General features: G+C 34.5%; 4 protein-coding genes across 4 annotated transcripts in view; all 4 read right to left on the bottom strand.

Moving 5' to 3' along the window:
• Positions 1 to 11,137: 11,137 nt before the first annotated feature.
• LOC133305998 (transcription factor bHLH25-like) lies at positions 11,138 to 17,290 on the bottom strand. The gene is made up of 5 exons (XM_061506292.1): positions 17,189 to 17,290; positions 13,746 to 13,856; positions 13,109 to 13,591; positions 11,737 to 12,081; positions 11,138 to 11,224 (listed from the first exon to the last, which is right to left on the bottom strand). The coding sequence occupies exons 1-5, from the start codon at positions 17,288 to 17,290 to the stop codon at positions 11,138 to 11,140; spliced, it is 1,128 nt and encodes a 375-aa protein (XP_061362276.1).
• A 1,265-nt stretch (positions 17,291 to 18,555) lies between these two features.
• On the bottom strand, positions 18,556 to 27,889 carry LOC133305915 (protein ENHANCED DOWNY MILDEW 2-like). Its single transcript, XM_061506201.1, has 18 exons — positions 27,480 to 27,889; positions 27,301 to 27,397; positions 27,067 to 27,117; positions 26,824 to 26,975; positions 26,533 to 26,629; positions 26,053 to 26,151; positions 24,188 to 24,435; positions 23,928 to 24,017; positions 22,953 to 23,471; positions 22,698 to 22,845; positions 22,461 to 22,562; positions 21,867 to 21,959; positions 21,327 to 21,368; positions 20,712 to 20,822; positions 19,784 to 19,855; positions 19,559 to 19,677; positions 19,409 to 19,472; positions 18,556 to 18,999 (listed from the first exon to the last, which is right to left on the bottom strand). Exons 1-18 carry the CDS (start codon positions 27,887 to 27,889, stop codon positions 18,556 to 18,558), a joined length of 2,958 nt encoding a protein of 985 aa, XP_061362185.1.
• Positions 27,890 to 49,271: 21,382 nt separating this feature from the next.
• On the bottom strand, positions 49,272 to 62,815 carry LOC133305830 (transcription factor bHLH18-like). Its single transcript, XM_061506097.1, has 5 exons — positions 62,734 to 62,815; positions 60,052 to 60,143; positions 58,123 to 58,716; positions 49,647 to 50,000; positions 49,272 to 49,367 (listed from the first exon to the last, which is right to left on the bottom strand). Exons 1-5 carry the CDS (start codon positions 62,813 to 62,815, stop codon positions 49,281 to 49,283), a joined length of 1,209 nt encoding a protein of 402 aa, XP_061362081.1. The 3' UTR covers positions 49,272 to 49,280.
• Positions 62,816 to 69,823: 7,008 nt separating this feature from the next.
• LOC133305545 (vacuolar protein-sorting-associated protein 11 homolog) overlaps positions 69,824 to 71,240 on the bottom strand; it is an 11,186-nt gene continuing 9,769 nt past the window's right edge. The window contains exon 5 of the mRNA XM_061505933.1: positions 69,824 to 69,994. Within this exon, the coding sequence (XP_061361917.1) occupies positions 69,857 to 69,994 (138 nt within the window). The 3' untranslated portion in view covers positions 69,824 to 69,856. The remainder of the gene's footprint in view (positions 69,995 to 71,240) is intronic.

Below are 71,240 nucleotides of genomic sequence, written 5' to 3'. Positions count from 1 at the left end.
ATAAAGGAAAGAAGAAAAATATCCTAAGTATAGAGAGCTTAAGCCTTCTAAAGGAGTCTTAAGCCCCAAAAATGATAAATCCTATCGGCCTCAGAGCGCTTAAGCTCCATGTATCGCGCTTAAGCGCGCTCCACGATTAGAAAAACCTCATTCATAGCTCGCGCTTAAGCCCCCAAGGGGAAGCTTAAGCGCGCTAATTGAAGAAAAGAGGCCATTTGCTTCTGCCTCTCCGCGCTTAAGCGCAGGAGAGGAGGCTTAAGCGCGCTCCTCGAGCCTAAAAATCCAATCCCAGGGCGCGCTTAAGACCTCAAAAGGAAGCTTAAGCGCGCTAATTGAAGAAAAACACCATTTGCTTCTGCCTCTTCGCGCTTAAGCGCAGGAGAGGAAGCTTAAGCGCGCTCCTCGAGCCTAAAATTCCAATCCCAGGGCACGCTTAAGCCCCCAAGAGGAAGCTTAAGCGCGTTAAACAATAAAAAGAGGCCAATTGATTCTGCCTCTCCGCGCTTAAGCGCGAAAGAAGAGAGCTTAAGCGCGGCCCAAGGTCAAAAGGGCCCAATTCGAAGAGGGCGCTTAAGCGCACATAACTGCGCTTAAGCGCGTCCCAAATCAGCCCGTTTTAAATTTTTTCCAATTTTCTTTCTCCCTCACACTTCCAAAATTTTCAAACTCTCATCTTCAAACCCTATCCTCAGAAACCTCCCAAAACCATAATCCCCTCACCGAACAACAATAACCCTCCGTCATCACCAAGAGGTTCCACCAGAGGAATCATTCATCTCTCCATTTCTTTGTTCTTGCCTGAGTAAGAGACTCCCAAGGTATGAATCCTCGATTTCCTCTAGTATGCATTAGGGTTTTATGTAATTCTTGAATTGGAAAAGACTATTCTTGATAAGAATAACCATTTGATTGTTTAGAGTTACGAAATTCATGTATCTTAACAACGAATTCTTGCTATGATTGGCACTGTTTTCATTTTCTTTGGGTGGAAACCTTACACATTGATATGAATAGATACTCGAAACTTTCGACACATAAAATGTTCGATAAAATGTCCGAATGAAATTAGGATCCAGAATTTGGCCTCCCAATTGATAGACATGAGATATTATCCAGGATATGTGTTTTGATTCTTCATGATTCAAATGCTCCATCTTTGATATTAATGAATAGTGAAATTGATAAACATGCACCATTTGATGAAATGCCTAAATGAGATTCTAGGATTAAATTGAGGAGTGTGATACTGAGTTTGTGAAGGAATAATTGAGAATAACCATCAATAAGTTGGCATATTATCATGATAAACAGTAGTATTGACACATGCATCTGTCACACCTGTTGATATGGAACATAACCATAAACAATTGTTACATTACATTTGGTATTGATATAGTTATAAGAACCAATTGCTCTCAATTTTTCTATGAATCAGATGGAGAACACTCATCTAATTCACATCCACACACTGATATAGGAATGGCATATGTTGATTGTGATGAGTTTCAAACATGAGTGATTGTTTTTAAATACCATACTAGAAAGACTAGGGTAAGTATCAAGTAGCCAAAGTGAGCATATTTCTGTATTGTCAACAAATATGTTTTAACTCCTCACCAAGCTATATTATTATCCTATAATTATGAGCATATAAAGTGGTACATTGATTCCAGATAGCTGTTATTATTTTTCAGAATGCATCTGCACCAAATATGAGAATTGTAGTTCAAAGTTAACTAAAGAGAACTGGCAGATGAACACAGTTACCATGATATACAATGTCATACTTGTTCCCACTCATTAGCTCAATGATCCCATAATTGTGACAAATCTGTATCTCCAGTTTGAGTCCATACATGTTTATTATTTTCAGATTTCTCCTGAAATTAAATCTGGAAATTGATATACGGAATGCATGTTGACTTGTAAACTTTTCTGAATTTCAGGTATGGCTCCTAAAGATAAGACTTTGGGAAAAAGGGTCCGAAAGACCAAAGCCCCTGGAGGTGCATCTAGGTCCTCCACCCCCCTCCGGAATTTGACTCCCATAGATTCACAACAGCTGAACATGAAGAAAGGTATAACAAAATTGTGGCAGCCAAACCTATCATTAGGGAGAGGAAAATGGTGCTGAATGACAGAGAGCACCCAGATTTCTACAACAACTTAATCCGCAGGAGGTGGAACTCTTACGCAATATCACTGACAGATAGCTCCGGCACAATTTGCAAGGAGTTTTACGCAAATGCCTACAATTTTGAGAAAGGGGCAAGGTGGATATATAAGAGTTATGTCAGGGGCAAGAGGATATTCTATGATGCAGATGCGTTACAGGAACATTTGAAGACAACCCATCATAATAGAACAGTACTATGTGATTACAGAAGGCTACTAAGTAGGCTTGAGTATGGGCCTGTCAGAGGCAATCCTGATCATGATACCTGGAATCCAGTGGAAGAGGCAAGACCTATTCTGCAAGCCATTGCACTTCCAGAGCAAAATTGGGAGCTAACAGCAGATAGCCGCCGTCCCAAGCTGTTAAAGCTAAGACAGCTGAATGCAGTAGCTAAGATATGGTTCCAGTTTATCATCAACAACATCTTCCCCACCACTCATACTTCTGAAGTACAGGTCAGCAAAGCAGCTCTCATTTACACCATTCAGTGGACCTTCCTTGGATTTTGGCAGATGGTATTTATGATTTTGCCCATCAGAAATCTCAGAAAGCTGCTCTTGCACACAGCTCCCTTATTCATACCTTGTGTCAAAAAGCAGGAGTAGAGATACCCACCGAACACAAGCCAGTGGAAGTGTGCCCCCTATTCATGTTGCTTTCATTAACTTAACCATGGGTATCCCTCCAGCACCTCCAGCACAGCCTGTTCAGCAGGGAAGACAGCCAGATCTCCCTGCTATATGGGAAGCGGTGCAATCACTGCAACGCCAGCAGGGACATATGCAGAGGAGAGCTAGATACTCTCAGAGCAGACAGATAGCGTTTCAGGACTACATGAGTGCACAGATGGTGGAGTTATGCCGACAGCAGGATAGACATGCATTACCCTTTGAGTATCCAGCATATACTGGATCTGATGAGGAGGCGACAGGCACGACCTCCACACATGCTGCTGATGACACTGCTGCTGCTGATACTGCTGCTGTCGACCCCGCTGAGGCCGACATGACTGCTGACATCACACTGGACCACACTGACATATACACTGATGATGTTGATGCTGCTGATGACGGAGCCGAGGCTGAGCAGGATGCAGAGGAGGAGGACGCACCCACCACTGATATGGAGGAGGATTGACCCTCCTATCAGTTTTCAGACTTTATGTTTTGTTCATTTTTCTTATTTTTGATGTTTTGCTGTTAGTAGTGCATGTTGACATGGGATGTATATTGAGACTGATCCTGACATGACTGATTTTTTTTTTTTTTGGATATATGACATGCTGACGTAGTTTCTTTATCTGTGACATGTGTGCAGAGTACAATATCATTTTTTTTCTGATCTCTTGCTTAGGATTCTTTTTAGATTTAAATTTTTTGCTGAGGACAGCAAGATTTAAATCTGGGAATGGGTACCATGCAATTCATCAGACCATAAACTTCACATGGTCGGAAGGAGAAACTCATGATTACACGGAGTACAGAAATATCCAAATTACAAATGCAGTTTTTCAGGGGAGTTTCTCAATATTATTTTCATATTATATGATTTTAAATATATTATTTTGATTAAGTATTAGTTTATATTGAGTTTTCATATATATTAGTTTACTTTAATATTTGAAGTTTTAGATTAGTTTTAAGACCCATTCCATCTTAGTCAATAAATAATTAGTGGATCTTAAGAGATTTTCCATTGTGCTTGATATGGATGCATAATGAATAATTACATGAAATTGGTTGATAGTTGATATCAAGAGTATAATGATGTAAATAAATTTAATTTTCGTACACAAATGAGCGTCAGTCAAGCATGCTTCATAGTTCACTGGAATAAGAGAAGAATAACTAGAGTAATCAATTAGAGAGTGGAAAAATAAGTCTCACACCTTAGCCGTAAGTTGTTGAGCCTAAACAGAAATTAATTTTTCCGGTGTGAACTTTACTGTTGAATCACTCTAGAACTTGTTTTGTTTCTCTTTGAAATGGTCTGTGATATACAATTGTTGAAATGATAGAGGCAGTTCTTTCTACAGCTAGAGAGCCAAATAGCCACCCTGATATTTATTCTTAGAGTAAGCCCCTTTGAACCTAGGCCTATTTGTTCATTGATAATATATTATGAATAGCCATCCCATATACAATCCTCACCTGAACTGATTGATTTTTAAAATTAAATGAGGAACTAGGTATAATTGGAACAATAAAGAGAAAATCAAACTCTAGTATATAGGAGAAAAAGGTGAAAAGAGGAAATTGCCATGAAGTGGTGGAAAAGGAAAACGAAAAGAAAAAGGTTGAACTGTGTATCTGTACAAAAAAAAAACAGGAAAAGAAAAAGGAAAAGAAAGAAAGAAAAAACTCATATGAATAAGTGGGAAAAGAAAAGAAGAAACAATTAATAAGAACTCTGTTAACAGTTATGCTAGTTCCTCTTAGAAGTTAAATTTTGATCAGTAATCTTAAGCCACTTACCCAGATAATTCCTTTCCTTTTACCCAAGCCACGTTTCAACCTTAACAAAGACCTCTTGATTGACTTTGTATGCCAGTAAGATTGTGGAGAGTGAGAATATAAACAAGCTTATGGTAGTGTTAATTCAGTGAAGTAAGAGTGAAACACATACCCTTAAACACTGAGTGTGAGGAAATAAATAAAAAAATCCAGTGAGAGGGTGTTGTGGAAATTAAATTGTACTACTCTTTCTTTTGAGAACGCATGTTATGGTTTTATGATTGGTGAATTATGATTGTTTGCTTGAAATTGATGTGTCATTGATTTTTAATAAGTCTGAATACTTTGATATCTCATTATTGATCAGTTTTCTGTCTGTTATTCATTAAGCATGACTAGCCGTCTCCAAACTTTCCCATAGTTTTATTCTAATTAATTGCTGAGGACATCAATGTTCAAATCTGGGAATTGTTTGATAAACCTTTAGTTTATCTTGTTTAATGGACTAAAATAATATGAATTATCTAGTTGAACAAGTCAAAAATTAGGGTTTTAAAATGATAATCATGAACATTATCTGATTGTTGGAACTAAATAGCATATTTGCTATTTTTGAAGGGATTTGATAACAAATGGATTCAAATATGAAGATTTAGATAAAGGGAGATCAAATCAGAAAAGATATGGATAGATGGAAAGCAAAACAAAAAGATTTGAAGATCTTATCAAGATTCCTAAGTTGTTAGAAGAGGGAGCTTAAGCCCCCATTCAGAAGCTTAAGCTCTCCAAAAACGCAATTGACACTGCCTCTGGGCGCTTAAGCCCCCAACTCAAGGCTTAAGCGCAGGACAAGAAGAAAGTATCGTTGCGAGGAGCGCGCTTAAGCGCCCTCCAGAGCGCTTAAGCGCTCAACGCGAATCTAAAATCACCGTCCTAGGGCGCTTAAGCGCGCTACAGCAAGCTTAAGCGCCCAGACAAGTCCAACTTAAGCCCATTCGAGTTTTCTACTGCAATACGAACTCTTGACCTATTTAAACACCATTGGGGACCAGAAAAACATAACTTTTACATTGCAAAACAACTCTTGGGTGCTTGGAGGCTGAAGGAACGCGGAGAAACATTAGATTCATGTTCGTGAGCGGCGGAGACGGATCAACATCAAGTGCTCACTGGAGATATTGAAGATCCACCAATTACCTATGGAGTTTGGGGGAGCTTTTATAGTTTCTTTTGTTCTTGACTTTGCTATGTCTGGCTAGTTCTTTAAGTAGTTAGGGTTAGATGGATTTTAGTCGATTTATTACGTTTTGAACAATTCGCTGTGTTAATTTTCCTTTATATCATGAATGAAGTTATCTGTTTTTAATGCTTTATATAGGCTTGAATCTTATATACTGATCATCGGTGAATGCATGACAATAGGAATGTTGGTGTGTGATCCATATCTGATAACTTCATCGTAAACGCTATGATTCTAGGGATAGACATAGGGTTTGCGTAATCTTTAAGATTCTTGAACTTAATGCTTGCATGCTTGGGGAATAACCGGGGAACTAGGGTTCTTCCAATATTGTAAAGGTTTTAGAGTAACAAGGGATTGAACTCTAATAACATGCGAAAGAATTGATTAGATTGATACTAAGGACAATTAACATTAAGAAGGAATTCAAACGTAATAAGGAGATTAAATGAAATCGAACCCGTAGCTACGTTCTTTTACATTCGTAAATCACATCTTTAATTTCTTGTCTTTAATTCTTGCAAGTAATTAGCTTTAATATTTAATATTTTAATTTTGCAATTCAAATCCTGTTTCCAAATACACTTTTGATTGTCCAACTTAAGTTGCGATAGTGAATTGGTGCTTGAACCGTAATCCTCGTGGGAACAATCTCTTACTTAATCATTATATTACTTGTACGATCGGTGCACTTGCCGTGAGTAGCCCAACATAGCTTCAATAAAATTTTATTGTACCACTATTGTTGGCTACCTCCAGATTGCTTTTCTTCTCAAAACGTTCTAGCACAAAATCATTTTTAATATTTGTCACTGCAATAAGTCCCTCCCTAGGCCACATCTTTTGTAGACGACTTTTCAAATAATCAAAAGAAACCTTCTTACCAAGGAGCTTCACAATCTGGATTTTCCTCCACGCCCTCAGTTTGAAATTCTCTGACAGCCTGAAGTAGTAATTTCATTGACTCCCACCTCAAGCCGCACATCCAATATAGTTGCAGTCAATATATTAAAGAGTAATAATTTATGTTAAGTACAATAATATTTATTTATAAATTAAAGTATATTTCAATTTATTATTTTATAAAATAGTCATAGGCTTTGATTATTCGAGGTTAAAGTTCGAAGAACACTTCAACTTGAAATTTGGTTCAATTACCTACCAACACTCCATCCGTCTGATCCTAATTTTTTTCAAATATTGAAGTATATTGAATTCAAATAATGCTTGTTTGATTTCATATTTGCTAATAGCTATTATCTTGTATACTAGGTGGGTGCATCCCTATAAAATTCGTCGAAATATGAATTTGTTCTTGATATTTTAAATATGGATTGATATGTTAAACAGTCGATCATATATCTATATATATTATTATCAAATTGAAGAAAGCTCATTTAAGCATACAAGTATGCACGTGACCTCTTGCAAATGAATAACATTTTTTGTGAATCATATGGAGAATAAAGTTAAAATTATCGACTGTAGTGAATGCATAATTACATTGTAGCAATGTCAATTAAATAATTGAAATCATTTGAAAAAACCATAAAATAAAGCAGTTCGGAAAATCTATTATGATGGAGAAAAACATTTAAATCCATAAATACTTTGGAAAAATACTGACAGAGCTGAAGAAAGAATTTAACACAAAAATTAAACACGCAGGTGCCAATATAGTACGCAGATTGAGCAAGAATCTGATTAATTAAAGGATAGTAAACACTAAAGTTTATTTAATTATTCTTACTAGTAGTTTTTTTTTTTGGTTACAACTTACTAGTAGTTTTGTTATACAATTTGATATTACAAATATGTTTCCTTATTAGAAATTGTGTCTGGGTTAAATTATTCAGCTTGCTAGGGACATAAGTGTTACATGGATTGTTACTGCAAAATAATCATTCTTAATTCTTATATATAATAGGTAATCAATTTTGGTTTACATCTTGTAGGAAGAGCAGGAAGAAATCGTGAAGACAAGATCACCCTCGCAGAAACAATTAACTCTTAAGAAAATCAAGCAAATGGTTTTTCTTTCTCAGGTATATTACAAAATGACATACACTTATAATACATTGCAAAGAAGATCTAATTTGGAACTGAAAAGAAAATATCAAATAAGTGAGAGAGAGAGACAAAAGAGAAAACAAAGAGAACGCAGCGCTGTGAGGGTTGTTTTTCACTTTGGGTCTGGCTGTCGGCCGGGACTTAGTCACTTAGGTCTTGGTGGGTGGTGTTGGCCTGTTGGGTTATGATTTAAAAAGAAAATTGTGGGTTAACCTGCCTCGCCCATAACCCGTTTAAACAAGCGGGTTTAAACGGGGTGAGCTGGAACGGGTTGATGGGTCAAGATGTGTAACCCGTTCCGTCCATATAAAGAACCATTTCAACCCAAGACCTTAAGGTGTTAGGTGAGAGCCTTTTTAATGATGGAAAAAATATTTGTCATTTTAAATGACATAACGTTATGTCAATTTAAGAGAGATATAGACACAAAATATCATTTTTTATTTAAAATTTAAATTTAAAAAAAAACTACTTACTCTCTCCCCATGATTTTCATTCCTTGTGTCTATCTCTCTTCTAAAATGACATAACGTATGTCATTTAAAATGATAAACACCAAATCCTTTAATGATTAGTATTATTCTCTAAGACGCCCCCTCACACGAGAGCCAACTGGGCTTAAAAGGTGGACATGCACAAGCCTACTTACCTGTGCGAAGAAAGAAATTCCACTAGAAAGAAAGTGGGGGGCGGAGAGAATCGAACCCGGTATACCGGAAGCTTTTTTTAATTTAGAGCCTCGGTATACCGGGTTCGATCCTCATCACCTCCACTTTCTTTCTAGTGGAATTTCTTTCTTTGTACAGGTAGGTGGGCATGTGCATTGTCCACCCTTCAAGCCCAGTGGACTCTCATGTGAGAGGGCGTGTTAAAATATATAAAACCATTAATGTAGCCTCACCACCTTTACGACTTGATATAATATATTTAATAAAATGAAAAATATTAAGGTCTTAAAAAACATGCCACAAGTTTATTTTTACAAAACTTGCACTTTGTACACAGGCCAATATTGTATTATTATTATTTTTTTGGAAATACCCAATATTGTATTATTTACTCATTAAAATAAAATAATTGTTTAAATAACTTCATGGGAAAAATACTTATCATTTTAAAGAATGGTCCTTTTCATTATAAGTGGTATTTTTATTTAAAAATTTAAATTAAAAAAATCTCTCATTTCCCCCTCATGATTTCCATTGTGCATTTCTTTATTTCTCTTAAAATGACACTTTATGTATTTTAAAATGATAAACATTAATCCCTAACTTTAATTAATAAAATAAAATATTTTATTTTATTTTATTTTTCGAATTTTTGAATGGTATTGAAGGTCTTATAGGCTTAAATAGGTTCATAGACTTATATCATACCTTTTATTTTTAGATATAGGTCAAGTCAGACCTACAAATTAATATGTATTAGACCAATAGTTTCGGCTAAATTCAAAATATTTTATATAAACTTGATCTATTTAGATCAAAACCTATTTTGACCCAATCCTTTCACGCATGTAACATCCTGATACACCACCATTCTTTTTGAACGTATCTACAAAGTAAGGGTGACAATTTGGGTTGATACAACACGAACATGACCAGACACAAATTTTAAAAACAGGTCAAAATCTCGACATGAATACAACCAGTTTAATTAACCAACCTCAAAGTATATCATTTATTATACGAGTCAACATGACACGGCAGTGCACATCATAACGCGACACTACACAAATAATCCTAAAAAAAATTAACGTGAGTCAATTTCGTATTTGAGGGTTAACATGATGCACAATACAATTTTTTGTGTCAGATTTTATCAACACAAACACAATATAAATTTAAAAACAAGTCAATTCAAATACAATTTTTTCATATCGTATGAATGGATTGCCTTAAAAATTATCACCTCAATCTTCAAGTATAGAAGGAGAAATCGCCATCAACAATACCCGTCAAAACTATGCACATAATTACCTACTTTAAAAATAATCTTACTTTTATATTACTTTTTGTCCGACTTTATATTCACAAAATTTGTTATTTATTCACATAAAAATATGCTATCCTTTCCAATTACTATATTCCCCGTATAGTTAATGATACTCAAATCTCCAAATTGGATAAAATGAGCATGGAACCTTTTTTCTCATTCTTTTTTTTTTTGTTTTGAAAATATACCAATCGGTTCATTGCTTCGCAACTAATCAGATTCGAGGCGAGTCCAGGATTAAGGCTTTTTTTTTTTGTAAATAGGATTAAGGCTTTAAACTCCTTCCAAAGGTGATACTGGGGGATTCAAACACATGCTGTCACCCCATCTGCTTAGCTCCAATGCGCCAACTGAGCTGCAACCATTTGGTACCTTTTTTCTCATTCTAATAATTAAACAACCAAAAACAAGGATCACGTAGCTTTTGAGATCAATTTGGTATCTGATCCCTTAAAAAACATGCGCAAAATTTTTAAAGATGAACTTCATACATATATATAAAATTACAAGAAAACTCATGTTTGGAATTTTCAATCCTATAAAGAGATATGGAGCTGAATTCTAGTTATAAAATATCTGATTAACGAAGGTTGTCCACCCCATCACAGCCTCGCCCCTCTGATTGGTAAAATCCAGATGCTCCTCAGAAGAGACTGGAGTACTACTATTTCCCATGTTCATAGAGAAGGCAATGGTGTTGGTGATAGGTTGGCATCGCTAGCTTCTCCCTCTGACTGGGATATTCATACTTTAGTTAGTGTCGGGAGGCCATGAGAAAAGATCTACTGGGGACTTCTACCCCCAGGATGATCCCGATTGTATCGTCAGGTTTATCCTGAGCCTGTTTTGTTTTTCTTCCTTTTATTCAAAATAAAAAATAAAAAATCTGCTCATAGCGAGTAATCGCTGCTTAACTACTTCCAACATACCATATGCCTTAAACAATTTCTAAATTCTAACACGAAATACTAGAAAGTATCAAACATACATCAATCAGCATGTCTTTAAATAATTGGATTTAAACTTATGATCATGTTTCTATTCAAATATCGCATGCTAATCCATGATGTACCAACTCCGTGGACTATAAGCACACTTGATGGCGATGTAAAGTTAATAGTTCTCAGCCTCATAATTTATTTTTGACATGACAAATATTAAACGATACTCTATATCGTAACTTCCTTGATGAATAAGCACGTGTCATTGTTGGACATTATGTGATTTCACTAATTCCTTCCTCAGATTTTTCACCATATCATCAATGTTTATGTTATATTCATCTTCCATCTGCAATTTAGCTGCAACATTTCAGAATTCACCAAATACAACACTAATACATTTTAGCTTGAATGTAAAGTTTTCATGTGAGCTTGTAACTATTCTTGGATAATAGACTTGAACAACATCCGTATATAATTATTTTTTTAAAGGGTTAATCTACGAAGAGAAAAAAGAGAAAAGGAAAAAATAGAATTACCCACTTTTATGTATGTCCAGGATATAAAGTTATATTTTATTTATAAGAGAGATACTAAACCTTTTTTTAATGGATTAACATTTTTCTTCCAACATGAAATAAATTTATTTCTTACAACCTCAAAACGACATAGTTTTAAGATTAAATAATGCAGGTATTTTAGTAAAATTATGATATAAGGGAAAAATAAAATTTTCAAAATACCTTGCAATTTTTTTTCTAAACCTTAAAATGACATCATTTTAAGGTTATAGTAGATAATTTTATCTCATGAAACAAGAACCCTTTTATAATTAATAAATCTCATTACTATTTATTTTACCTGAGCAATGATTGTGATTTGAAGGGTGTAAGCTCCAAATTGCAATAAGCTGCTACTGGTTATAGAGAGAGGGAGATTTGTAAGCAAATTCAGTATTTTGTACACAATGTCATTTTGCTTCTCACAATGGATTGAAATGAGCACATTCTTCTCTGAAACTCTTGCTTTAACTTCAGGGAGTGCTTTAGTGAATCTATAACCAGCCAAGTTTGTTTCACTTGTGGTCGAGTCTTCATTTATAGAGAGCTGCAATTTCTTTTGCTTCTGATTTTCTAGTTCTATTACCCGTTCTTGAAGTTGCTTCATATAATTGATTGCTTCTTGAAGTATATAAGACTTGTCTATCTAAACATATATAAGACAACTTCCAATTCATCAGTTATAAAATAATTATATACAATATCACAAGTATTATCTACCAGTGATACCAAGAAAGGGTTAGACCTTCTCAAGTTCATGCAAACATTTGTCTTAAACCTATTCAGACTTAAGAGAAAGGTAAATATAATATAAGTTTATCAGCTCAATTTAGTCTTCTAACTTTTGTACTTATTATTCCTAATGTACGAAAAAAATTTAAAGAGTTCTTCAAATATTCTAATTACGTATTAACTTGCTATCATGTTACCCTTTATAAATTAGTGTGAATTTTACTTTTTTCGCCCCTTCTCACAAAATTTTCTGGCTATTGGTACTACTATTACCAATCAGTGTGATTTGTGGTCAAAGTGTTAGAATATACTCTTCTAATGGTATTAGATTATACACTTCTTCTTGGTTCAACACTAAGGAAATTTAACCACCATTTTAATATTCAGCTAGCCCAATGCTCCTTAGCAAATTTATATGCTATCACTCAGCTCTGTTTATCCATTTTATGTAACAAAAGAAAAAGAAATATAATGCTAACATGTCCTATGCAAATATAGAGTGTGGATATTCTAACTACCAAAAATTCTCACTACTAACTTACTATCCATCACATCATCGTTGAATCAAAGAGAGAATGTTAAAAAGTGTTTGAAGAGAGATAAAATATTAATCTAATGGTGATTAGATAGGTAGTAAGTTGATAGTGAAAATTTTTGGTAGTAAGAATATCCCTCCTCGCAAATATATACTAATGTAATTATGTATATACATTCACAAAAAATAGAATATAATATGCATTATGCCTAGAATAGCAATAAATTATTTTTTTGTGATTGAAATATTACATGTTCGAATTCAGAAAAAGGTAAATAATGTATTTGAAAATATTTAAGGGTAAAACTCCAGTTTTAGTGGGGAGTGATTTTTTCGTTTTATTTCATTTTATTTTTATACTATGATGATTTGGATACTGTATTACCCAAATAAAACTTTAACTAACCTTCTTCAACCCAGGAATGATGGCTGAAAGTGCTATGAAGTTCTCAGTGAGTTTCTGTCTTCTTTTTCTCTCAGCCACAGTGTGATTTGCTGTCTCAGAAGAGCTTCTAACCTTCTTTGTATTTCCTTCTGAAGTCCTTGCCTTCAAGCTATGGTTCACTTGTGTCCTTTTGAAGGACCCCAAAGCAGAGCCATGTTTCATGTAACCTCTGTTATTGCTTATCATAGGTGGTTCTACACTTGTGTTCATCAAAGGCAAAATGTGGGTTGATAGAGAATTTTCTTCATTATTTGGTAAAGTGTCAAAAGTGGCATTTGAAAGGGTGTTTTGGACAGTGGAAAATGGAATAGAACTTTGAAAATTGGTGGTTGCAGCCTCAACAAGGGCACTAGCAGTGGCAGATTCAATTTCTGTGGTGGAAGAAAGATAGGGATAGTGGCTTATTCTATAGTTTTGATTGATCAAATTATCCTCCTCCATTTCCTACAACAATATCAAAACACCCAAAAAGAAGAGAGTAATAAATTATTATTATATACTTAAAATAAGTGCTAAATTAGTTCATGTACATAACTATGCACTTCAAAATATTTTAGTACTCTAGCTTGATGATATATAGTATAACAAATTTAATTACCAAATGAGAAATCCAGTAGTTCTCCAATGATTCTTCCATTTGAAAGCGCAATTCAGAAACACAGTTAATTAGTTGCTCTATATAAGTTCTCCCATGACCAGAAAACCTTATCTGTTGTAAAATACATTTAGATAACGTCCAAAAGTAAATTATAAGAACACCAATTTAGGCTTTTGAACATAATAACTTAAAAAGAAAATTTTTTTATCAAAATAATATCGTGAGATATGCATCGGAATATGCACGTCCAAATTGCACATGAAAATGTGAACGTTTAAGTTGTGGAAGGAAAGATACTTAACTTGAACATGGGGGAAGGGGTGTCTGCCACTTGGCAGATGCCGCAAGTCGCACATAAGGGTGTGTGCATTCAAGTCACTCATGTTATGTTGCATGACTTGCGGTGCGAGTTGTACATCTTCCTCACATGCAACGCATACATTTATGCATCTAATGGTATTATTTTGATAAAATATTTGGATTTTGAATCAATAAAAAAAAAAAAGCACCAACACCAATTTTAGGTAAGTTCTGGATCGGTAGATTGGCTTTCACGTGACCCAATTTTCTAGGTTTTGGTGTTAGTTTTTCTAAGAATATTTGTCTTATCGTTATTCACCAAATCAATCAAATCTTCTAGAAAATAATCCATGATATCACAATTGAATCAACTAATTATTCTCCCTTGATTCTACTATAATCATAAGACTTCTATCATCACGTACACCATTGTTATTGTGTTAACGAAGCATCACCATCAATCACCATGGAAGAAAGGTTCAAAGAAGAGGATTCACATTAAACATGATTTATCTATTAGAAGTATGATTTCCAATTTTAAGAAACTCTCAAAAACCATAGGAGTATTAAGAAATATACATATTATAGATTTGAAGCAATAATTGAGTTGGAATGAATAGATTTCTGAAAAATTGAGACGCGGCCCACGACACACCATCACACCATTTTCACTTAATTTTGCTTCCATTAGTCAAAAGATGCTCTTAAAAGAATGGATAATCCTAATGCTTTTGGACCTATAGGATTAGAATATACCGAAAGGGAAAAAAGATTAACGAAATAAAGTTAATTTTTTCTTTGCTTAAAAAATTAAGAACAAAATGACACTATATTATCTTAATTGATAGCTAAATTACAAAAAAAATTAAAAAAATTATTTATCCAAAGAAGTTGTTCGACAAGGCATGATTTGACACATTTGGTGAAATAGGATTTCTTTGCCGTTCCTCCACACAGATTAAAACAAAATGTGATCCACGACATGAAATCATGAATGCGACAGAAAATATACGTGAAATCTATAGAAAGTTAAGAACAGTCGTATTTGATAGAATTTGCAAGGAGCACTTAAAAAAGAGTCTTATATATACGAAGATATCTTCTTGGATGCTATTTTTTATTTTGCTTTTCTAATTTTATATATGTTCTTAATTAGGTGTAATAGTAAAGTCTAAATGTGCAATCAATGATGAATTTGATGTATCAATATAAGGATTTTGATATGTAACTTTATGAGAAATAAGTAATCAGTGTTTAATGAAATATTTTAGGTGGGGAAGAGGGTAGGAGATAAGCTTCTAGAGTGTATAATCTGGGTATATGATGTTCAACATTTTGCGTATGCATGTAGTGGTCTTATATAGTTGTTGATGGTGTAGTGAGCGTGATGAATTTCAGTAATAAGGGGCACACCGAGACTAAGGTGTCGCTGCATTAGAATCATCACTTTATTTTTTTTTATTTTTTGGTAGATTAGAATCATCACTTTAGGGGATGGGATGCTGTGCATTTAATATTAATGTAAAGCTTGACCTCCATAACAATATATAGACAACTAAAAAAAAACACTATATCATCAATTGTGTATTGTACTTATTAGCATTAATTTATAGTAAAATCTAAACTTTAGAGATGTAAACTTTTATATTTACATGAACTTTCTCTTATTCTGACAACTTTATATTCTTTAGGATATAAAATCATGAAACAATAAATTAATCCCCAATTTAGAAGAAATTATTAAATAGTACAACTTTATAGTGCAACTTTTTAGAACTTTACAGTACAACTGTGTTCTTTCTTTCTTTTTTTGGCAACAGGCAAACTTTTTTTTGGATGCTTTTGTTATCTTCAAAACCCCTTTTATGATTTAAAAGAATTCAAGCCTCAATTTGTTGATTCATGTTTATGAAGTATCAAGATTGCCATTGATATTATAATACATGATGTGTTTGGTTCAATATTATTCATGCTCAATAATGCGGCTACTTAATTAATTAATAATATTAGCAAAAAGAGTAGTAACTTTTACACTAATATGAAGGCACTCATTTGATACACATTAAATTTAAGAAAAAACTTCATGACCCAAACTTTAATTTATAATACAAATTAATAGATATCAACTAATTAACTCTAACATAAAAAATTAAAATATTTTTAAAATTTTAAAATTTTTAAAGAAGTTAATAGATATTAACTTTCGTTTTAAAATATTTTAAAAATATTATTTTATTTATCACTTTAAATTTTTAAAAAGTATTAATTTTTCATTTTTTATTTCTTCATATTTCTACGAAGCAAAGTGATACAAAACATAAATAAAGTATGAGAGAAATGAAATAAAAATTTTAATTATATTTTCTTAAGGAAACGATGAAGATAATAATAACAAATTTTATTATGGCTTATAAATTGAATGATGAATCCAATACTTAACACTGAAATACATTAAAAAATAGATAAAAACAACTCATATAATAACTTTAGAACATCAAGCATCTCTACTCATCAAAATTAAACCACGCCTGCTGGTGGAACATTCCGTATATAGAAAAAAAATATTTCTTTTAAAGGATATATCTTTGTGTCATTTTAGATCCTAACAGTTGATTTCTGTCAATCAACGGTTAGGATTTATTGGATTTTATTTCAAATTACTAATTAATTAATAAATGTGACATAATAAATCCTAACCGTTGATTGACGAAAATCAACGGTTAGAATCTAAAATGACATAAAATTATATCTTTTAAAAGGATAAATATTTTTCCATGTATATTGATATGAAAATATAATAGGCACAAACAAAGACAAAAACCCAAAGATTAAGACCCATAAACAAGGGCCCAAAACAATGCGCGCAAAGGATCAGGAGGTGCGATGGCTTCATCGCGCCCAAACTTCCTTTAATACGACTTCAAAGTGAAGGAAGTGATCAAATAGATAAAAGGTCACCGCGCCAAAGAACCAATACACGAAAGATAGTTTCAGCTTGTCACTGCTCTATCAAAATAGCTTGACATAATGAGATAAGGCCAGAGTGGCATCAGTTGAACCTGCAACCCATCTACAACCAATCAGAAGACACAGTGCCTATCAAAGGCGGCATCAGATTCACTATATAAACAAAGGGTACATACCCAGGTATGATAATCTAATTCAGCAAAAATACCACATAAGTCTGACTTTGGTACTGACTTGAGTGTCAGAGTGTCATTGCAGGTACCCCCAATCAGGATCATCGCGCCAAAGGAGAATCGTATCCATCGTATTATCAACAACTATCAACAGCTCAGAAAACAGATAACCCAATCTAAAGTCTTCTCACATCAACCGTGTGTGACCAGGCCCGGTACATATTGGTCATCCCATATTATATTGATCCGATCATATATTTTCATAAAAATATTTATTATTACTCTTATTGATTTACTCCTCTCCAATTATTTCAGAATGGTAGTAATTTTGCTCGATTAAGCAAGAGTGGAGATGTACTCAAAACTAAATAAACTCAATCAAAACCAAAAATATTAAAGTTAATATTGAAAATTCAATAAAATAATAAAAGTTTAATTAGGTTAGATTGATTTTTGGATCTAAATTTAAAGAACTGATGTAATCCATTTCGAACTAAAATTATGCACACACAACTTTCATATTATATACACTTAGGTACACAATTTTTATATGTTTTGATAAATTCTCTTAGATTTATATTAATTTATTCTGATTAATTTATATATTTTTTTGTTTTGAAGAATTTATATATAAAAAATTATATGAAACAATTTAAAAATGGATCCAATTTATACATGGATTGGATTGAATTAAAGTTTACAATTTCAACTAAAGCAATTGCATAATATGCCAATGAGAGGTGACGTAACCGATTGAACTTTCGGCCCTCGCTATCCGTGACTTGATTTGATTCTCATATTTTTTTTCTTTGATAAGTAATATATAATATAATTTTAAATCCTCACTGAGGTTTGTGATATACGGATTCAATTCTCAATATTTTCTTTGATAAGTAATATATAATTCTATTTTAAATCCTTATTAAGGTCGGTGATTTCCTTACTTTTATGAAGGTTTCTCTCCTAATCTAAACTATTGTATGTTGTCATCATTTTCCCACCATTGCAATCAATGCAAGCCAGAAGTGGGTCAAGGGGTTCACTAGTGTAGGCCATAACACCAATTTAGAATCAGATACATACCCAATTTTTTTTATTTTTTTTTTGGTAAAAAGATACATACCCAAATTAACATGTAGACATTCTTACAATTAGGGAAGTCAGTTACAATTATATACTAACACCAAAATACATTAGTTTAGCATTTTATGTCATGAAAATTTTTAACTCTCTGAAATCAGAAGATCAAGAAAATTTACTGGATAAAATGGTGTATCAAGCATTTTAATGTAAGTAATACTTGGTGTATAGGGTTTCCTCATGAGATGTATTAAAAAAAAAAAAAATATTCATGAGATTGTTCCTCATTCCTAGGGAGATGATAAATCCATATCAATAAACATTTCCTCTGCTTCATCAGAGGGTAATCCATCCTCCCATTCCATTTCGCTTCCACAAGCAGAAAACACTGTCTTCTTCAACTGGCCCAGAGTATTGCTAGTTGCACCTTCTTCAGGTGCAATGTCCCCATTATCATCTGGAACACCATCAAATATGCTTAAAAAATCATTAGGTGCATGCAAGCCAGGGTAATCCTGATAACAGTCATGATTCTCCTCCATAAGATAATTCTTTACATCTTTTCCTTTCACATGCACATCATATTTCTTCTTGATGTGGCCATGCTTTTGAGCAATTTCCCTGTGCCAAGGTGTCCAGTCAGGGCGACTCCAAAGGTAGAGAGGTGGTGGCTTCTGGTTCCAATCTTCCAATTGCTTGTCACGTATATCAACAGAACCAGGTAGATAAAATGACTGGACGAATAAGCAAAATGCAAAAGATAAGCTACTTTATGTGTTCATGACTTCCTACAATCTTGGGATTGAAATTGTTAGAGAAATATAAAACTATTGACGTGGCTTTCACCTAACACTAACAGCTTCAACATTTAGGTGAAGTGGTTGTTTATCATGGTATCAAAGCCGACTAACTGGTCATGAGTTTGATCCTCACCAGTCACCGCCTCCCACTCTTCTAATAAATATTTAATTATGAAATTTCTTAACATAGATAGGTGCATTATCCACCATTCAAGCTCAATAAGCTCGTCTGAGGAAGCATGTTATAGAAATATAAAACTACTAATGTGATTTTCACTTAACAACTTGAGATTTTAAGTGAAGTGCTTGCTTATCAGAAATCATGGAATTTTTGCCCACTCACCTTTCCTGAGAGCAGCTCATCATCCTCCCAAATTAAATCATATCCACCTTTCTTTCTGTCTAATCTGGACAAATAGAAACAAGTAGTAGAGACATGAGTTTTTTCTCATTATATCAGAAACACCAGGACATAAAATGAAACAAAACTAACCGTTTAGTTACTTTTGGCACAATGAGTATAAGGAGTTTTGGCTTAAACGTCAATGCCTTGTCAATAAATTTGTTAGCTAGATAACCCTTAACTCCAAAAGGAGGATTCAGCCCTATGATCTGGTCAAGCATCAACAATGCAAATGAAAAGAACTTAACAAAGATATTAAACATTAGGTATCCATATGTCTATATAAAATATGAAGCAAAAGCTTTAGGGTCTTACAAGTTGAGAACCATTGGGTAATTCTTCGGCATTGACACTCATCCAATCTCTCTTTTCAAAGTTGAAATCATTCTACAAGCAGAAGGACTCCCTTAGCAATAAAAGGCAAGTTTGTAGTAGGGAAAAGGGGAGAAAAAAAAAGGAAGATTACAAATCTACTGCAGGAACAAACTAATATTATAAGCATCTTGCAGCCATAAATTTGAAGCAGGAAGCAACCACAAACGAAAGCAATAACTATACCATGTATAACTTTACAAGAAAGCCCAACAGACACCGAATGAAGTCATTTACAAGCATCGTTACATTTAGGCTTAGACATTGCACATGACCTTTAATACCTTAAGGCAAAGTAACTGTTAGCTGAACCAAAAAATGCAGATGAATCTGCCTATTGACTAGGCATTTCTTGCATTAAGATTATAACTAAAGCTACAATATCTCTAAAACTTACTGGTATCCAACAAGGGCGCAAAAGATGAGAAACAATTTCCCTATGAAAGTATAACCAAATTTAATAACTTATTTAGGTAATAGATCCTAGAACAGATCTAAAATAGCCATTTGTTTGTCACTGTTAATCCTCCAAACAAAACAAAGACATAATTGAACACCCACATCCAATATACTGATATGTTAATCCATGAGAAATTATCTCCACAAAATATGCACAGGACCCACAAATTTATGCAGTCCACCTTTAACCTGGAGCATTCCCACTTCAAAGAAATTCTATTACATTGTGACCTCAAGAGTATGAATTTGAGTTGAGTTTCCAAATGACAGACACATCCATAACATTTACAAAACATTGTCCTCAACAGATTAGATCTTTATTTTTATTTTTTTGGTAGTTTCAACAGACTAGATCTTATCTAACTGCAAAAGAGGTTAACTGGAAAAGGCGCCAATAGAGCAAAAAATGTACCTTGGCTTGGAATAAATCATAATTCTTGAACGAACACAACTTCCCCATCTGTTCAAGCTTTGATTTCATTAAACAACTGAAGTCATTAGAACCACAACAGAAGTCTAAAACCTGGCAAGGATACCACAGAAGTATTGACTATGCAAGTTAGTTGAAACAATGATTAAATCAATTGAAATTTCCAGCAACAGTCGTTCATGTAAAAAGAATTTGTCACATCCAAACAAAATTTATCAACTTGAGAGGTTCTATAACAAATGAACGTTACAAAATTTTGATTCCAATATCTTGTTCCAATAAGTTATAGGAATTTACACGCCTTCAAAGTAGTGATATTATTATTCACTGGAAAGGACCCAATTAATTCATATGCTCCAGGCAACATCATGATCTGTAGCCTAGCATTAGTATGCATCAACATTGTTGAATAACAAGGAAACGATAGGCATATCTTTCGAGCTTCTGGACTCCAATATCAGCACATTCAAAATGGTATACAAAGTTAAACGCAGTATACTTCTATAAAATAATATCAATTACATATTGACAAAAGAAAACAAAACGAAATAAAGTATGTATTACCAAAATAGAGAAGCAAAGAGGACAAACACATACCGTGTCACCATTTTGCACATACCAATGAAGCCTATCAACAATCTGTATTAGAAAGCGCTAATATTATAAGCAAGAGCTTCAAAAAGTAAAAGCATTGGAATGTTTATCTATTAAAGTTATTTGTAGAATTTTAATTCATAAAATCATTATTTACAATCAATTGTCCTTGAGGCTAAGAGTAAAGGGAATAGCAAACTTCGAAATTCAGGCATCTAATTTACTGATTATTCGGATACAACGAAGCCGTTCGTGTTGTTTGATAAATATGAACTATATGATTCTTATATAATAACTATACAATAGTCTTGACTTATGTACAACTCTTGTTATTTTGCATGACCATGGGGAATCAAATGATAAAAATCCAAAGATAAGACAATAATTAGGTTGACAAGCGCAGACACACATGCACAAAAGCATAAATTTTAATGTCTATCTATCCTGTATAGGTCAAGCAAAAGAACCTGAGAAATGTAACAAGTGTTCAGTTTTTTGGACAACCAATTCCTGAAAAAAAAATATCAGAAAGAACATATTTACCTCCTTCAGCTTGTCTATTTTAGTGAAATGACGACCAAAGGAAGTATATCGCATTCCATGAAGAAAAGGTGCAAGATAGACCTTAAGCTGCTTCTGCAAGTGAATTAATAATCCGAATCATATACTCGAGGTATTTAATGTTTTCTTCAAATATACAGTCATTCATGTCTCTAATACTAATAAATAAGCTTTTCTATGACGCTGAAAATTATTATAAAACACAAAAGAACAGGCTTAATACAGTTATGATTAAACTTGTAATGCCAAAAAATATAGTGTTTGCATGAGTTTGTGCATGTGTTAAACAAAATGCTTATAAATACTGTTGAAATTATGGGGAAAGGGTGAAAAAGAGAGAAAAGAAGGTCTAAATAATATTCTGAAATGTGTATGATACAACAAACCACTAACACCTATTTATAATAATAATCTACCTCAAGTACTGGTTTATTACAAGTATACAACCAGCACATGCCCAGTCCAATAAGACTACTAGCTGCTATTTGCATTATCTTACAGTCAAGCTCAGTAAACGCAGAATTGAAACTCATGCTTTGGAATTATGGAAAGGTATTTAGAATAACTCTTTTCAACCTGCCAAATAAAAATCTGACAGAGGATCCCTGGCTCACAAATAGCTTTTGCTTCCTCAATACTACATCCTTCATTTAACCTCTGTAAAGCTGTTTGTATAGCCTGGAACAAAGCCATAGATGATAGATCCCATAAGTAGAAGAATAATAGCTAATTAGGTATTTGAACTTAACATGCTCAGATTCCATTTGACATCAGTGCTGATAGCTACATTCAAGTGGTAAAAATAAGACAAACCTTAACAGAGCTCTCTACTTTTCCCTGAGTAAGGTTTTTATCAAATACAGTTTCTGTGAAACATGAACTTCTACTGAAGACATGATAGTTCATTTTGAATTCTTCTTCATTAAATGCAGACTTGGATTCCTTCCACAAAGACAAAATTCTGCATAGCAGTATTGTCCAAATGTAAACAGCTGAACTTGAAAATCAATCTTTTTCTTTAATTAATCCAATAAAAAGCACAATCATATGACAATACACATAAAATACCGGTTTTCCATATCAGCATTGGTAAAGTTGAGTGAAGTTTGGACATTTTTCAACAGAGGCTTCTCCAAGCTTGTTTGTTCGATTCTTCCACCAACCAATTTTTGCTGCTGAGATCTACCTTGATGTAATCTTGAACTACAGTGCAAGTTATCATTTCTCAAAGACAACCTTTTTTCCAGGAAGGAGGACCTATTGGACTCGGACAAATTTTCAACCTTCAAATTTTTTCTAACCATGTCAATCTTGATTGATCCAGTTGAGAAACCTATATCTTTCTTAAAACATATTTCCTCCATAACTTTGGCAGAACCACCACTTTGGATGCTAACACTTTCCTTTGTAACCTGGTTTGGTACCAATTTCTTCTTAGGACGAAGATCTTCAGTACTTCGCCTCGATGTTATAGTAACCTCTTTGCCTAATAATTTGATACTGCATATCTTCCTTTTGACATCCATATCAGGGAATACCAGTTGGTCTCTAGCAGGAGTCCCAAGTTCCCTAACTATGTCATGATCCCTGAACAACAATGGGTTGGAAATGTAGTGTTAGGCCTCATAAAACTACTACTATGAGGTCAATGTAAGGGGAAGAAAAGGAATTTGGACTAGAAAGGGCTGTAACAACCTTGTCTGCATGGCAAGGAGAGTGGGAAAGGGAGGGAAACGGTTAGGAGTAAGGATAAAAGGGGAGAGAAGGGTCTAGAAAAGGTAGGCAAGAACAAGAACTGAGTAAGGTGGAAAAATATTGGGATTGCTGGGATATTCTGTGTCTGCAGAATATCCTTTGTTATTTTCTTTCTTTTCCTGCATTTTCATTGTGATTTCATCCTCAACAGAGGGCTACCTCTGCTATTAAGGATCTTGGTCTCCATTATTTCTACTCTAACTACAAGTTACTATCATATAGCCTAAGGAGATATCCACAATCCAAACACATTTTCAATATCCAATTATTGAAACACTAACAACTTACATGCAATACATCAAAATTCGACGGTCAAGTAGACCATTCCAAGCCCTCTGCTCAATGCCCTTATCATAATCAAATGTGAAGGAAATTTCCCTGAAGCAAGTAATAGAGACAATGAGACATGTAGAAGCATGCATGAGCATGTACAAAGAAGAATTATATAGAGAGTTTTTAACAAAGGCACATAATACTGTTAACATGAATAACTGCAAACAAAAACAATAGATAAAAAAGAAAAAGAAATGTTAACAAGAGAAACCTACTTTGGCAAGCATTTCCTGTGGTAAGCCTTAGGGCAGCGTCTACACATTGCAAACTGTAAATCATGAACATTTATATTTTCACCTTTTCTGCATAGAGAACATATATGAAGAGGACAGACAAATGTTTTTGCAATGGCAATTCTCTTTCTCATTTCCTCTTGTTCAGTGTCAATGCCAGGGGAGAATAGCCTTGCAACACATTCAGGATGGTAGTACCGACCACAATTTGCAGTAACACAAGGAAATACCTAGAAAGAAACAAGAGTGAAATTTTATGCGCATTTTACAAATTTATAAAGCAAAAAACAAGTGAATTAGTTTCAACGTTTAAAACAAATTTACACTGCAGACTACAAAGAATAAAAAGGCCTAAAGAATATGAACAAATCAAAGTTGTGTAATATGTGTAGAGCCGGCAAATTGGACTCGGCTCGGCGGCCAACCCGCCTAACCCGTCAAACGGGGCGGGGCGGGCTGAGTTTTTCAACCCATCTCACAAACGGGGCGGGGTGGGGCGGCTCATTTTTTGGCGGGTTGACGGCAGGCATAGGCGGGCCGAGGCGGGTCAGTGTAAAATAGGCTAGGGCTGGCGAGCCAACCCGACAAACGGGACGGGGCGAGCTGAGTTTTTCAGCCCACTTTCAAAAGCGAGGCGGGGTGGGCTGACTCATTTTTTGACGGGTTGATGGCGGGGTGGGGCGGGGCAGGGCAGGGCAGGCTGCTCACTTTGCCACCTCTAAATATGTGCAAGAAGTTTGGGGGGGGGGGGGGGGGGGGACAATAAAAATATGCAGATGCTTATGACAGATTCATAGGATACCATTGGCTTATTTCCAAAAGTTAGAAAAAATATTTATCTTCGGGTGTGTTCAAATTTACATGTATCAACAAATGAAATAATCAATAATATAATTATGCAGAACAAGATATAAGATACCTTGATACCACCGGGTTAAACTAAACACTGGTTGGATACGTGGATTACAATACAAATACGTCAGAGCCATGAGAGTCTGATAAGTAATAATATCAATTTGCAACCCAATATATGAATAATATTAAGAGTGACTTAGCAAGTAAACTAGCACAAAAAGTTTATTTTTTATTTTTTAAATTCTATCTCCTCACTAAATATAATGTTTGTATTGGTGACAGGACCCTCAAATTCACATGGGCATATTTATTTGGTTGAGAGGTACCGAGAATCCTATAGCATCGATGTTCAAGGCACTTTGTTCTTCCTCCTTGATTTATAAATTCAAGCGGTTCATTATTCCATATGATTACGTAGGAAACTAATCATTCAAACATACTGGAAAATGGAGAAAATTCATTTAATTTCAGCTAATGCACATCCCATCATTCAATGTATGAGATTCATGACTTTGGCTTCTCACCAATGTATACCTACTAAAATCAAGCATGATAAATTCAACACTAGATGCCATGACATGACCCTTTCAACATCCATAAGTACTTCCCCTGTGTTCCTTCACTGCAGCTTCCACCTCTTTTTTCATAGAAATACTTCATTTAATGCTTCTTGGATCCATTTTTATGTAGACAGTCATAATCATTTAGAATAATGGTATGATAAATCAACTTAGAAAGATTTGCTACCAGTCCAATGTCAAATGGTCAGAAAACAAATGAAACAAAGGATCCAAACATTTTTAAATACCCCATTTTTGCACAAAAATAATGAATTTCTTCTGGACTCTAACTAATAAGAGAAATAAAACCCATGGAGAAGAAAAAACTAATGGCATGTATACTTGGATGTTATACATATGCATACCTTGAGGCTAAGAAAGACGAGATACATTGTATATACATATGAAAGCTAAACTGTATCTGACGTATACCTCTGCATTAGATGATACATCAGATGAACCCAATTTGCCACATGCAAAGCATTGATGCTGCTTATACTTACAATTTTTGCAGTAGAAGTTTGGAAAGGCCTGCAAAGTTAAGATTTGGTTTTATGAAGCGATAATTGAAATTAATGAAAAATCATGCTAACACTGAGTATGGGAATTCATCATGAAATGGAAAGGAAAGTGGAGGGGAAAGAGAAGTGAGGAAAAGGGAAGGGAAAAAAGATATTTGACATCACCTTGTTTGAATGTGCTAATAAAAAATACTCATTTCTCCTTAATAAAAAATACTATTTTCATAGGATTATTTATTTCTGCTCATAGAGTGAGTAGAATTAGCTACCCTTCCTAATTAAAAAATACTTCCAAACAATAATCAAATGTTCTGTCCGTCCTATTCTTTTCTTTCCTTTCATTCCCCCTAATCAAAACATAGTGACAGAAGATGGGAGACACAGTGCTTACATTAACTTGAGTATTAGTGTAGCCAAGAGATTCACAAAATGATTCTCTACCATCCTCTTTGGCTGCATGGAAGGATCTTAGACATCTCCCTTCACAACTGTATCATTAAAACAAAAATAAATAAATAAAAATCACTCCCCGTTAAACCCCGACTAGCGAAGGTAGGGATGAGGGCAATAAAACAAAAAATAAATACTTAAGTAAAAAAAAAGGTTAATTCTCATCAATGAAGGATGGTAAGCAAAGAAAAGTAATTCTTTATGGGCATAGACTTGTAAGGTAAAGACATACGGAAGTATATCACCGCCATTATCACATATTGCACAAACAGTATCATAACCAATATATTGCTCTCCATCGGTATTCAGTTCACCATCAGATTCATTGTTCACCTCCTTCTCTGCGTCAAGTATAAATTTTGATTTCTTTGTAGTTTGAACATCCTGCTAATTAACCAACATAATCTTGAACAAGACAAAAACTTGAATGATTATATACAGAAAAAGAAAAAAGAGAGTAAAATTCTACACTGACCTCATGAAAGCCTTCATTTGAACACGCCTTTTCTATGAGGTTAAGCAGGTACTGCCCATTAAAGTAAACAAAACTTAGGGAAAAATGTTACAGTTACTGTGAGTTCAAAGATACTTGGCTCAAGTTAAACATAAAATTAGTTCATAATGGACAAAGATCAACAAGTAAGTTATTGAAAACTCTATTCCCTCTAATATATTCTAATTGTAATAAAAATAATGCAGGAGTATGAACCTTGGATTTTGTTAAATCTTTGTCCCTTTTAGCAGCCTCTCTAATAAATGTAACATGATTTAGAACATCATCCTCAGAAGGTGTAACATCAAATGAGCTGCAAAACAGACATGTCATTAATGAATAAAATTTGAATCAGGAAGATCAGAAATCTGCAAAGGACAAAAGAAAATGCATACCTAAAGGCATTGAGTATTTTGCTCCAAATTGATATTCTAGATTCCTCTGGACTCCATTTCACAAAATGCAGCCAATATACTGTAACCAAGACTCTCCTAATTGTACTTTCAAAACACTTTCTTGGTCTTTGGAGAGTTATCCAGTTTTTGTCCTTCAAAAGCACTGAAATCTCAGGCTGCTCAAAGGAAAGGTCAAATCTCCATCCTATAATCTGTTTGTAAATTTTCTGGAGGCCATCATCAGTGGTGCCACGCAAATATACTTTTGTTGCCAAGTCACATTTGATCTCACTAATACTCCACAATAATGTCAAACTAGAAAGTGACACAAATTCTGCCTTATCATTTTCAAACCAGTAACTATTAACAAAATCTGGGACAATCTCACCCTCTTCATCCGATGATGCCATTAGATGTATATTAAATATGTCCAAAAAATCTGTGTAATATGAATCATGTAAGTTTTAGTAGTCCATCACTTTCCAAGGGAACAACTATAGTGTCATATGCAAAAAATATGACGTATAATCAGACATGAGACTTAGAACATGCAGAAACTAGCATCATTCAGAATAAAATATTCAACTTTCTACCTTTTGACACTGTAAACACAATTAATCTATGTTGACCTGTTATTATAAAAGTAAATAATTGTATTTGGTATGATTTTAGAAAAGTGAGCATGCATGAAAGGAGAAAGGAGAAAGGAAAGGAAGGGCAAACCCCAATGCACAAAGCTCCCTTGCAACCTTACCGCTGTCCCAAAACTCGTCCTTGAAGAAGAAAAAAAAAAAAAAAAAAAACTAAACATATTACAAACTCACCCCCACACAAAGCTGAAACTCAATTTTTTTCATATTAGAAGAATGGGTGAAAGGATAAAACTCTAGACCACTTGATCAGAGAAGCTCCGGTACCATGTGATGAATTAACTCTCTGAGAAGCTTAAGCTATTGGACGAAGACACATGAATAATTTATATTATATTTAACAAGAATCCAACATTTAACAAACAGAAAAACCAGGTCAAAGAGGTTGCAAGAGCAACCCATAAAATGATTCTGTTCGGCTGTCAAGAAAATAAGACAGACATTTCATCCATGTCATTCAACTTCATCAGAAAATGAACAAAACCATTAAGTTTTCCTATTATTAAAGTGCATGTATTAAAAACTATGTCAGTCCCTGCTTCCTCACTTCAATACAACTACAAGAAAAACACATAATCCACACAACCCTCAAATGTAAAAAAAAAAAAAAAAAAAAGTTTGAATCTTTTTTTTTTAGGGAGGATATTTTGACTACCAAAAATTTCCACTACCACCTTACTACCTATCTAATCACCATTGGATTAACATTTTCTCTCTCTTCAAAAACTTTTTAACATTCTCTCTCTTTGATCCAATGGTGATTTGATAGGTAGTAAGGTGGTAGTGAATACTCTTGGTAGTCAAAATATCCCCTTTTTTTTTTTACTTAAATTTTTTATTCTCTCAATTTTATTTTATTTTTACTTCATATTAGGGTTGATACTAGTTTAAGATAAAAAAAAATGTTAATGTCGATACATAATCCATTTTCTACATGCTTTTCAAGTTCAGAGAAACCACAATGTTAAAATGAAATATATCCTGCGAAAGAATAAGAAATCTTATTTTAGATATAATTAAAATAAAATACACATAGACAAAGTGAAATGAGAACTTACACAAGAAGTTCAAAAGCTTGAAATGTAGGAGCCCAGTTTTTCTCTTAATTTGATAACGTGAAGAAGAAGAAGAAGAGGATGGTTTTGAATTATTTTTTTGTCCACTGTGAGCATACACTGTATGAGTGTTTTTAAGAGGAAACTTGCCCAGTAAGTACCCTTATATTTTCCATTCCCGTTTCAATTTTCGTTTTGTTTTGTAGCGAATTTTTGGAAAGGCCGTTATCATAGTATTGTTCGACGATCAGACTCGTATCGTGTTGGGACCACTACTGTTATAAAAAACCTGTATCGTTCAACGATCACACTCGTAGCATGTCCGGATCACTCTTATAAAAACCGATGTTTTGTTTTGTAGCGAATTTTTGCATGGAAAAAATATTTGTGCTTTTAATAGTTGTTATTTTAAAAAGGGAAAAAAGTTTCCGATGTTATTTTAATAGTTATGTTCATTGAAACGACGTTGTTTTTGGGTTGAAAAATTAAAAAATTAAAGTGATAAAGATTATTATAATCCTGAAATAAATTAAAATTACAAAAATACAATGATTTCCATCCCAAAACGATGTCGTTTTGATGAACATTAGATAAAATTATCTAAAGTAACATCCGAAAAAACAAACCCTTTTAAAAAAGAGTAAATATTCTTTTTGGTCTCTAACAAAAAAAAACACGGTCCCACTTTAGTCCCTTACAAAAAAAATTAGTCGGTTGGTTCCTATGAAATTCAAAGTGAACCCATTTTAGTCATTTTGAGGGACTAATGTGAGTCTTTTTTGTATTTGAGGGACTACGATTTCAACTAAATGAGTCCACTTTAAATTTGTTAGGGACCTCGAGACTAATTTTTTTTTGTAAGGGATTAAAGTGGAAACCGTGTTTTTTGTTAGAAACAAAAAATGATATTTACTCTTTAAAAAAACAAAAAAGATATAACTTGATATTTTTTATTTAAAATTTAAATTTTAAAAAATATTTAATTTTTTTCTATAATTTTTATTACTTATATCTTTTTCTCGTTTAAAATAACATAATTTTGTATCCTTTAGAAGGGTAAAAAAAAAAAACCCTTTCTTGAAAAGGCCATTATCATAGTTTTATTGTTCAAACATTGGTGTATAGGTGCTCCTTTTTACTAAAAGGAGAAGTTTTTCCCTTTCTTTCATTCATTTTTTTATATGTAACGCTAATTGGCTATTTTGATCCGACGGTCCTGATTTGATCAATATATAGCCCTTCTCTCACTTCTCCCTTCTTTCTCTTCCAGTGGCGAACCCAATAAGTTTTTTTTATGTCTGCACACTTAGGGGCGGGGGTTCGGAGGTGGCCCCGAATTTTTTTTGTAAAGATCATGATCCAATTTTTGCTTTCACTCTAAAAGTAAAACTTTGGCGAATAAACCAAAATTTTAAAGAAATAGATAATGATACTTAATAAAAAATAAACACCACAAAAAGACATTTGTACAATATAGTATAATTGTAGGGTTAATCAATCAAAAACCATCTCTGTTTATGCCAATCAATCAAAAAGTAATTGTGAGGGACCACGATTTCAACTAAATGAGTGCACTTTGAATTTGTTAGGGACCTCGAGATTATTTTTTTTTGTAAGTGACTAAAGTGGGATTATATTTTTTGTTAGGGATCAAAAATGATATTTACTTTTTTTTTTTTACTTGACCACCCACCCATGAAAAAAAAAATCTCTAACTTTATGTCTGCAATTGCAGACACTTGCAACCAAGCAAGTCCGTCGTTGCTCTCTTCTCTTCTCTCTGACTATACTCTCTAGTCTCTACCGTTGACGCCGCTGTTTCCCGTAGCCGCCGCCCTTAATCCCTCTTTGAGTTGTGCGCCCCTCTCTCTACCGCCGGACAATTTTGCATCAGATTCATTCTGCTTTCATTTCCTTATAGACGCTTTTTATCTCATCCATCGTATTCAGTCCTGTCTTTTTTAATTTCTATTTCTTAATTTCCACATTTTACCAATTGTTGGAACGTTTTTCACGATAATCATACTTCAGAGCATTTTGTGATTTGTAACTTGTTTTATAAATTGTGAACTTGTATATCCTTTGCCTCCTACATACCTGGTACATTGTTTTGAACTAGAATGACAAAAATTGTATTTTAAATTTTTAATAGAAGTTTGTCGAATTCCACTAATGTTTTGGAGTACACGGTTCTTCCTTTGTGAAAATATGCATAATACAAAATAAGTTCTCAATGATTACTGTTCAGTAATTGGATTTTCAGCTACTTTTTTTTGTAATTGATCAGTCAGAGAGAAGGGAAGAGAGAGAAGAGGGAGAGAGAAAGGCTATATATTGATCAAATTAGGACTGTCGGATCAAAATAACCAATTAACGGTGAGATTGATTGGTAATAACATGGTATTAACTCTACTTGGTTGTTACAATATCCTACCCCTTTGCTTTTAATTTTAAAAGAGTTCTCTTTTTAGTAAAAAAAGGCATCGAGTTTGGTATTATCGGTGCACCAAAGTTTTTCTCCACATTCGAAGCATGTTTGGATCATTGTTATAAAAATTGATCCGACCTGATTGGTTCGACTAGTTGATCCATAAATGGACCCTAACTGGTTCAGTTTAAGTATTGGATCTATTATAGAATAGTGTAAATCATTAAAAAGTTCTCACCACAAGCGTAAGTTTTTTGGTTGAATTGATTCTTTATAGAGTATCAGAGTCTGATTGTCACGGGTTCGATCCTCACTATAACACCTCGTAAATCTAAATATGAAATTATATGCTATAATGTGGGTTAAAAGGGAAGGATTAGTGAAAATCCGGAAATTAAGGTCAAACTAGGTGAAAATGGCAAAATGGTAAATTACCAAACACGTAACCCGAGGCATGAAAAAATTGAGTAGAAGACCTCAAATGATAAAAATAATGCCGGAAATGGATTCAGGACGAAAAATCGAGTGAATAGGCAAGTTTTGAAAATTTTGATGAATAGTGATTTTACCGGTGTAAAAATACTGCGCTATAATGGTACCGATAAGAGTGAAATTTTTATCAGTATTTTTAGGAAACAAAAATATGTCTTGAACCAGAAAAATATTTAGATTATGAATTTGTGATCGGAATTAGGTGATTGATCAAAGTTAAATCGCGTGTGGGACCCACTCAACCCAAAACCACTTAAGTTCCTTTAAATTCCCTCAATCTCACGATCTCTCTCTCTCATTTTCCTTTCTTCCCTGCGTGAGTTCTCTTTCCCATTGAAGGCTTTCAAGCTTTCATTTCAAACTATCACTTCCCTTGACCAAATCCTTTGAAATTTATAATGAAATTCATTGGAAAACCTATTCTAAAGCCATTGGTGATACTCTCTAGCCTTGAAATCGCTTGTTGGAGGGGTTGTGGCTTATGGAAAAATTTGAAAATTGGGGAAAGAGGATGTTCATGGAGGCAATGGGCCTCTAGTTGCTTGGTGAAGCCTTGGTGGAGTGTCTAGAGTCGTTTGTGAGTATATTTACATAGTTTTATGGTTGATTTCATCGATCAAAATATATAAACCCTATTCTTGAAATTGTTGATTTATGATGATTGGAGGTTCAAATGGAAAAAATTGCATTACTAAAAATGTCTTAGAATGACATGATTGAGTTAGAAATGCTATAAAACTTTAGGTGAAAATGTTGAGTTTTTAACTTAGAAAATTAAGTGTCATGAAAGTGGAGAAATGTGTTGTGTGAAAATAAAATGGTTAGTTGTTGTAGAATGTGGTAATATGATTGTTTGAGGTGTATGATTGTTGAATTGGTAATTGAGATGAGGTATTGATGAATGTGATGTTTAGGAACCTTTGATGATGTATGATGAATGGGGGTAGTTGGGAACCTCAAATGATGATGCTCCTTTGGAATTATATGCTTGAAATGCTAAATAATGATGATTCATTTAATAAAATTTATTGTGATTTTGGGATTCCATAACTTGGTGTATTTTGGTGGAAATTGGTGAAATTGGGAAATGTGAACATGAATAGTGATGGTTGGGAAGGTTGGTAATGTGTAAATAATACGATTATATGATGAGTATGAGTGTGGAATTGGATTGAATACCCCTAGGTTGATGGGAATGTGAAATTCGACCTATTGAGGTCATTGGTGGGGTGATGGTGTAAAAATGATCTAAGTAATTCTAATTGATTAAGAATTGTCAAATTGATGTGTTATTGTAAATGGTTGATGATCATGTTGTTGATCATATAGGTTGCCTCTCACGGACGCTATAGAAGCGGAATTAAGCTTGGAGCTTACGTTGTGGAGCATTGGCTTCGGAATGAGGTAAACCTTTGGAACTTGGGTTTTATTCCCTCGTGTGTTCCATCACACCTAGTGGAAGGTTGTGGTTGGATTTGATGCCTTTGATTATGTATAAATGTATGTTCATGCATTGTTGACATGATTGTGTGACATGCTTGGAGCATGTTGTGTGATATAATTGTGATCTCTGGCCAGTAGATGTGTGTTGATTTGGACTTCCGCTGGAGATATCCTTTGGGGATTCCGGTCGGGTTTTGCCGTGGAACCGACTCTGGGAGCGGTACCAGGATGATCCAAACGTGGGACTTCCGCTGGATAGGGCTCATGAGGAGTTCCAGTTGGGTTTTGCCATGGGGTCGTCTCAACCATGGGAGAGGCACCAGGAAGATTCCAGGAATTATATGATGGGGTCCTTTAAGGGAATCCTGATGTGGATGTCCTTGGATTTGTGCCCAGTTGTTGTTGTGTGATATATGTATGTTATGCATTTTATATGATGATCATTATATGCACATTGAGTGAGCCATGGGGTGGAGTGATCCTCTAGTACCCTTGGTTTACTGAGATATATTTGTATATCTCACCCCGCGTTTGGGGACATAATTTCAGGTCTTGCTGAGCATGGTGGATCTCCGGGCAAGAGGCCCGCTTAGTGGAAGAGTAGAGCGTGAGGTGCATTTGGAGGGCATGACATATTGAAAGATTCCATTTGATGTACATAGCATAGTATTTAATATTTTGGACTTAGGTTACGAACTTGTTGCATGTGGATATTGCCATGCTCTTGTATATTTATGACTATATGTTAAGTCCTTTAAAATTGATGTATAGTTATGCCTCTTGTTATTCTTGTATTTTGAGTGAGCATGAGACTTGTCTATGGCCACATAATAGTATTTTGAAGCATTGGAAGACTTGAGTTGTAAATAGACCATTGGTTGTGTAAAATGGCTATGATATTGCAAATGGTTGTAATGATGCATTGATTAATGAATATGCATGATGGAAGGGCCTAGAGCCTACGTTAATACTTGTGTAAGGGTATAATAAGTATCAAGGTGTTAGGAGTATGTTACATCACTCATTTTGGGTCTTAAAAGCTGTCATCTGTCATTTTTGCTGCATAGTAATCGATTACTTTTCACTGGTAATCGATTACCTGCAACAGGGAACGAAAAATTGAGCTTCTGTCTTCAAAGTAATCGATTACAGGAGCATTGGTAATCGATTACCTAGTTCAGTAATCGATTACCAATATCTGGTAATCGATTACCAGAAAACAGGGGAGCCCAATTTGAGGTTCTGACTTCTACAGTAACCTTGGGTAATCGATTACCTCAAGGATGGTAATCGATTACCACTGTGTTAAATTTTAAAAATGTGTTTTCTAAAAGCTAAAATGAATGGTATTGCTTAGAGAGATTATAATTGATATGTTTTATGCTTCCGCGAGTTTTGCATTTACAATTATGGCGTTGTTTTAATTGATTACGGAACTGGTTAATGTTTAAAGAAAGGAAAGTAATAAAAGAAAAAGTTGACCCGTAATTTAATTAACTCAATTACTGTGATTGTAACTGCGCTTAATACCATATGCAATGATAACATTACCGGTACGTAACGAGCTGTTACACTCACCGTCCCTCACTTTCTCTTGTGAAATTTTATCAGCACAAGTATGTGAACTTGTGCATTGTCCACCGTTCAAACCCAATGAAATCTCATGTGAGGGACGTGTTAGAGAATTGTGTAAACCATTAAAAAGTCCTTATCTACCAACTTAAGTTTTTAGGTTGAATTAATTATTTACAGGACCTATTATATATTTAATCCGGTATAAAATTGGTGAATCAATTTTATTTTATTTTTATTTTTTTGATAACACGGTGAATCAATTTTGAATTGGATTCAACCGGTATTAATCTGACATCAAATTTTTTTATTTTTATTTTTTACAAAATTGATTTTGTGAAATTTGGACAAAATATTTGAAAAATTTTACTAATGAGATTCAAACTTAAATGATGTAAATTATAATTTATAGCACCTATCACTAAACAAACTCCAATTATTAATTAAAATATTTTTAATTATATATTTATTATATTTTATTATATATATATATATATATATATATATATATATATATATATATATTCATTTCATGCTATTGAAGTAGTCCATCAGTTAAATCGATAAATGGCTATAAAAAAATAAAAATAAATAGATAACTCGTTAACCAGTACAGTTGTCGGTGACCTTTTGATGACACTGGTTTGGATTACAGGATGCACCCGCCAAATCATGCTTTGGGAAATGAAATATTAAAATTTTACCTTTCTCTATAATACACGTTTGAAAAAAAGTTTATTTTCAACGTAATTGTAAAAAAGTTTTGACCTTTCTAATTTTTTTTTATTCTAGTTTGATAAATAGAAAACTAATGTTTGATAAAATCAATTTTTTTATCTGTTTTTCAGAGAATGAACAGGTAGCATAAGAACATAAGGGGTTTGATTTTCTCATGTTATGACTTAACTAGTAGTGAGTCCCACATTTATGAAAAAAAAAGAAAAAAAAGAAAAACTTTTCACGCAAATTAAAGAATCACAACATAATAATTGAATTCTCATGTAACATGAGAAAATATTTTTCCCAAAATAATCACCAAACACCAAAATCAACTCCCACAGGATTTGTTCCCACCTATGAAGCACCGACACTTTAAAAACCTTGACGTGTCGTGTCCGACACTTCCCGACACTCTCGGACACTCCGACACTCCAACACGCGTTATTGAAATTCAAAAAACGGTTCAAAGGTTAAATTGCGTTGAGTTTTTAGTTCCAACTGTTAGATTTGTTAGATTACGATTACCATTTTATTGAGTTTAATATAAATATTTGGAATATCTTATGTTACTTTACAAAATTTATGAATATTATAATTTTAGATACATTTTTTTGTTAAATTATTGAATATTAAAGATAATATATACTACATAAATTAAATATATTATTTAATATCAAAACGTGTCCTAACGTGTCAAAATTTAACATTTTTTAAAATTAACGTGTCGGAGTGTCGTGTCGTATCGTGTCACGTATCCCATATCAGTGTCGGTGCTACCTAGGTTCCCATTCCCATGAGAACATCTTGGGTATGCAGGCGTTGTGTTAAAATATCGGTTGGATACAATTTATTCAAGGGGCAACTTGTTACGTAAAAGTTATGATTATTGATTTGCAAATATATACTAGTTCAAATATTTAATAAATCATGAATATTAAAATTAAATAAGATGAATTATTAAAATTGAGAATATAACCGGTGGCGGACCCAAGAATTTTTTTTGTGGGGGCTAAAATTAAACATTTGTTTATCTCTTCAAACATAATATATGAGAGGCCAAAATACGAAAAATTAAATATTTGTTCCTCTCTTCAATCACAATATGTGAGAGGCCGAAATAGCAATCCAGAGAACATAACTCATAAATACCTCTTTTAACTTGTTATAGAGAGAAAGAAGGAGACAGAGAGAGAGGTAGAAGATGTCACGGCAAAATCTACTATCAATTTGAAAAAACTACACCTTTTTAACCCCTAAATTGAACAATTTTTATGCAAAGAAAAAGAGAAGAGAGCAAAGATTTAGATGTCACAAAAAAATATGTACTAATTACTATAATCTAAATAGATAATTCAAAGCAACCTCTCTCATTTCTTAACCTCTTTTTCTATTTACTCACTATTAGTCCAACAAGGAAAAAAAGCCAAAGATAAATCAGAAGAGACAGATTGTCAAGAAGCACAATCACCAAAACTCTGCTGCCCTTCACTCCCCTCTCTGTCACGAATCATCAGAAAAGGAGAGGGATCGAAAGAATAAGGTTCATTCTTTCATTAGACTCTCGGACTTCTTATTTTTATTCATGGATGGGAAGATTTGTGCTAACATCTAAGCATAATAAAAGTTGAAACTGTTAGTTTCAAGTCGAGGTTTAAACTATAATTTAAGGGGAATGTTATATTTACAAACTTTTCGTTTAGAAACTCTTACAAACTATACTGTGTATGACCGTCATACTTTAATCAAGAGTGTATGATTGGTCATACTTAGTGTAATTTATAAAAAAAATTGTAAACAGATCTTTCTCCATAATTTAATGCTAATTCCATATGCTAATTGTTACCACCAGGTCTGTGCCAACAAACAAGAGCCATGTAGCTAAAAGAATTTGAACTAAGAGAAACCATGTAGCTCTATTGGTGGTCATTAATACTCCCAACACTGTGATGTAATCTTAAATAAACCTGAGAATATAAAGAAACTCTATAAACTCTCTGCGGTGGGAGAAAATTACTTCACATTAATGAAGAGAAAAATTGAAGATTTTTTACATTATATTTGTGTTAAAAAATTTCTTCAAATTTTGAGGGGAGGGGGGCGGCCGCCTACCCTAGCACCCCCTTCGATTCGCCCTGAATATAACTTACATATAAATAAAATTAGTGATCAAAATTAAAAGTATAAGTTACGTCAATGTAAAATGATATGAAATACAAAACATATATACATCGTGTATAACTAACATGCATAGGCGGAAGTCTTACATATAAGTCTTACCATTAACCTATGTAATATTTTGAATTAACTTTTTCTTTTTCCTTTTTTATTTTAAAAAAATAAATAATCTCTTTTTCAATAATATCAAAAATATTATCTATTTAAATTATTAAGCTGATAATTTAGATGATATTATGATATTATTTTTATATTATAATATCCTCTAATTTATCAACTTAATAATTTAAATAAATAATATTTTTTTATCCTGACCCTTTATTAAATGCATATATAATAAAATATATTATCGGGATTAAATATAAATTTATTAAATATATATTCTCCCCAAATAAAAATAAAAATAAATTGTGTTATTAAATATATATTTTTTCCAACAACTCTTTTCAAATACAAAAATAAAAATAATTATTTCTTTTCAAAAATAGGATCACATATTAAAATAAATTTCATGCATACACTTACTTTCTTCTAAAACCTTTAAGGGAAAAGTGTCTATCATTTAAAATTACACAACTTACATCCTTTCACTCTCACAAAGAGGTGGGACCCACACCTTTATTTTTTTTTGTCAACTCTCTCTCCTCCTTTATCTATCTCTTTCTCTCTCTTAAAATGACACAATTTTACATCCTTTAAAATTATACACACTTTTCCCAACCTTTAATATGGAAAGAAATGAGAAATTTTCGTTTTTCAAACGGAATATCCAAACATGGTTTCATAATGTTGTGTTGAATGGTCATGGACTCATGGCCAACTTATGCTTGTGATATGAGTCTTTTGTCATGAGATGTAACACCCAACAATTAAAAATAGAGTAATATATATATATATATATATGATTTTTTGACACTAGTATCAAACTTTAAAATTTAATACTAAATCCTATTTGTTGATTTTCGACAATCTAACTATTAAAATTTATTGAATAGTTAGATTGGCAAAAATCAACGGTTAAGATTTGGTATCAAACTTTTGAGTTTGACACCGGGTTATAATTTATTGAGAATTAATAATGGATCCATTAAATTATAACCGTTAGATTTACAGAAAACAAAGATTTCAAAGGATCCAATCCCTATATATTTGAATATTAAAAATCCCAAAATACCCCTCATTTGTCTCCTAACCCCTATTCTATGTAAAGGCCACCTTAATCTTTTCCTTTTTTTCCCTTTAGTCAAAGTTGCAGTACACTCCTCTCTACCCACGAGCAAACTTTCGGTACAACGGGTGTACCTATACCCTAACTAAATGAGGAAAGTTTTTGGGATATGGAGAGAAATATAAAAAGTAAGGGTTAAAATGGAAACAAAAATTACCTATTTTAGTAAACAGGTGCACTGAGTTCAGTACACCTATAATACTAAATTTTTTCCCTACCCACCCCCATCCATGGTTACAATTACAGAGACCCACTCCATCTTTTGATTACTCACTCAAAAATATCACATCTTGTCTCCTCCATTTTACTCAAGACCTCTCCAAAGCATTCCACACTACTAGAAACTTTGTTTTCTTCTCTTTATTCTCTTCACACACTTAGACTTCCTTTCCACCTAAGAACTTCATACACAATCACTTATGTCCAAAATCTTGACAAGGGGCTAAACGAGAGATTTAAACCACTGTCCTTGTTGTATATGCAGAGTAGAAATAGTATAGGCTTAGTCCCACATCATGTATTTTAGGTTGTATGTATCTAGTAATTCTATATATATATTATATCCTACGATGTGCTATAAGACACAAATTCATTCAGTGTTCCTTTAGTCTTTTGTTACTCTACATGGTATCTAGAGCCTAATGAGAGGAACCTTAATCTGCTTACTTTCTCCGGTGAACCCACTGTTCATCGTCTTTTCAAATTTCTTTTTCGATACGGCTTCTTTGTCAGTTCCTGGACGTCTATTTTGTTCGTGGTTAGTCTTTGGGTTGCTGGCGACCTTATCTCTTCGCGAACCACCATCGAAAAATTGTTGACCGTTGTTCCTTCGCCATTAACCACTATCGTCTGGTGTCTTTTTCAAGCGAATTGTATATCGTTGTGATCGTCTCCTCTGCACAATCCTGTCTGTCTAAGCCGCGCGTGTGGTAGTAAACACCTATTTTCAGTTAGCCGATGTGTGGCGGCGCGTGGAGGACCTTTTCCGGTAGTGACATGTTGAGTTTTCTCCTCTCTCTGAGACAGTTATGAATCTGGTCCTGTTCTGGTGTTTCGATATCGGTTTTTTCTGATGCACGGATCCCACTCCTTCCGGTTAGTTTTGTGATATGTTGTTTTTGATTTTTGCTTTTTTTTGTGGGGTGATTATGGATTCTACTTCTACCTCTTCTATTTCTACGTCTTGGATTGGTCCCAAGTTCGATCCTCCTATTTTTACCAATTGTATCCTTGCTCTGCTTAGTGTGGATAAATGGGATGGTTTGAACTATGATTCTTGGTCTTCAGATTTGCAACTTTGGTTGGAAGGGCATAATTATACGTCTCATCTCACTACTCAGGCTGAATCTATTGTAGCCAATGAGCGCACACGATGGAAGATGATTGATGCTCAGTTTGCAGTCTTATCAAATCCACTCTTCATACTTCCATTAAGCAGATTTTTGGCCTGCAAATACTTGTGAGACTATTTGGAGTTAAGCAGAGGCCTTGTACACCAATAATGCATAGCAACTTTATGGTGTGTGTCAGAAGCTGATGTCTACCTTTGCTCCTCGTGATTTTGATGGTCCTATGTTTGAGTACTTACGGAAAGCTCAGAGTTTACTTCATGATCTCAATAAACTTCTGCCTTTTACTGGTGATGTTGCTAAGGAGTGGGAACAACATAATACTCTTTTTATGCTATTAATTCTCTATGGTTTACCTGCACATTTGTCTGCCAATCGAGATCAAATTTTGGGATCTGCTATTGTTCATACACTGAATTCTGTTATGTCTACTTTGCTTAGGATTCCACCTAAACCCTCTACATCATCAGCACCTGTTATGTCTAATGTCTCTCTGGGTAACACCCCGTATATATCCGGTAATGCTATCATATAATCGTATTAAGCCGCACTTAATAAAAATTGCGGAATATCTTTTTCTTCTCATTTATGACGTCATTATCATTACCAACTTGCTTAATTAATCATTTAAATAAAACCATGCATGTATGTAAACTGCAAAAAACAGCTAACGGAATACCTCATTAATTAAAATAACAGATATAAGTCTCTAGTCACGGAGCTACAACACGTAGACCAGACAACCTACTAAGTTATACTTCTCAACTCAAAGTACTAACATAAAGTGGCATGGACAAACCCCATGCTCACCCAAATAAGGCACAAGCCCAACAGAAGTCTCAACATCAACAGCATAATAAAAGCAACTAAAAACATAACATCAGCAGAATATCCAGCATCCAACATGTAAGCATAATAAACAACAATAATCATCAACTAAGCTCTGGCCTCCTGCCGCTAGAGGCATCAGCCCCCATAATACCTGAACCTGAAATAAGTGTCCCCAAACGTGGGGTGAGATCTCTAAACAAGAAATCTCAGTAAGACAAGGGATCCTCAAGGATCTTCCACCCCAAGCTCACTTACATGTGCAATATAAGTTCTAAAAGCAGTTAACAGTATAAGTTCTCAAAATCAGTGCAATGCAACATATATTCATGTCATGTGTGTTATAACAATTCTACAGATCAGAGAAGTGCAGGAATACGTCTATTACCCACACCGGTACCAGCCTATGTTGTACCCGCCCACAGGACCACCCCATGGCCTCCTGTCTCGGCGAAACACTACATACATATCATAAGCAATTGCACTTAACAACTCCATAGCATTTCAAATAAGCAGTACATGAAAACACATCATGCATATAACCATCCCTCATGGGACATGGTGGAACAAACAATGGTTAAACCGAGGACACGAAAGCTTACCTTGCAAGCTAGCTATCCAAGCCAAGAGTCCACAATACCTCAGAGTCCACAAACAGCAAGATCACAATCTGTTTGGACCAACAATATTATCAATATTTATGCACAACAAGCATATGATTCAAAAACAACGCCATTCCTTTACGTTTTACGTCTTTAGACTTCTCACAAAGTCATAAGCCCTAATCACTTGATTCTGACTTAGTTTAATTACTACAGAAGTCCACATAAGTCGATCACGGGTCCACCAACCCAAAATGGCAATCTGTATGAACAGTGCCTTCACTGTTCTTCGAAATCCAGAATATCCGGATATTCCTCGGGGACATATCCGGATATCAATATCCCGATGTCCAGATTCTCATATCCGGATATCAATATCCGGATATACATATCCGGATATTTCGCGACAGAATGCAGTTTCTGCATTTCGCGAAGATATCCATCAAAGGTTCATTTTTTACCACTTCAAAACGTTCAAGACTCCATTTTTAGGTACATTAAGGTTCATACTCAGATTACATACTTGTTTATCTTATTAAACATACCAAGACATCAACTTTAACCCATTAAACTCATGATCAAAGGTAGTAACACTTACCCAAGGTTCAAACAGCCAACCAAAGGTGCTCTTGGAGCTCACGTGACAACTCCAAGGTACTGACTTTGAAGGGAACGAAAATGGACCAACAAAATGAGTTCTTCCTTTACAAAAGAAGCTACTTGGAGCTTCTACAACAAAGAACAAGGCTCCAACAACTCAAAACCAGGAAACTCAGTTTACTCCCCAACCAACAGTGGCTGGAAATTCTGAATATAACCCACAACTCCTCACAATGCCAACCCTCAAGTGTATAGAGGCTTAAAGATGAAGAGAAATAAGAAGAAAGATGCAAACTTGGGATATTTTCAAGCCAAAGAGGTTAAGAAGTGAAGGTGGCAGCATCTGGCCCCAAAACACACGTATAGTGGCAGAAGAATCAGCCTAGGGTTTTGTGCCAAGCATTATATATAGGCGGTTAAGTTATAAACACACAGTATTATCGTTAATTGCTAATCGTAACATTTTAATCCCAAACTCAGGATTCTTAACCTACTCATTTTTACAAGATTTATCATATTTTTATTTTATTTTTCGCAGCATCTTTCCGGTACGCGCTTTTCATAGCCAGTATCAGTTTCTGGCACCAGTTCTCATTATTTTAACTTGAAACTTGTTTTACTAGTCCCATTTAATATTCTAGGAATTATCATGCACTTATTATAATTTTCTGAGATACTTTTTCGGTACGCATTTATACCGAGTAGCAGAACCGGTATTTGCGCTTTTCGTCCGAAAAGCGACTTTTTGCATTATTACTCACATACCATAATTATTTAAGCCTCATAATAATTACTAGGGTCAGTTACGGAATTATTTCTTAATTTCACATAATTAATTAACTTCCTTAATTAACGATGCAAATTCTTACATTCACCCCACCTTTTTAAGGATTTTGTCTTCAAAATCAGAATATACCTGTCTCTGAGGTCGGGATACTGCCGGAGAAGCTCGTCTTCTCGCTCCCAGGTACAATCTTCAGGATTCCTTCCTGTCCACTGCACTTTGACCATCAGAATGATCTTGCTCCTCAGCTGCTTCTCGCCTCGATCGGAGTTACAATCTCTAGGCCCTTGGACTCTTGATTCTGGGACTTCTGATCATATTTTTGGTAATAAGTCCTTATTCACCTCTCTTTGTACCATCGATTCATTTCCTACTATTATTATGGCCAATAGGTCCTTAGTCCAATCTCGTGGGATCGGCACGGTTCGTCTCTTCCCCACTTTATCTCTAGATCATGTTTTCTATGTTCTTGATCTCCTTTCAACTTACTTTCCATTAGCCATTTGACTAAATCCATTGATTGTGTGGTTTTCTATACAAAAACTTCTGTCATTTTGCAAGATCGGAGTTCGAGAAAGGTGATTACCAAAGGATATGAGTATCATGGTCTCTATCAAAATTTTCCTACTTCTTTAGCCTTCTCTAGTATGGATTCTCCCATCACTATCCATGCTTGTTTGGGTCATCTAAGTCTTGCCAAGCTTCAGAAGATGGGAAACATTGTGAGTCTTGTCAGTTTGGGAAACATATTCGTAGTATGTTCCTGAGTCGTCGAGCTTTGTCTCCTTTTTTTTGTCCATTTTGATATTTGGGGGTTGAGTCGTCATCCTTCTTCTTTAGGGTTTAAGTATTTCGTTACATTTATTGATGATTTTTTCAAATGTACTTGGTTATTTTTAATGAAAAATCATTCTGAGTTATTTTCTATTTTTTTAGTTATTTTATAACGAAATCAAAACTCAGTTTGGTATTCCTATTTGTACCTTTCGTAGTGATAATGCATATGAGTATTTATCTCATCAATTTCAGCAATTCTTTTCCTCTCATGGCATTCTTCATCGAACATTTTGTCCTCATACACCCGAACAAAATGTTGTAGCCGAGCGTAAGAATCGTCACCTTGTTGAGACTGCTTGTGCATTGTGATTTGATGGCAATGTTCCCTACAAGTTCTGGGGTGATGCTATTCTCACCGCATGTTATCTTATTAATCACATGCTCTCTTCTGTTCTTCATTACCAGGTACCTCGCTCTGTTTTATTCTCTCATCAAACTTTATATCCTTTGGCCCCACATGTCATTGGTTCTACATGTTTTGTTTATCATCTCGGTCTAGGCTTGGATAAACTAGCTTCCAAGTCTCATAAATGTGTTTTTCTGGGTTATCCTCGGTCTCAAAAGGATTACCGTTGCTACTCTCTAACTCTACGTAGATACTTTATCTCGGCAGATGTTTTCTTCTTTGAATCGGTCCCCTTTTTTGGCTTCACTACTGCTTTTGTGTACTTTGGTTCTGTTCGGTCACCTCCTTTCCTGATGAGTTAAAAAATATTTCTCCAGATGTTTCTGTGGGCTCACATCCAACTGCATCTCTTCCCCCGTCTTCTGTCCCACCTTTGGCTAGTGACCTTCTCATTGTTCTCCGTAAAGGTACCCGTGATACCCGCCTTCTAGCCAAATATACAGTTAATATTAGTTACCATCATGTTTCTCCATCATATTTTGTATATCTTTCCTTTTTGTCTTCTGTTTCTATTCCTTAGACTACAGGTGAAGCACTTTCACATTCTGGATGGAGACAAGCTATGGTTGATGAAATGAGTGCTCTTCAGCACAATGGCAAATGGTATTTGGTCCCTCTTGTTGAACCATAGGTCATGAAGACTATGATATTGAAGTTTTGATGATAACAAAGCACCTAGAAAGGACCAACATAGCTCAACATGGATGCTCTTAATACAAGGCATGACAACAAGTTCTAAATGGTACAAGAAGTATAAAACAAAGTGCAAAGTTGAAGAGAAGACTCAAATTACCAAAGTTAAAGCTCAAGACAAAGTTTCAAGTGGATTAAGAAGTACTAGAAGACTCAAATAATGAAGACGAAGAAGACTCATGGACTTATTCTTTGTTATGTTTATTTAGAGTCATAGAACTTATAGGAATGAGTTTATTGAGCTTTATCTTAGAAAATGCATAATTAAACCATAAACTCATATAAATGACATATATTCACTTTGATCATGCATACAAGATCACACACACATCAAGAGTTGTTATACAAGTGTGAGACATGATCATACATATATCAGATGTCACTAGAAATCATTTAGAAGTCACTGAAAATCAATTAGATGCATAGAGATTCAAAAAATAGCATGAAAACTGTCATCTGCATAAAAGTAATCGAATACTTTCTGCCTTGATGAATGATAATCAAATACTTTCTGGGTTTGAAGAAGTATTTGAATACTCCACGAAAAGTAATCGAATACTTTCACTTAGAAGTTACTTAAACTCGAAGTAATTCAAATATTTTGATGTCCAACAGCTATAAACTGATATTAACTCATTAGGGGTTATGATGAGATTGTGAGAGAGACATCCTATTTATATTTCTAACTAAACAGTCTCACGAAATTCACACCACTAGAAAATTCATTAAAATCATTAGATTTTAGAATACTACAAAATTATTTTTCTTTTATTTAAAATTCTGATTGAATATCATCGGATTTGGATGGATTCTAAAATAATCTTTTAAAATTCTAATCGAATACCACGTAACTTTTTTTTTTAATTTTTTAAAACCCTAATTGAATGCCAATGGAATTTTTTATCCAAAAACAATCCATTAAAACCTTTTAAAATATCAATACAATACATCCCTTAGTGATATCTCTTCAAACTGTGGGTTGAACATCTGGTTCCACCTTTTCAAATTGAGAGTTGAACATCCTATCACACCTCTTCAAACCGAAGTCCAAGTCTCTGGTTACAAACACTTCAAATCGAGGCTTAAACCTCCGGTCATATCTCTTGAATTCGAGGACTAAACCTCAGGTTACAACGTTTGAAATCGAGGCTTAGATTTCATGTTAAAAAATAATATAAAACCATTAAAAATGTCGTCACTCGACACTTTAAGATTTTGGGTTAAAATAATTCTTTACGTGATATCAGAGCTTCAATGACCACAAGATTACGGATTCGATTCTTACTGCCTCCACTTTTTAGTGAAATTAAAACAAGCACGAAGTAAACCAAAAATTGAGTCTGTACTCTTCAAGTTCAAAGGACTCTTGCGTGAGAGATGTATTATAGAATAATATAATATCATTAAAAAAACCAGCATCCTCAACACCTTATAGTTTTGAGTTAAAATTATTCTTTACATTTCCAATCACATTTCTTCAAACTGAGGCTTAAAGCTTTGATTATACTTCTCAAAACTATGGTGTTGAAACCTCCTGCTACAACACGAACAAAGTATACGGAACAAAACCTAGGTACAAAAACTCCAAGATCACAAACCTCGTACTATTATATATACCATAGGAAGATCATGAGGACCCAAATGGCCAATCACCTTTGGTTGGGAAACCACACAAGCAAACCCTATGATCATCTTTTGACCACTTCAAATCATCTAGCCATTACTTTGGGTAAAAACAATTTTAAAATTCCTCCATAGATAGGCATAGCTCCAAATATCATAGCATGTATAATTGAAAGTTATAATCCAATAATAATCATATTTAATTATAGCTATATTAAACTCATATATATATATATATATATATATATATATATATATATATATATATATATATAGGGTTATTTTGACTCTAGAGTAAGATTTAAAAGTCTTACTCCTAATCGCAGCCGTTGATTTTCGTTTATCTAATGGTTATCATTTAATAAATTATAACAATTAATTATAAGCGTCAGATGAACGGAAATCAACGGCTGCGATGAAGAGTAAGATTTTTAAGTCTTACTCTTGAGTCAAATGATCCCTCCCCATATATATATATATATATATATATATATATATATATATATATATATATAATGAGGATATTCTAACTACCAAAAATTCTTACTACTAATTTACTACCCATCACATCACCATTAGATCAAAGAGAGAGAATGTTAAAAAGTTTTTGAAGAGAAAAAAAATGTTAATCTAATGGTGATTAAATACGTAGTAAGTTGGTAGTGGAAAATTTTGGTAGTGAGAATATCCCTCCTCATATATACGAGTTTACATTTCTGCAGCTACTGTACGTGCAACAATCAAATACATGCCAAATATATACTTGAAAACATTAAATGCAGGGAATCATAACCATACAAAGGATGAAAACATTAAATGTGAAGAATCATAATACACCTGTCGTTGTGCAGAAATGATTTTACCATATATATATATATGGGAAAAGTGTGTATAGTTTTGAAGGATGTAAAATTGTGTCATTTTGTTATCAAAAAAAAAAAAATTGTGTCATTTTAAGAGAGAGAAAGAGATAGATAAAGGAGGAGAGAGAGTTGACAAAAAAAAATAAAGTTGTGGGTCCCACCTCTTTGTGAGAGTGAAAGGATGTAAGTTGTGTAATTTAAAAGTATAGACACTTTTCCCTATATATATATATATATATATATATATATATATATATATATATATATATATATATATATATATATATATATATATTGGAAAGTGATAAATTCTCCTTTTAAAATTATATAACCCTTCACAAAATGAAAAGAAACCAGTCAGGATTTTAAAAGAAGATGCAAAATAAAATAAGAAAAACTATTATTCTGTGTGTTTATGTTTGAAAAGAAAATTTATCCTTTCTTTAAAATCTTCCTTTTTGAATTTCTTTTCCTCCTTTTTCTTCTTCTCCTGCAGGACTTCTAAAATTTCTGAGTCTCCAGTTGTCTTCTTTATTTCTGTTTTCTCTCTTTCCTTCTATTTACGAAAAAATAAAGTAAAATAATATTATAATAATATTATTATAATAATAAATATTATAATAAAATATTATAATTGTAATATATGATTGAAATAGTAAATTAATATTAAATTCTCTCACAAAATGCGACTAATTTTATTATATATATATATATATATATATATATATATATATATATATATATATTAATTCTTTCCCCATATCGGTATGTGTTAATTTTTCACAGTATCAGTAAGGGACCTATCTGTACTCTAAAAAATTCCAAACTGATTTGAAATAGTTCTGCGTATTTTTCTTTTCATGAATTCAATTCAGTTGTGTTCAAACTACGTAGTTGGGGTATTTAATTATATTTTTCTATTGACGTAGGAATTAAATTTTAATTCTCTCATAGCTAGGATCAACCTATTATTTTTATAATTTTTAATGCATGGAATGTATTTTTCAATAATTCAAGGATTAAATAAAAATAAATATTATATATTATTCTATTTATTATGTACACCTAATTTGAAGGGGCTTAAACTTAAAATCAAAACATTATGTTGAAAGGGAGATACATTTGGTATGAATATAATAAGGCAAAACAAGTAAGGAAGAACACTATCATGCTTACCTGATCTTCTCTCTCTTTCGACCAAAATATTGTACAAAAACTCTTTATAAATTGTGAGAAAATGAAATTGCGAAAAGATTAATTTTTCTTATTATAAGTTGTGCATATCTTAATTGGTACATTATGAGATTAAATTCATTACAAACAAATACTCGTAATATCTTAATACATTATTGATACTCACACCTCTCTCTACCACACTAAAATCTCTGCATTCCTCTATGTCCCCATAAACATGAACTGGAGATTTTAATTTATTTTGGCTCTCTAGAAAATATTAATTTTGAATTTCATGTGACTTCAAGAGATCTTGCCACAGGTTTTTAACTAGATCATTCACGTTCATGCTGAACTTATCCCCCATCTGCATGATAGCTAAAGCAGTCATTAGTATTTCAAATTAGGGATTTTTGTTATCTCCTCTAATCCTAAAATGATGTCGTTTTAAAATTTATAAAAAATAACGCAGGATATTTTAGAAAAAATTATGATGCAAGAGGAAAATACAATTTCCAAAATACTCTGCATTTTCTTTCTTAAATCCCAAAACGACATTTTTTGGGATGACAGGAAATAACTTTATCTCTTGTGATAAGAGAAAATGAAATAAAATTTTGGAAAATGAAATGCTGTTATTGTTTACCTGAGCAATAATGGTGACTTTAAGAGTGGAAGTCCCAAATGGCAATACACTACTACTAGCAAGAGATAGATGAAGATTTTGAAGCAAGGCCATTATTTTAAGCACAATGTCCTTTTGTTTCTCACAGTGAATTCCAATGAGAACTTCCTTCTCTAAGACTCTTGCTTCAACCTGAAGCAGTGATTTTGTTTCACATGACTTGTTTTCCTCTTTTGCAAATGCATGGGATTTCTCAATGAATATTACTGAATCTTCAGCTGTTGTCCTTTTGTTCTGATTCTCTAGCTCTTTTACTCGCTCCTGAAGGTGTTTCATATAATTCATAGCTTCTCGAAGTATATAGGCCTTGTCTGTCTATAAATACACAAAGGGCCTTTTAATTCGTGAATTATATAATGCTAATCTGTACTATGCAGACAAAGAAATATAATGAAACTAGGCGATGTGATAATACTTATGCCATGCATGTGTAGTTAATATCAATCACCACTAGTTCAAGTAGTAAGGTTTGTTTTCCATAACTAGAGGTCTTGAGTTCGATCCTTCAAAATAAAGAAAATGGTTTTGGGAGTCACCTCCTATAACGGTTCTAATAATGCTTGTATCGGATTAGTGTAAGATTAACTGATGGGTATATTCATGAATGTGTAGTTAATGAATTTGGGCCAAACATAAGCTCAATCAAATTATTGGATAACCAGGTTTTATTATTGGTTTCGGGAATGACTTAGGCACTACAAATTTAAGTAAAGGGAAAGGATTACATCATACTAAGTCTAATAATCCGTACACATGTTATTAGTAGTTGATCCCACTTACATCTAAATGTTCATATTGTTGGACTTCCTCCTTCAATGCTAAGCTCAAGCCCATTGAGGGGTTTCTTAAAAACCTTAAACCCTAGATTCCACCTCCTCTATATATTCATTAGTTGTGGGTGGAGGCTAGGTTAGAGAATTAGAGAGAGAAAATTATTTGAGATATTTGAGAGCAAAGTTTTAAGCTTTGTATTTGAGAGATCTCTAGAGAGAGTTTGAGTGAAACATCTCTAGGGTAATTTGATTATCACCATTGTTGGAGAGGTTGTGTTAACCACCACATTGGTGTATTTTGATTTTTTGTATCCATTATTTTCATAGTGGACGTTTAATCTGGACTAGGTCCCGTGAATTTTTACTTCTTCATTGGAGAAGGTTTTCCCACGTTAAAATTTGTTTGTGTTCTCCTTCTCTCTCTCTCTCTCCTGTTTGTGTTCTTCATTTTTTCGTTGCGCTGCCCGACCTGGTGAAGTTCAGGCCGAGGTAATTTTCGAGATCCGAGATCCAGGATCTCATTGACTGACTTCTGCAAAAGGCTGCTTAGCCGACTAGAGGGAACCGAGTTCCCAACAGTGGTATCAGAGCTCGAGTTCGACGGGTTCTGAAGGAGACGAGATTGAGACCAGTGGCATAACCCATGATGGAGATATGTTCAAGCTGACCGCAGACAATTTCACCTATTGGAGACCGATGATGGAAGATCATCTCTATTGCAAAGATTTACATGAGCCCATTATCCTAGATGAGAGATCGGCAGGCAAAATCAATAAAGAGTGGGATATTTAGAGTCGTAAGGCGGTAGCTACAATTAGAAAATACATAGACAAGAGCCTCTTTGAGCACGTGTCTGAGTTCACGAACGCGTATGAGTTGTGGACGAAGTTGGAGTCCATGATTCAGAAGAAGACCCCCAGGAACAAAGCACACCTGGTTCGCCGACTTGTGAAGCTGGAATACAAGGACGGCATGAGCATGGTTGAACACCTCAACACCTACAAAGGTATTGTGAATCAGCTGTCAAAGGCTGAGATGAAAATTGATGACGAGATGCAGGCTTTGTGCTGTTGAGCTCGATGCCAGAAAGCTGGGATACTCTGGTGGTGACCTTGAGTAATTCGACTCCATATGGAAAATTGAAGATGGATGTCGTGACAGACATTCTCCTGAACGAAGAAGTCAGGAGAAGAGAACAAGGTGTTTCGAGCACGTCTGAGGCCAACGTTGATGAGAATATAGGGAAATCCGACTCCCGGGGTAGAAGGAAGAGTCGGGGTCGAGATCGTGATAGAAGAGGAAAGTCCAGAGGTCGGTCAAAGTCAAAATATGAGTTGAAGTGCTTCTATTGTGGGAAGACAGGACATAAGAAACCAGACTGTTGGACCCTGCAAAATGACAAGAAGAACGGCTTTGTGAAGCCGGATCAGATTATTCCCTAGAAGAGGGAAGACAAGAGCACCACTGCTGTGGCTGCCAACTCGGATGTCGAGATATTCCTCCTAGGTGACGATAATTATTTGAATGTTGCATATGATGACTACACCTGGATTGTTGAATCTGGTGCCTCCTTCCACGTTACTCCACACAAAGGTTTTTTCTCCTCTTATCGAGGTGGTGATTTTGGAGTCGTGAAGATAGGAAATCAAGTGACCAGCAAGATTGTTGGTGTCGGTGATGTAACCCTGACAACGGATATTGGGTGCCGACTTGTGTTAAAAGATGTAAGGCATGTTCCTGACATGCAAATGAACCTAATCTCGGCAGGCAAGCTTGACGATGTTGGGTTAGTGAACTACTTCGATAATGTTAGATGGAAGCTGGAAAAGGGAAACTTGGTTGTTGCCTGAGGCAAGAAGGAAGGCTCATTGTACGTGATGCAAGGAAAGATCAATGGCGGAGAAGCCAATTCTGTCCGAGATTGACCTAGCTTGGAGCTATGGCACAAACGCCTCGACCACATGAGCGAGAAAGGGCTCCAAATTCTGAACAAGAAAGGATTATTGACCGGGTTAAAAGGGCAAGCGCTGGAGAGTTGTACGCACTTCCTAGCTGGAAAGCAGCACCGGGTTTCTTTTGTGAGACCGGATCAACCCAGAAGACACATGTATATTCTTGACCTCGTCCATACTGATATTTGCTCTATGTCGGAGAGATCTCTAGAAGGAGCTCAGTATTTTGTTTCATTCATTATTGATGACCACTCCCGCAAAATGTGGGTTTATTTGTTGAAGTCTAAAGACCATGTACTCCAATCCTTTAAAGAATTTCATGCAATGGTTGAAAGGGAGACTGGCAAGAAATTGAAGGTGGTCCGATCTGACAATGATGGTGAGTATTACGGCCCTTTTGATGCATATTGCAGAGCGGCTGAGATCCGACTTGAAAAGACGCCCCCCAAGACTCCACAGTTGAATGGACTTGCTGAGAGGATGAACCGGACTATTGAAGAGAAGGTCTGAAGTATGCTATCCAATGCTGGATTGCCGAAATCATTCTGGAGAGAAGCCGTCAGAACTGCTGTTGACTTGATCAACCTCTCACCATCACGGCCACTTGAAGGAGAAATTCCAGAAGAAGTGTAGACATGTTGGAAAGAGGCCTATAATCAATTGAAGGTGTTTGGATGCCGAGCTTTCGTGCATATCCCTAAAGATGAAAGGGAAGAACTTGATGCGAAGACAAAAGAATGCATCTATCTTGTTTTGCCGAGATGTGAGTTCGGGTTCTGACTTTGGGATCCAATCAATAAGAAGATAGTGAGAAGCTGAGATGTGATATTTCATAAAGATGAGACTATTCATGACATCTCGAAGCCCAAAGTCCGGGTTACTGTCAGACGTGAAGAACCTGTTCCTCATGTCCGAGCTGAAGCAGGGGGAGAAAATCAAGAAAATGAAGAAATTGATGACCAGCAACAAGTTGATGATGACCAAGATACTGAGGTCCGAGTTGATGATGAGATCCGGGATGAGAATGATGAACCGGGTTCTCAAGCTGAAGAACAGCCGAGATATCCAACTCGAAAAAGAAGACCCTCTATAAGATATCCATCTGATGAATACACCGATGTTGCTGAAAACGGTGAGCCTCAGAGTTATGATGAGGCTATGACGAGCTCAGAGAAAAAAGAATGAGAAAAGGCCATGCAAGACGAGATGAAGTCTTTTGCACGAGAATCAGACTTATGAGCTGACCGAGTTGCCAAAAGGAAGACGAGCTCTGAAAAATAAATGGGTCTACAAGATTAAGAATGAAGAGAACAGGCTGAAGCCGAGATACAAAGCCCGGATTGAAGTGAAAGGCTGCAATCAGAAGAAAGGTGTAGATTTTAAGGAGATCTTTTTTTCGTATGGTGAAAATGACCTCGGTCCAAACCGTGTTAGCCATGGCGGCTTCTTTGGACCTCGAGGTAGAACAAATGGACGTGAAGACGACATTTTTTCATGGTGACTTAGAAGAAGAAATTTATATGGAGCAACCTGAGGGGTTCCGAGCTCCAGACAAAGAAGACTTGATATGTCGGTTGAAAAAGAGCCTCTATGGCTTGAAGCAAGCACCTCGGCAGTGGTATAAGAAGTTTGAATCATTCATGACTGATCACAAGTTTGAGAAGACAGAAGCCGACCACTGCGTATTTGTGAAGAGGTATGAGGTCATAGATTTTTTGATTTTGTTGTTATATGTTTACGACATGCTTATTGTAGGGAAAGACAAATCAAGGATAGCTGCCCTGAAAAAGGCGTTGAGCTCGTCCTTCGCAATGAAGGACCTCGGCCCTGCAAAGCAGATTCTCGGAATCAAGATTATCTGAGATAGATAAAAGAAGCTATTGTGGCTGAGTCAAGAGAAGTATATTGAGAAGATTTTAAAGAGATTCAGCATGGACAAAGCCAAAACAGTGAGCACACCTCTAGCCGGACACATAAAGCTGAACCAGATCTGATGAAGACAAAGAGATGCTGAAGATCCCGTACTAATCCGCTGTCAGAAGCTTGATGTATTCAATGGTTTGCACTAGACCCGACTTGGCATATGCTGTTGGAATGGTAAGCCGATATTTGTCAAACCCCGGTAAAGAGCACTGGGAAGCAGTGAAGTGGATCTTCAAGTACCTCCGAGGTACAACCAACTTATGCCTCCGATTTGGAGAAGGCAAAGTCGAGTTACAAGGCTACTCGGATTCTGATTTTGGGGGAGATTCTGACTCGAGGAAGTCGACGACGGGATACATGATGAGATTTGCAGGAGGGGCTGTCTCTTGGCAATCAAGACTTCAGAAGTGTATTGCACTATCGACAACCGATGCTGAGTACATTGTTGTTACTGAGGCAAGCAAAGAGATGTTGTGGATGAAGAAGTTCCTCATGGAACTCGGCCATGATCAAGACAAGTACGAGCTGGGTTGTGACAATCAAAGCGCAATCCATCTTGCGAAGAATTCGACCTATCACTCCTGCACTAAGCACATTGATGTCAGGTATCTCTGGATCCAGGATGTGGTGGAAGGTGGAGAGCTCGAACTCGTCAAAGTGCACATTGTCTATAATTGGTCCGACATGATGACAAAGCCGGTTCCAGCAAGGAAATTTGAAGACTGCATTGAAGTCGGAGGGGGAGATTTGTTGGGCTTCCTCCTTCAATGCTAAGCCCAAGCCCATTGAGGGGTTTCTTAAAAACCTTAAACCCTAGATTCCACCTACTCTATATATTCATTAGTTGTGGGTGGAGGCTAGGTTAGAGAATTAGAGAGAGAAAATTATTTGAGATATTTGAAAGCAAAGCTTTAAGCTTTGAATTTAAGAGATCTCTAGATAGAGTTTGAGTGAAACATCTCTAGAGTAGTTTGATTATCAACATTGTTGGAGAGGTTGTGTTAACCACCACATTGGTGTATTTTGATCTTTTGTATCCATTATTTTCATAGTGGACGTTTGATCTGGACTAGGTCCCGTGGTTTTTTACTTCTTCATTGGAGAAGGTTTTTTCACGTTAAAATCTGTTTGTGTTCTCCTTCTGTCTCTCTCTCTCTCTCCTGTTTGTGTTTTTCGTTTTTCCGCTGCGCTGCCCGACCTGGTGAAGTTCAGGCCGAGGTAATTGCCGAGATCCGAGATCCAGGATCTCATTGACTGACTTCCGCAAAAGGCTGCTTAGCCAACTTGAGAGAACCGAGTTCCCAACACATATGACTAATAAATTTGAGCTGTTAAATGCCAGTAACATCAATGATTGATAATAGGTATAAGGCTTACACTCACGTAAGTTGATCCTCCCCTTAAGCAAAATATATTATGTTAATTTTTTTTTCCATTTGATAAATATTATACTAGGAGGGGAGCCTTGGAGCAACAATGAGATTGTTCCTTTATGAGTTACAGATTCAAGTATAAGAAATAGTCTCTTTAAAAAAAAAAAAAAAGGGTAAAACAATGTATAATTAACTCAATTCCGACTCTCGCAAAGTCGGAAGCCAATTCACAAATAAATTTTCCTTTTTATGTATATATATATACTAAGTATAAGTAAATAAATAATGGGGAAAGATATTGTGACAACCAAGTTGTGTTACTACCAAGTGACTACCAATCAATCTTACTGTTAGATCGATTATATTGATCCAAAGGTTATATTTATTTCCATCTTTCTATGGTCATGATTCCCCATATTTAATACTTTATATTTGTTTTCACCTTTGCATGGTTATGATTTCCCATATTTAATGCTTTCACTTTAAATATGAGGAATCATGACCATACAAAGATGAAAATAAATATAACCGTTGGATCAACATAATCGATCTAACGGTGAGATTGATTGGTAGTCACTTAGTAGTAACACAACTTGGTTGTCACAATATCTTTTCTCATAAATAATAATGAAAGAGTTAATTATGAAACAGAAATAATAAAGGTTTCACGCGGTTAAAAATTACAAGTAAAAGTGAATGGATCGTATTATAAAAGCAAAAATATTAAATCCCGTATATTTAGCACTAGTTTCCTATTCTTTGTAAAGAAATAAGAAATATCGCTTGTCAAAACATATAGCTGATCCATCAAATACACATATAGAATAAAAACTGTATCCTAGTTAATTCCTAGTAGATGGCACACTCAACTTTAAGATAAATATAGAAAACTTGATATGTTTGTTTAGCATTGTACGTATTTGATAAAGAAAAGAAACAGCATAGGGGGCACATGCCAGACAGTGAAGCAGAAAGCTTTGATGTAAATGGGCAGAAATTACTGTGAACTTTGTTAAAAAGAAACAAAACCTTTGATATTTCTGCCACCATGCCTCACTTTTCACGTGGTGGGGTTTTGTGCTTTTTCCTTTCTAAATTTTCCACACACACATCGAGTATTTTGAATTCAAGAGACTGTTCCACACATTAAAGTTCAAGATGCATTGAGTTCATTAGTTGCATTTGATTCATTCCCCTGACAAGGATCTGTTCACCGGTTCAGTTACTTCGATAGGCAATTCTCAGTATAGAGGTGATAGTTAATTGTATATAATTTTATCTTTATATTTTTATATTTTTGTGAAGAAATTATTTTTCCAGACTCGAACACTTGAGATTCCGATTATAAGAAACAACTAAATCACTACTTCATGGCTGACTTTTTTTTTTTTTTTGAGTAAATTCAGAGTGTCCCCGCTATATAATGATGAGATTAATCTCTTTGTGGCTCGGAGCAAAAAAGTTTTCACTACTGACTCCAAAATACTTCTTTTAAGAATCGAACTCATGATTTCGTTAGTAACCAAAGTCCGACCCTTGAGCCACAGTCGGCTTGCCAACTGTATTACACCTTCGGATTAGTGCTGAGTTTTTCAATCTCACATAATAAGTTAAAATATATTATTTTCAACGCGATTCATGAAAAATTTGAATTAATCTAATTCGAGTATAATCGGATCATATAAGGGACTAACTATTTTTTCATTTTCATAACACAATCTTAAAATATCTGATTAAGGAGAAAAACTTTCTTCCCATCTGAACCAATGGTGATTAGTTACGTAAACATTTATATTGTAAATAAAGTTTGAGACATTGATTGAGGGAAGAAATTAAGAATATATATATATATATATATATATATATATATATATATATATATATATATATGAGATTTATTATTCTTTGGTTACATAAAAAAAATTTATCTCCTACACACACAAATTCAAGATGGGTCCCACTCTATTTTTTCTCACTCTTCCCTTAAAAGTGGATCCCACTTATACAAATGAGTCAGTAGGAGATAATTATTATCTCCTAGGGAAAAACATTTCTACAGCCACTTTAGATAAGCTTGTCTACAGCTATTCTTTTTTAATTAAAGTATGACTGGTCATACTTTAAAATTGCATTTTCTCTCTCTGCCACGTCAGCAGACACAGTGTTTGATGAGAGAGAAAAAAAGAACAGCTTTATTGTTAATTGTTATAACTAAGTATGATCGGTCATACTTAGTTAAAAATGGTAGTTGTAGACAAACTTATCTAAAGTGACTGTAGAAATACTTTTCCCGTGTATATATATATATATATATATATATATATATATGCACACGAAAAAAATTTAGGAACACTTACAATTTGATTACGAATCTATGATTGATGAACATGATGAATTTTTGGGTTACAGAACTGACCTTCTTCAATCCAGGAATGGTGGCAGAAAGTGCTATGAACTTCTCAGTAAGTTCCCGTCTCCTTTTTCTCTCAGCCATTATATGATCTTGTGTCTCAGATGAGCTTTTAAACTTCTTGGTTCCTTGCTTTGCCTTTGGTTCAATGATATGGTTACTCATAGTTCTTTTTGAGCACAAAATGGAAGAACATGTACCATCACCACCAAAATCTTTCGGGGAAGGTCTATGCAGTGCTGGTTCCACAGTTGAGTTTTCAAAGGAGAAAATGAAGGTGTTTGGAGATGATGATGATGCTGCTGAAGGTTTGTGTGAAGCAGCAACATGATCTTGAGAGATGTTTATGGAGTTGGAGCTGCTATTACTCTTGAGCATGTTGTTATGTCTCTTATCAAACCTTGCATATTCTTCACAGGATAATGTGCTTTCGATGGTGCTTGTGGTGAAATTAGCAGTGTTATGTTGCATGGTGGAAGAGTGGTAAACACTCTCAAAGGAGAAACATGGTTGTTGTTGATGTACAATCTCTGTGAGAAACTTATCTTCATCAGAAGAGTTCATGTGAGATTGAGCAAAGGAATTGTTGTCACCCATTTCCTATAAGAACAATGGGAAAACACCAAAAAAGATAAAGAGTTAAAATCATGAACGTGGAAAAGATTATTATGTGTAGAGATGATCATTATATCCAATAAAAGAGGAACATTATCTTGAATATCATGTCTCATTACCAAAGAAGAAATCCAATTTTCCCACAAGTCTTCCATTCAAAGTAAAGGTGGATGAACTTGGGGACTTTTGTTCAACAAAGATCACTTTATGACTTTAACTAGACCTATGAATGTGGACAAGAAACATCTCGTTAAACATGCAGAATATTTATCAACCGTTGGATGGAGAATCCTTTTAAATGGTCATAGGGATAAAGATATATTGTTCTTGTTTCTGTTTAGGCCGGCAATTCAATTTGATAGCTGTAATATTTCCACAAATAGTAGCATTCTGTGTAGCTTTTTCCACACATTATTAGCCCCATTATTTGTTGATGTGCCACATTAATTCTCAGAACTATTTTCAGCGTTGAGTAAAGAGTTGTTAAAAAAAAAATTTATATTTTTTTTGTGTATGAAAAATGTTGTGTTGTTGTTTCTGAAAATTACAATGTTTAAGTAAAGGGGTAAGTGTTGAGGCAGAGGGTGGGAAAAGCCATTGAGTGCTAATGTTGTAATATTTCTAATTTTTTGTTTTGTTTTGTAATAATAATATTTCTAATTTATTTACATGAATATTATGGTATCTATAACTTATATGGCAGCTGCAAAAATCTCATTAAATGTATTTTGAACTAGCATAACAGTTTCACATATTTTAAAAGATTATTCTCGTAGCTGGTTTAAAGAGTTAAAATTTATGGAAATATTTAGGCCGACTTGTTTCAAAAAATAATTAGAATTAGTATAAAATAAAAAAATTAGGGTCAAAATTGCCCTATATTCAACTTCAAACTATTTGATAAGGGGATTTATCAAATAAGGAAGTTGTATCCTACCTAAATACTACCACTCTAACCATACCTATGTATAGAAGGTTACACATTAAATATAAATATCTAAAACTTTTAGGGTGGATATGAGAACCTTTCCAGAATCAGTTTTTTTTTTAATTGTTGTTTCTGATAACAGAAATGGATAGAAATAGTGTTTGACAAAATCGGTTCATCTTTTTGTTCCCGAGAATGAATCGATTCAATTTCTGTGTTGGGGAACAGAAGAAAGAATAAAAAAATATCTATTTTTTGTTCCCGGCCATAAAATGAGAAACATTTGTCTCTTTCAATCACTCTCCTCCACTACCATCATCATCACCACCACCACCACCATTATCCCAACACGACTACCACCACCATCGTCGTCGTTGTCGTCGTTGTCATACCATCACCGTCGTCATCACCACCACGACCACGACCACCATGATGACACCACCACTATCACCACCATCACTACCACTATGCCACCTGTAAGAACCTGCACCGTTAATTAAGGAAATTAATCAGTTAATTATGAGATTAATGAGATAATTCTATAATTGACCCTAATAATTATTATGAGGCTCTAATAATTATAGTAAGTGAATAATAATGCTGAAAGTCGCTTTTCTGACGAAAAGTGCAGATACCGGTTCTGCTAGTCGGTATAAATGCGTACCGAAAAAGTATCTTGGAAAATTATAATAAGTGCATGAATATTACTAGAATAATATGTACGACTTGTAAAACGAGTTTCAAGTTAAAATAATGAAAACTGGTGCCAGAAACTAATACTGGCTATGAAAAGCGCGTACCGAAAATGTGCTCCGAAAAATATAAGAAAAATATGTTAATTCTTGTAAAACTGAGTAGGTTAAGAATCCTAAGTTTGGGATTAAAATGCTATGCGTAGCTAATTATGTTAATACATTGTGGTTAGTGTTAAGTGGACTATAAATAGTCACTTACACACAACCCTAGGCTGATACTCAACCATTCTATGCGTGGGTTGTGTGTGTAGCTGCTGCCTCCTTTTCCTTTTCTCTATTCCATGGAGTTTTCTTCACAAAAATCCTTCAAGACACCATCTTTATGAGAGATTATACACCTTGAACACTTGTAGCTTGTGAGAGTTGGCCTTGGGAGGTGTGGAGTGCATCATTCTGAGTTTGCGACCCCTGTTTGGGTGGTGTTTGTTGCTGACTTTGAGTGTAGAGAGAGTGTGGACCTTTGGCTTGGCATTGGTGGTGCCAAGGAGTCATCTTTGGCCCAAAGAACCAACCTTGGTGTGTCTTTTCGTTTCTTGAAGAAGTCAGTACCTTAGAGCTGTGTTGGAGGCTCCAAGTCAGTGCCATTTTCTGAGTTTAAACCTCTTGGAGGTATTCATGATCATCCTTTGTGCATTTTGAGGTTTTAAGCTTACTTAATCGGTTAATAAGTGAAACTTTAACCATTTGAGTACAGGAATGTGTTTTTAGGTTCATAACATGTTGGTGGTTATCTGTTTAGGGAGTCATTGGACTCCCAATCGCTTTTGGATCCTTAAATTTGGCTTTATGTAGAAGTTGGCTCGAATTTCTGCATTCTGTTAGAGAAGTATTCGAATACTTTCTGTGTAGTATTCGAATACTTGTCCTTGGTAATCGAATACTCCTTGCAGGAGTATTTGAATACTTTTCTGGGAAGAAAAGTATTCGGATACCTTTGAAGAAGTATTCGAATACTGAAAGGTATTCGAATACAGTGAGGTTTGGTATTCGGATACTAAGGTATTCAGATACTGGGGGGAAAGTATTCGGATACTTGTGAGTATTCGAATACTTTAGTGAAAGTAATCGAATACTTTCTGCAGAGCTGGAGTATTCGAATACTACTCGTGGAGTATCGAATACTTCCTGCAGAAGCAGCATGTAATGAGTTAAAATGAGTAGGAAAGACTTAATCACTTAATGTAATCTGAGCTATGATTATTGATGAGTAATTATGGTATGGGCAGATTGTGATTGTGTTGTTTGTGGGCCTTGAGCTGTGTGGACTCTTGGTTTGGATAGCTAGCTTACAAGGTAAGCTTTCGTGTCCTCGGTTTAGCCATGTTGTGGTTCCACCATGTCCCATGGGGGTATGGTTATATGCATGTTGTGTTACATGCTTTGGATATTTGAAATGTTGTTGAGCTTTATGTGTAATGGCTTTTAATATGCATGTGTTTCCATCTTGACAGTAAGCCTGAGTATGTGGCGTCATACAAGACGGTGATCCGGGGTGGATGCAAGTGGCGTCTTGCACTATGTGTGGGTATTTGGCGTATATAAATCCTGCATTTCTCTGGCTAGTAGAATAGTATTGACACACATGACATGATTATCTGCTGCATTGCACTATTTTAGAACTGATGATGATAAACTGCTTTTGAACTTATATTGCACATGTAAGTGAGCTTGGGGTGGAAGATCCTTGAGGACCCCTTGCCTTACTGAGATTTTTTGTTTAAAGATCTCACCCCACGTTTGGGGAATGCTTATTTCAGGTTTAGGTAGTATGGGGACTGATGTCTCTGTCGGCAGGAGGCCAGAGCTTAGTTGATGATTATTGCTGTTAGTTATGCTTACCTCTGTGAATGCTGGATTTGGATGTTGTTTATGTTTTCTGTACTTATATGCTTATGTTGTTGTTGTTGACACTGATGTTGGGCTTTGTTGCCTTATTTGGGTGAGCATGGGGTTTGTCCATGCCACTTTGTGGTTAGTACTTTTAGTTGGAGTTGTATAAACTGTTAGATGGTCCGGTCTACGTTTTGTAGTTCCGTGACTAGAGACTCATACTTATGTTATTTAATTAATGAGGTATTTCAGTTAGCTGTTTATTGCAATATACATACAGGCGATGTTTTGAAAATGGTTAAGTAATCAAGTTGGTAATGGTTAACGACATCATAATTGAAAAGAAAAAGATATTCCGCAATTTTAATTAAGCGCAGCTTAATACGATAACATGATAACATTACCGGATATATACGGGGTGTTACACCACCATTATCACCATCGTCGTCATCACTGTCGTCCCCACCATCACCATGCCACCACCACTACCATCACCGTCACCACCGCCATCCCCACCAGCACCGTCATCACCGTCACCAACCACGACTACTATCGCCACAATCACTACCATAACTACCACCACCACTATCATCACCACGCCACTGCCACCACCACTATCGCCACCATTGCCACTGTCGCCACCACCACCACCATTACCACCACCATCTTTGTTACCACCACCACCACCACCACTACACCATATGAAAAAGAAAGTGATGAACTAAAATTTTTTATGCTTAATAGGAATGATTTTTTCTTCTATTATTTCTTGTGTTATCAAACACAATTCTCATTCTCGAAACAAAATTATAACATGTTATTAAACATATATTTTTTTCTCAAAAACTGTTCTAAGGCACAGAAATAGCAAAGAATATTTCTTTTCAGAAACAATATCAGGGAACAGAATAGTTGTCATGCATACTTTTAGGGTTTTAGCCTCAACATAGTGCATTTAGAAATTTACTATCCCCATAGTCATCTCCTGCATAAAGACGGCACATTAAAATTCAATCTTCTTATATGGAACAAAGTGTTATAGTTATTTAAAGTGGAATATTTTTCTCATATTACGTGAGACAAAATTGTTTCATGAAACATACAAAAAAGTGGATGAGACACGCTAAGGAAAAGAGAGAGAAATAAAAAGTTGGGTCTCATTCACTTTTTGTGTGTGTTATAGGCTGGATTAAGGTGTCATACCTCATAAAGGGGTGTTGTACTGAATATTGATAGGTGAGTGAAGTCGCCCAAAGAAAAAGAGCTACCATCGAATTAGTGTCGATAGAGTGAAAGAGGGTGGCAATGTTACAAGCCACATTGATTGCATATACAACTAATATGAAGTTTATAAGGCCTTGGACACTTCTACCCTTGATAAAATTATCTCATACAATATAAAAGACATATTTTTCTTATTTAAAACACACAAATACAAAATGAATTTTTTCTGATTTTGAAAACCCGTCGAGATATAGGTGACTATTATAATTTTCCTTCAAGGCATATTAATTAAGTAATTACATAAACACTTACTATTAGTTGTATCTACAATATTTAAATATGAAAAGTTAAGCAGCTTTCACACCAAAGTCATAGTCATGCTATCAAGTATATACATGTCCACACAAAATTATAAAATATGCGAGTCTCCATCAATAGTGAAAGTGATACTGATCCCGATCATCATTGTGACCACAAAATCATTGTCCGGGATTCCCAACCAAGGCTATTCCGACTGTGAATATGATTGAATACTGTTTCTAGCTGTAGCAAACCATAGAAAATTCCGATCTTTTTCGACAGCAGATAATGCACAGCTATTCATACCATGTCATAATTCCTTTCATAATATCATAACATGAATTTAAATGCTTCCTTCATTTTATTCGTACCAAACTTTTCATATTATGATATCAGTCTCATATCTTTCTTATGATTGAATAATGCAATCACGACTCCAAACATTCCATATTGCAGGCTCATTAGAGTATTCACATAAGCAAGCATATAGCTTTGTATGACTGATAAGATATATATATATATATATATATATATATATATATATATATATATATATATATATATATATATATATATATATATATATATATAAAATGATTTCTGCAGCTGCTGTACCTACAGCAAGCAAGGATCCGCGTCCGAATCCTAGGATACGGCAACGGATCCTGAAAAAAGTCAGGATCCGTTGCCGTATCCTAGGATCCGGACGCGGATCTTGCTTGCTGTAGGTACAGCAGCTGCAGAAATGTTAAGCTCATATATATATATATATACATATATATATATATATATATATATATATATATATATATATATATAGAGGCAGGATCATTTGACACCGGTGTCAAATTTGAAATTTGACTCCTCATCTGAGAGACGTTAGATCAAATAAGATCAACGACTTTGATTTGTAAGCATGTGACACCATTGATCTTTTTTGATCTAACGTCTCTAAGATGAGGAGTCAAATTTCAAATTTGACACCAGTATCAAAGGATCCTATCTCATATATATATATATATATATATATATATATATATATATATGTATATATATATATGTTGGGATAAATTTTAAATGTTCGTTTTTTAGCAGTTTTGGTTATTTAGTTTCTTGTGTCAGTTAGAATATTAATGAGTCAGTTATGTCAGTTATAAAGTAATGAGGGTGTTATGTTTGGAGTTATGTTGGTCAGTTTTATAGCTTATAAATAGCATTTGATAGTTTGTAGATCAAGTAGATCAAGAGAAAAAGAAAAAGAGCAAGAAAGCAAGAATAGAAAAGAAAAGTTTTTTTGTAGATACACAAGTATGGTTGTCTCATCCTTCTATGTGTAGATACCAAATTCTAACAAATTGGTATCAGAGCTATGGAGAAAAAGAGCGAGTTAGAGGTGCCACTCTTCCATGAAGATAAGGATGAAGCATTGGATTGGCTTCTCTGTTTGAAGGAACATTTTCGGAAAGAAAAGACCTGGACGGAGAACAAATGGCAGGTAGCCATGAGAAGACTCAGAGGAAGCGCAATCAAATGGTTCCATACATGAAACTGCCGCGACTTTAATAATATGTGGAAGGATTTTCTAATGGCCTTCATAACAAAATACTTGCCTGGACGTTTTGATCTGATTAATGAAGAAGATGAAATCTTCAATGATGATGATGAAGATGACGAGAATGATGCGGATGAAGAAGAGACCGAGATGGCGGAATCCGAGGTTGCCAACGGCAACGCATCCGCGGAGGAGATTGATGTGTCAGAACGCGTAAGAGACGACTCGAAGAAGAAGACGATGGAGATGACTGCGGTCGAAGGAGCCGAGATAGAAGAGGAGAACAAGGGAGCCGAGATAGAAGAGGAGGAGAACGAAGGAGCTCAGATAGAAGATGAGGAGAACGAAGGAGCCGAGATCGAAGCGGAGAAGGACGGGAACGACGAGTCCATCTTCAAGGTAGAAGACTTCGTGGAACCTGAGTGTCTGGAGACAGAGTCGAAAATCGGAAAGGAGATTGAGAAGCCGAGGTGCTTGATGGAGACCGGCATGGAGGAGACCGCGAATCCGAGTTTTGTGTTGATAACCGGGATGGGGGAGATCCCGGCTAAATCACTGAGTTCATGTTTTGGAAGAGACTTCGACCCCGGCGTAACGAGGTCGACGTCGGCGACCGGCATAGGTCGCTGGTCCGAGATGCCATTGAGGAGGTGCGAGGAAGACGACAATGAAGGAGTCAAGAACGGCGAAAAAATGGAAGGTGCATATGAAGAAAAGGATGTGGTCTTGAAGAGAAAAAGAGGTTTTGTTGACAATACCAATGATGCAGAAATTAGGATTGGACGAGGAAATAAAATTGTGAAAGCAACTGATGAAGTGGCGAATGAAACTGAGAAGAATTTGGGTGACGAGAAACTTGCAGGTGAAGAAGATACAGCGAATGGAAACAAGGAAAGTCCTGCTAATGAAACTGAAAATATCAAATTGAATAAGCCACCGGATAAAATAAAATATGTTCAGAAAAATAATTGCAGGGGAGATATTTTTTTGAGTTAATTAAGTTGGAAGGTGTTGGAGATATTTTTTTTGAGTTAATTAAGTTGGAAGGTGTTAGATGTTTTTTTGTCAGTGATCAAGATTGAAGCAAACAGGCGCGATCAGAAAGTTGAAGAAAAGCAGAAGCAACGCGAAGAAAGAAAGAAGAATTCAAAATTTATGGGGGAGTTTTGTTGGGATAAATTTTAAATGTTCGTTTTTTAGCAGTTTTGGTTATTTAGTTTCTTGTGTCAGTTAGAATATTAATGAGTCAGTTATGTCAGTTAGAATATTAATGAGTCAGTTATGTCAGTTATAAAGTAATGAGGGTGTTATGTGTGGAATTATGTTGGTCAGTTTTATAGCTTATAAATAGCCTTTGATAGTTTGTAGATCAAGTAGATCAAGAGAAAAAGAAAAAGAGCAAGAAAGCAAGAATAGAAAAGAAAAGTTTTTTTGTAGATACACAAGTATGGTTGTCTCATCCTTCTGTGTGTAGATACCAAATTCTAACAATATATATATGGAAAAATAATTTGTGCTTTTAAAGAATATAACTTATGTTCTTTTAGAGCCTGTGTGATGTGATGTATAAGGCCTGATAATATAAGCTTATACTATATATTATGATATTTTTAATTGTTTGGTGTGACCATCGTATAGTATTATAAGCTTATACAGCAGTATCCCTTTATACATCAAAATGATGTATAATTTAATCAGGCCTAGGGGGTGAGATTAGGTTTGATAAATGGTTGATGTATTAACCAGTGCAATTTTCAAAAATTAATATATTATTTTAATATTAATATATTAAAATAAAAAATAATTTTTCAATATATAATTTTTTAAAATATTGGAGATTTTTATTTTTGTAAAAATTAATATATTTTTTGGACACATGGATCAATAGATTTCTATAAAAATTAATATCATCTGATATATTCAGAAGACTTATATAAATTCATTATTAAAAGGTATTTTTGTCAAAAAAAATATATTTTTATCTCAACTAATATTCTACAGTGCATTACAAAATATTGGATGATATTGTCCTATATAATATCATGTCAAATGCTGTATAGTATTAAAATTTAACCAGGTTGTATATTATAATTAAGATCTTATCCTATACTATGTACCAAACATGCCCTTAGCAATTTATAACTATGTACTAAGGGTAGTACATAATTATAAGTGTAAATACCCTTTTTGATCTTCAGCAAATTTCACGATGCCCGCTTTAGTCCCTAGCAAATAAAAAGGCTTATCGTGGTCCTTAAGAAATTCAAAATGGCCCCATTTTAGTCCTTTTAGGGACTAATATGAGTTTTTTTGAATTTGTGAGGGGCCACGGTTTCACCTAAATGGGTCCATTTTGAATTTTTTAGGGACTACGATGGGCCTTTTTATTTGCTAGGGACTAAAACGGGCATCGTTAAATTTGCTGAAGACCAAAAAGGTATTTACTCTAATTATAATATTAAAGTTGTATTTTTTTCTCTCTTCAAACATTGTTTGCAGACATGTAAAATGAAAAAAAAAAAGTATAACTTTAATATTATAAATATGTATTCCCCTTAATACATAGTTATAAATTGCTAAAAGGACATAAGTTATATTCTTTAAGAGGAAGGTTATACTTACAATCTATTTTCGTTTACAACCTCTTACAATCATATCTTAACTGTTGATTTCCGTCAATCAACGGTTATCATTTATTGTGATTTAATAATTAATTAATGAGTTTGATTTGCGAAAATAATAACTGTTGATTGACGAAAATCAATAATTAAGATATGGTTGTAAACGAAAATAAATTGTAAGTATAATCTTCCTCATTCTTTAAAAGGATAAATGTTTAACCCTATATATATGTGTGTGTGTGTGTGTGTGTGTCTATAGGAAAATAATTATCTCATGTTGCATGAGATAATTATCTCAGCAATAGAGACAAAGAAGTGGGGTCCACTATTTTTTTATTTTATTTTATTTGAAAAAGTAGTAGACCCCACTATCTTGTCTCTGTTATATGAGATAATTATCCCATGCAACATGAGATAAATAGATATATATATATATATATATATATATATATATATATATATATATATATATATATATATATTCAAGTCAAAAACTTAAACAGTTGGGTGAGGTTATATCAATGATTCTTAATATGCTGAGATAAATTATTAATTTTATAGAATGCAAAAGAAAAGGCAAATGAAGATATATATTAGGATGTGGAAATGTCAAAATCTTAGCATATGAAGTAAAGGGCATGGTCATATATGAAACCTTATAAAGTTGAAGAGTTCAATTTCTAGCAAGAAAATATTGTGAATGACGATGCTGAAAATTGTAGCCTGACCCAAGCACAACGGATCACATTATTGTTGACATCTTTGAAAATATTTTCTAATTTATGAATGTCCTTTTTATGTGCCTTCTATTTTAAGCATGATTTATCATCATAAGCTTTTATGCATCTTATTTCCACTACGGGATGTGAATTATGACAACATGAGATTCATTGCTACTTTCAATTGATTAACAAGTCTGAAAATATAATAGGCTATCATGTATTGAGAATGACAGGTTAGAATTTAGAAATATTTAGAAGAAGCTGAAGAAAGCGGTGCTACAGTATTGAATGAGAAAAGTGCATCCTAAGCACATCTTCTCCGGGATGAAAACTAGAATATCCATCCCTAAATCAGTGAACCAACTCAAGCTCCAGACGAAATTAGAATTCTTTTGATTTTTCACAAAATCGTATGTCACATGTTTTTCCAAAAAGTTAAAGATTCTTCAAACCGTATCTTGCAAAAAATGATTGATCAAATTGAAGATAAAGATTGCCTACATGAAACTAGCACTTAGAGACATCTCGTAGAAAGAAAATAAACTTGGGGCAAAACCCCGCAATGGAAACATGAATGAATGCCAACCTAAGGCCTGAACCTTAAGTTGGTATCTAAGGCATGAACCTTAGACATACAAGTGTTAAGAATTGAACGTTAATCTAGGGCATGAACCTAGATTAGTACTTTTTTGTGGATTCAAGTGGGAATTGAACACATAACATAATACAAACTATCTAAATTCCTCACCACTAGACCAATCCTAGTGGCTTCTAGATTAGTACTTAAAGCGTGAACCTTAGGCATCCAAGAATCAAGAATTGAACTCCACCCTAAAGTCCAAACCTTGACAGAAAGAAATGCATTCAAGAACTTGAACATAGAAGCAACAAGTCATCTTGCAAAAACAATAGAGCATCTCACAAACGAAAGATCCCCTAAAATGAAACAAAAGCATACAAATAGAAAGGTACGAAAAAATATGAATGACAGGTGTATATATATTGCATCTCGTTACTTATGCTTTCAGAGGGATTTTTGATCTAGAATGAAATATAAGATCCACATTTAAAGCCTTCACCATGAAGAAAGCACACTTGTGGAGCCTTCAACATGACGAGAGGTATCTCATGTAATATATCTCAGTCAATAAAGACTATTGAGATGCTTCTGCAATCTCTCTACGAAGCTTATCTTAGCCACCTATACAAGAACCAATTGAACATTTTGTTGCCTCACCACTTGCAGGGACATCTCCAAAAGCTGAACATCTCTCCAATATAAATATGAATGTGCTAAACATAAGATACACATCTTCTTCTACATGAAAAACCTGCTTACACAAAATGTGACTTAAGCTTCAGAGTGTCATGCAGATACCCCCCCCCCCCCCCCCCCACACACACACACACACACCTTGTTCCAATGAAGACTCATGTGTTAAAGCTGCTTCAAATCATTTGCATAGAGGAAGATTATCATGGTCATCCCAGATAAAAATGGTTCTGATCACACACACACACACACACACACACATATATATATGGGGTTTATACTTTTCCTTTCAAAGGAGAATAGCCTTCTTATGTTATATACATCAATGGGGAACCCACTTCAATTTTTTTTTCTCTCACTTCTTTCCCTTCTCTCTCTCTCCTAATTATTGTGTTAGCTGCAAAATAATAACTTCTCCACCAACATGAGAAGTTGTTATCCCTAAATATATATATATATATATATATATATATATATATATATATATATATTATTTTCATTGATAATTTCATAAAATACTTAGAGAATTTTCCATTTAAGAGGAAATTGGATGCTGAGATATTTAACTGTGATGGAGTCTTATATTGGTAAATAATAGACTAAAGTGAAGAACATATAAATGGAAGAATCCATGAATTTAATGTCTTAAAATTTTGGGTTAAGACACAATATCAAGTTCACTTATTGTGATTAATATAGCTTAATCCACTGGTATCCCCCGGATTGGGCTTCCCCTTATCCATTTGATAGTGATATATAAGCTCGGTTTGGAGGCGGTTTGCACTTTTGTTGAAGGAGAGCATAATAATAATATGGGATTTCACATTTGAGGGGAAGATCATTAGGAGTGATAGAGTCCCACATTTTAATATTTTGGGAGTCCCACACTATTGTATTGCATTTCTATCCGAATAGAGCTCTAATTGCCCTGAATGTAAAAGACTCGCTCCAAAACTTCAACAACTAGTTTCTAGAGGCTATAAAAATATTCAAACGTGAAAAATCAAAGATTGGAGAAGTTGAAACTCAATACAATTGGCTTGGACCTACTCTCATTTCTATTTCTTGCTGCCTACTATAGAGTTATATTTGTTAAAATCTAGTTAGACATGCTTTATTTGTATTTTGCTTGTAAAACAGTGTGCATCCACTCCATTGCCATTCTACTCCCTAGTCTTTGATAAGGGAGAAACTAAGAGCTTAAATTGTCATTCTACACCCTGCTTTTGAATAGCTCTCGAACACAATAAGTTTTACAATCCCTTTAAGCGTGACATAAAGAAGTTATATATACAAATATTGTT

The sequence above is a fragment of the Gastrolobium bilobum genome, unplaced genomic scaffold, assembly GCF_033153095.1.
Source record: "Gastrolobium bilobum isolate Gb01-03AN ecotype WA unplaced genomic scaffold, APGP_CSIRO_Gbil_v1 utg12410, whole genome shotgun sequence".
In the NCBI taxonomy this organism is placed as follows: domain Eukaryota; kingdom Viridiplantae; phylum Streptophyta; class Magnoliopsida; order Fabales; family Fabaceae; genus Gastrolobium; species Gastrolobium bilobum.
Note: the sequence above shows the minus strand (reverse complement) of the source record. Positions and strands in the feature narration are given on the sequence as shown.

Bases quoted from the DNA above. Each gene is read 5' to 3' on its own strand.
- LOC133305998 (XM_061506292.1), bottom strand. From the start codon at position 17,290: ATGATCCTGATTGGGGGTACCTGCAATGACACTCTGACACTCAAGTCA. The intron at 13,857-17,188 runs GTATGTACCCTT...ATTTTACAACAG, and splicing joins AATTAGATTATCATACCTGG to ATAAGGTTTTCTGGTCATGG. The intron at 12,082-13,108 runs GTTAGTTAAAGT...ATATATGTTTAG, and splicing joins TCATTCCTGGGTTGAAGAAG to ATAGACAAGTCTTATATACT.
- LOC133305915 (XM_061506201.1), bottom strand. From the start codon at position 27,889: ATGGCATCATCGGATGAAGAGGGTGAGATTGTCCCAGATTTTGTTAAT. The intron at 26,630-26,823 runs GTATGTCTTTAC...TTAATGATACAG, and splicing joins AATGGCGGTGATATACTTCC to TTGTGAAGGGAGATGTCTAA. The intron at 20,823-21,326 runs GTATGTGTTTGT...TATCCTTGCCAG, and splicing joins ATGTGCAAAATGGTGACACG to GTTTTAGACTTCTGTTGTGG.
- LOC133305830 (XM_061506097.1), bottom strand. From the start codon at position 62,815: ATGGTAGTGATTGTGGCGATAGTAGTCGTGGTTGGTGACGGTGATGAC. The intron at 60,144-62,733 runs GTAGTGGTGGTG...TTAACGGTGCAG, and splicing joins TGGCGGTGGTGACGGTGATG to GTTCTTACAGGTGGCATAGT. The intron at 50,001-58,122 runs GTCAGTTCTGTA...GTGTATTTATAG, and splicing joins CCATTCCTGGATTGAAGAAG to ACAGACAAGGCCTATATACT.